Source organism: Chanodichthys erythropterus, chromosome 12, assembly GCF_024489055.1.
Source record: "Chanodichthys erythropterus isolate Z2021 chromosome 12, ASM2448905v1, whole genome shotgun sequence".
Taxonomy (NCBI): Eukaryota; Metazoa; Chordata; class Actinopteri; order Cypriniformes; family Xenocyprididae; genus Chanodichthys; species Chanodichthys erythropterus.
This window is the reverse complement of record NC_090232.1, coordinates 1,135,888-1,202,960: the sequence shown is the minus strand read 5'-3', so window position 1 is coordinate 1,202,960 and position 67,073 is coordinate 1,135,888. Positions and strand designations below refer to the sequence as shown.

The following is a 67,073-nucleotide window of genomic DNA, read 5'->3' as shown; positions in this document are numbered from 1 at the left end:
TTTTATACTTTCATCTTTGCATTGATCAATAAATTAAAAGATTTTACTGTATTGGTTTATTTTAATATCTTTATTTGTCATTGTACTGAGTGCAGAGGCTTAGTTATTTAAAACATTAAAAACAGTTAAAAATCATCTTTGGCTAACATGTAATGTTAAAAACATAACTAAAATTGTGAAAGTGCAATTTTTAATTAAGATTACGGGGGATTTTCCCACAATAAAATTCGCTTCCCACAGTAAAAATATTCCAGGGGCTAAATATTACTTTATTTTGAGATGATTCATCCCGCGGACATGAAAAATCACCCGTGGCAACAGTGTAAAAGTAGCCCAATTCTGAAGGAAAACAGCTTGGCAACACTGCTAGTGACAAAGAGGTTCAAACAGGAAGTTGAACTGTTTTTATGGGAATTCTAAAGGAAGTGAGAATGTGCCAACTGTGCAATGTTGCCAAGTCTTTCCAGCGGATTTGAGTTATTTTTACACTGTTGCCGCGGGTGGTTTTTCATGTCTGCAGTTTGAAGTAACCCCAAATAACATGATATTTACCCCCCGCGATTTTTACCGTGAGACCCCCCTGAAGTGCAATTGGGCTAGTTTTGAGTAGCAGTTGGGAAGGTTTTTTTGTGAAAACCTGGCAACCCTGCAACTGATATGTATTAGAGGGGACATATGAAAATGTGATGTTCTGATCAATGTGATTTTTGTTTAATAGAATTCTTTTTGCATTACCTAAAATTGATCAATGGCTCTAAATTTAGTTAAATGCATTTATTGTGATAACACTGTCATCTGTACAAAGAAAAAAACTTTCCATTTTTAGTACAACATTGTCGTGTAAACGTACCCATAATCTGCTTGCCTGTACAAAGTATGCTTTATTATAGGCTTGCCGAGTTTGGTCTATTGTGCGTTTTGAGTTCATCTTTTTGTTGTGTTTTATTAATAAGGTGTGTACTGAATTTGGTGCATCAATATCCCTTTCTATTACATCTATGTAGAAGAGCCTATTGAAAAGAAAACGCTTAAAGGCAGGGTAGGTAAAACATTTTGTTCCAAATTTGTTTAAACTTTCTATATATGTGACCAGTCACGGAAAGTAGGGACAAAAGTCGGTTCTGGGGCATTTTGAGTTATTCACAGATTCTGAAAGTGTAGTCTACAAGCTTTCCAGCGATGTGTGACACATGGAAATCTGATAATATTTGGAGAAGTTGTGGCCATTTGAAAGTAGGCACTCAAGAAAGCTCTATAGGGAGAAAAACGCCTCTAAAGTTGCAGTTCTCGCCTGTTCTCACCTGCTGGGAGTGACAATAGGGCTCATTTACATCTCATTTAGATAAGCCATACCCCCTGTAAAGCTGCATGGACCGCATACTATTAAAGCTGCAGTAGGGAGTTGAAACTATATAATATATAATGAAACTACATGACGTATATGCACTATTTCTATAAGTAATAAATAGCTAGTAAGATAATATAACGGTACGCAAATAACTGGCTTCTCCGGTTATCTCTGTATGTAGCTATATTTTAGCCAAGAATAAAACAAAATTTGTTATTAAACCACTCTGCCTCTTTTAATTTTATTTAAAGAAACAAACAAAAACATATTAATAGCCTCAGGCAACGAGTGATTAATTATCGACAATGTCTGCTTATATTTATAACAAAACGAAATATTAAACAACCCTGCCTCTTTTCGTTTACATTTCAAACATATTAAATGTAATACTATTTGTCACTTTTAATGTTCAATAATAGCCATTATAAAAAGGTATAAAAATATACAATAAGACATAAAGCAAACAATTCAGTCAAGCGTACAAAATCAGCGCTTTAGTATGATACAAAAGTTAAATAGCCATATATAAATTTATGAAACGTCACGTTGCCCTCAGCCAAGACGGAGCCAGCGGCAAACGTCAGAAGGATTAGCCGAGGTAAGGCTGCTCTCGGCTGGGTACATGAGCGTCCGGTGATCGCCTGGATCTCAAAATTCCGACAACGTCAGATCAAATTTTCAGAAAGACGCTATCTTTATCAATTAACCACAAATTTGAGCTTTAAACCAGCACATTCTCGCCTGAAAAAATCTTAAAACTGCATATCATGGCTTAATAGAGCCCGATCACACGAAAATGCGTATCAATAGTACGAGTTTGTAATCTCGTAGAATATATACGCCAAAATGAGTTTTTCGCGTGCATATGATACGCACTTTATGGGGTATTATACGTACGGAACTGGATTGTTTGTCCACCATAAGCAAAGCTGCTGCACACCGGTAATCTTGAATTTGAATGCCTGTACACGCTGTGCACTATGGCTGTGCATGACAGGAGTGTGATCAGCGCGCACACGAGCTTGATTGACACTGCTAAGACACTCCTCCTGACTCTGATTGGTTGGTTCTCACCGGGAGCGGTGTATTTCTGCAAATGGCAATAGGACCACTGGGAGGAGCCAGAGGAGCTTGATTTTTTCACAGTTTATCCGTCTCATATTCTCAGGACATAATGACAGGTTTAACAAATATGTAAAAAATACATTTTTACAAAAGTTACCTACTGCAGCTTTAATAATAAAGGTTAATGTGCATTGTAAATGTCAGTAATTTATCTTTTTTGACTTTTATAAAAATGATTTAGAGGCTGAAATATGTGACTTTTTTTGTCAAAACTCTATTTGAACTTGTGCATTGTAGATAACATGTTGCAAGACACTCCTTTAAAATCTGCCCATCATTTTTAATGTTATTATTTTAATGTTTATGTAAAGAAAAAGTACATATTGATGCTAATTTTATTTGTTATTTGCTGGTTTTCCACATGAAACTTGGTGAATTTACTTTTTGAACAGGATTCTGTGATAACCGTGATCATTTTGGTCACAATAATCATGAAATGAAATTCTCACATGAGAAGCCTGTTAAAGAAGAATAGGCAATCCAGGAACTAACTGGACTAACAGAGGCCAGAGATCGCTAACTATGGCTATTCAAAACACTTTTCAAGACGATAAATACACGATTGAGACGATGAATGCATGTATTGACTCTGAATTTGCGTCTGAATAGCGCTGGCTCCGTGGGCGTGGCCGCATTAGTGGATAATGAGCTGAATCACAGTCTTCTGACATGGCTCTTTTTTCATACAGATTACATAAACACAGAAGGTTTGTTTTCGATTTGACTTACACGTTTTAAAACTTGACATTTCAACGTTTTTCAGACACAAGTATAATTTTTTTATGATTAGTATTCACTAAGTTACAGTTCATTTTCTGAGAACTATCAGATTGGACTTCGTTCAGAGGGAGAGGAGAGATCACGCATCATGTTAGTTTTCTTTATTTTACAAAAAGCACAACATTTTGTTTTTACTCTGAGTGTACACAAATAAAAGACGACATTCTATAGTTTCAATTGATATATTACTTATGTCTCTATGACTAAAAATGACGGAGTATTTTAGTAGTTTTGCTGCAATGTGAAAAAAATCCTGCAAAATGCGCCGGCGCGTTACCCGACTCCAGAGAGGTAATGTCTTATTATGCCGCTTTCATCGTCGCTCAGATCATCTTCAGAATCAGTGAGCGCTTGTTCATAAGCATCCGGCTTGTCGAAGAAGTACTTCAAAACATTTTCGGTGTAACGGCCACGGTTCTTCATTGAATTTTGATATCAGCTAGAGCCGGCCAGAGCGCTGCATAATAAGTAGCCACGCTTCCCAGTATGGAAATACACACAGACAATGACACGCCCCTACTGCGTGCTAGAATCTCCGAAAAACAAGCAGATTTCAACCTCAAAATGTACGCTTTTAAATATACATACTGCTATCTCAAACACGGAAAGGCTTCTTCATGATCTCAACTAACAGATTCTGCAAAAAAAACGAAAATCACCGATTTTGAAAAAAAATGCTTCTTTCTCATTTTGCTCGAGAGTTGTGCTGCCGGTTTCCGTGACGGGTCACATATATCCATGCATAATTAAAATGTAAGAACTCTGATAAAAAGAGTATACAAATCGAGTGACTCTAGACCGTTTAATCTGTATTAAACACAGCTCATTATTTCCATTCGGGACGAAACACAGGATTGGCTTAGGCGACTGTCACTCTCTCGCAACCATGGCAACCACCCTTTTGACACACATGACCTGCCCACTTGCGCGCGCACGTTTGATTTGGGGAATTCAAGAGGCACGGATCCTAGGAATACCAAAACAAGGGCAGAGAAACAGCAAGCAGAATTCACAGTACCGGCCTATGCAGTTAGTGAAGGCAAACCAGGCAAAAAAAGGAAGACAGTAACAGTACACGAAAACGCAATGAACAAAAAGTCTTTGGATAAACAAAGAAATAAAACGCGAGTTAATATCGGCGTGGCTCTCCAGCGATGGCGAGAACTGAGGGAACTCAAGGGGCTGAAAAGTGACTCCTTGATGGCTTTATTTCTGCTGGACAGGTAAATCTTTCTTTTTGTATTTTGATCATGCATATTTTTTTGTTTATTTTTTCATGAAGCATGTGTCATTAGCACACATAGCTGCGTAATATAGCTAACATAACTTATAGTAGAGACGATAAATAATCTATAGGTCTAGCTCAAGGTGATAGCTATAGTGTTGAATTGTGCAAAATTTTGCTTTAGATAACTAAATACATGTTTAACAGATAGTAGGCCTAACGTTACTCCGCATCTAGGAACTTTTCTTAGAACTATATTTACCCTCTGTCTAACTCTTTTACCATGTTCACCTGTAAGTTTACCTGCACGTTTTTTTCCGCCTTTGTTTTGTTTTTATATTCTCTACCTATGTTTACTGATGTCTTTATCTTGTATCTGTGTGTGTCGTACACACTTTGTTGTATGTGTGTGTTATTATTTTGTGTCTGCAATGCAGTTGTGAGTTGATATTTGAGTGTATGTTACTCTGTTTATCTGTAGAACAACGTATATGTTATGAATCTTACACGAAATTCATCTTCATCACAGTGTAAATGATGGTAATGGAAAAACGTGTATCATGCAACCTGTTTTTAGCTTTGCCTTATAGATAACTAGCTCGTTAGCGAATCAAAAAATATATATTTTAAACTTTACCAATATTAATATGCTAGCTTGATAGTGAGTACTAAAATACATCTTGTTTGTTTATCTTCATAATTATAAAGTTATTTTTATTACATGTGATTCTGACATGATGTCACTACATGCACTGTGCTCCTTCCTCTCCGCTCGTCTCAGGTAAAGAATGCGTCTTCCAGCTCAGCGGTCGGAGTCGCGCGTTCATGCGTTTTGGGGGCGTGGCTTTGGAAGGAGTGAATGGAAATAATGAGCTGTCTTTAAAACAGTCATGAGAGGTCTACAAACACTCGATTTTTATACTTTCTTTTTCAGAGTACTTACATTTTAATTATGTATTGATATATAAATAAAGTTTAAACAAATTTTGAAAAAAAGTTTTTTATACATTTTTTACCTACCCTGCCTTTAACGTGAAATTGCACAGTAGGTCAATGAAACTTTGTATATAGTTTCACCTTGACCTTACTGATCATGCATACAGACAAGCAGATGAGCCCAGAATGCATTAATGCATTTAAGACAGTGATATTGAAGGACAAGCATCAAACGCGCAGTTTCACATGAAGTGTTTCCTCTGAAACATTCTTTTAACCTGAAAAACGCTTAACGTGGCTTAATGCATTAGGAAGACAGTGGTATTAAAAGACCAAACCCTGAGCACACTTTATTAATAAAGCATAGGTAGTATTTGCAAAAAAAAAAAAAAAAAAAAAAAAAAAGAGATGATAATGAAAATGAATGCAACGCGTTTATAATTAGGCTCCACATTAATATAGCATATGTGCAGATAAAAAGATATGAACGCCTACAGTCTATGAACTATGAACGCAACTCTAACGGAGGATGTAAAAGATTATAAAGAAAACGCTTGAAATCTCGCAGTTGAGATGCTGAATCTCAGACACCTTATTAAACATGCATTGCATATGTAAGCATTTGTATAGTTTTCTATGGGAAAAAAATGCCTAACTTCTCGTGTTATGTTCATAACCTGATTTAATCTGCTTGCCTGTACAAAGTATGTTTTATTAATGTTATCCTGTCTTAATATAAGCGTTTTATAACTAAGAAACATTCATGTGATTGTCTGTTTTAGCAGGTTACACTGCCATCGAGTGGTAGCAGGCTTTCTTGGACATCTGTGTGTGGATCGTGCAAAGCTAAACCTGCGAAATGAAAGTCTTAAAGTCCAAATGAATCAAATAGAGTCGACTCAGAAACGAGTCAATGAATGCACGCGCGTCACCGGATCCACAAACGCGCATCTTCTTTTTTGCACGTGCAAATTATGATACACTAATACAAAAGAAAGCATTTGTATTCACAAATATGTCCCAGTTTGTACAAGTTGCTGCACATTAATATTTTGCACACGTAAGTTGAACGGCATTTGTGGATCTGCAAATCAAGCTCATTGATGCATTCGTTAATCATTTCTGAGTCTAATTTCATCCCATCTCATATCTCATATCTGATGATGTCATAGCAAACTTTTTTTTTGACAGGGTTGGAGAACAATGTCGCTATTATTTCTCTTTGTATTCGTGTCCTTACTTTTATTTTCTGTTTTTAAAATCTTCATTAAGTTTTTATTTCTTTCTCCTACTTGACTGAACAATTCAAATGTATTCGTAACTTCACAAACAAACTTTACTGACTGAAACAGGAGGATCATGGACCAACAGATGGAGCTGTGGAGATCCGCCTTCAGCAGAGGAAGGAAAGAACAGCGGATTCGGATCTTTGCGCGTCTGCTTTGGAAACCGAAATCTGCTGCTTTCATATAAACTCGTCAGTCAGTCTCTAGTGGATTTGATAACAGTTGTCGCTGTCCATCGAGTGAGAGTGATTCAGAAACTATTAGTTATCTATATCCTCTGAAATCAGATTTCGCTGAGATCTGCAGCATTATGAAGACCTCTTTCAATATCGGTCTGCTTATACTAATAATGTGCGGTAAGTTTATGATTCTTCAGCATGTCATTTTCACTCGGAGAAAGAGCTTTCGAAGCTTTGAATCAATTGGTATGCAAAACTGTTCCGAAGCAGAGGCTTGTTTCATAAACAAGATTAGAAGACAAGACAGGCTTATCAAATGTTTTAACGGTGTTAGGCTGATATTGATATACTGATATAACTGATTTTATACAATATATATGTTTGTATTGGACATTTATGGAGCAACAGATTTTGTGAGAAAAAAAAAATCATAAAGTGGTTAATTTTGTTTAAAAATTCATACGAATTTGTCAACTCGTAAAATACATACGATTTAGCAAAAAACGTATGAATTAGTACGAGTGAGGTCGTATGAATTCATACGATTTAGCCACCTCGTAAAATACGTACGAATTGCCGTGAGATCGGGTTGCAATAATCAGACCTTCATTTTTGGCTTTCATTTAGTGGTGAGAGATTATTTTTAGCTGGACAAGGAGCAGAGCATAGCTGTAAAAAGAGTGAGTGTTGATCTCACAGAGTAAGATACAGTCCACAGAAGTGACATTGATGGTTGTTGTTCTCACTGGAACTACTGTAGCCAAAGCTCAATAAATTCAGTTAGCCGTTGCCAAGCCCCATATATACCAGATCTGGTAAACGTGGATCAAGTGGGATTACGTGAACTTCCATTATGTTTTAGGAAACCGCTTTAGCCTAATGTTCATTCAAGTCAGGTGATGGAGTTTAATCCCCACTTCTATGGAAGTAAATTAATGCCAAATGTTTTTGAAATAAAAAGCTTGTTGAATTGCTCTAACTGAAAAAAAAATATGCATTACATTAGCTGTACTTGCATTTAGATGCACTGTATTTTTAAGGCTTGCATTTTTATGGGATGAAATTCAACACAGTCGTATATTTAAGCTGTGAATATTTCAATTAAAAATATTTCACACACATTTTCATTATCAAAAATTAAATAATTCATATTCACATTTCAAATTTCACTTCCAAGATATTTATTCTGTTTAAAAATACAACCTATAAAATTCGACTAGCAATTTTCAGTCCATTTTATTTCACTTTACAAATTCGCTTCCACAAATTCAGTGGCTCAAATTCGACAGAAAATTCAACATTTCACATCCGGGAACTGCAGGAAGAGCAGTAGAGTGCCGATGCATCATCTCTATCTGCTGTTAGTCTTCTTCACCAGCAGGTGCCGCTAGCGGCTGTTTAGGAAGACCAAAGCAACGCTAGTAAGTCATTCATTCATAAAAACGGATTTACAGAATTAGAGCAAGCGGTAAGTGAATGTGTGATGATTATCAGGGCCAGTATAAATGCAGAAAAGCTGATAAAGACACAAAAGCTGCATTTATGTTTAATTCAGTGTATTTACGCTTACTTTCCCTGTGTAGCTACAGCTTTCTCTACAGTGAACAAGATAACGTTATTGCCCGATGCTGGTGTACAGATCAAACGTTAAATCTGAGATATACATATATTTCTCTCTGTTGTTTAGTTTCCTTAACTTTGTATCGCAGCGCTGTGTTGTAATACTAGGGTTTCCCTCATCCGTCATAGCTGCCATCAGGACATATAAACTCTTAACACAGCTTAATGGACTCGTACAGTGATATAAAAGACCAAACTCGCACCTCATTTGTGATGTAGGTTAGACTATATAGGCTCCAAGAAAGCAGATACTGGCATAAAGTTGATTTGACGCTGAACGTTTGATTATGATATTCGCAAATTTAGGGACCGTCTCTAAAGTTACGACATTATGTATTCACGTTTCTACCTTCTACCAAACTCTTGTAGACACACATGCACATATACATATTCAAACACACCCCACTCAAAGTACATGCATATATACTATTTCTTTTTTTTTTTTTTTTTTACACGTTCATCACACAATTTTTTTTTACTTTGTTCATTTTTTATTTTACCTGATCATAGATTATCCTGCTTATACAAATTTTAAATTAAATTTAGAAATAAAATTAACTAAGTAGAACTAATTGTGTGATGAATGTGTAAAAAAAAGAAAAAGTATATGTGCATGTACTTTGAGTTGAGAGTGTTTGAATATGTGTGTGTGTGTGTGTGTGAGAGAGAGAGAGAGAGAGAGAGAGAGAGAGAGAAGGGTGCATCACTCTTCGACCTGGCACCTATAGATGAACACTTCACAGGTAGTTTTGGTGATTGTAAATCATTCTCATCAAATGCTATTGAGCTTTAAATTATGGCATTTTTTTGTATGATCCAATACAGTAGTGAAATACATAGCAATCTTTACATATTACTTGACAGTTTATTTGGAAACACTTTACAGTAAGGTTCATAATGTATTAACTAATGTGAACTATCCATGAGCAACACATTTGTTGTTGTATTTGTTAATCTTTGTTAACGTTAATAAAAATACAGCAGTTCATTGTTCATGTTACTTCACTGTGCATTAACTAAAGTTGACAAATACAACTCTTGATTTTAATAATGTATTAGTAAATGCTGGAATTAACTTTAACAAAGATTAGTAAGTGCTGTAGAAGTGCAGTTCATTGTTCGTTCATATCAACTATTTAATATAAAGTGTTACCTTTTATTTTAATAAACATCAAAAATCTAAAAGGTTTGCATTATACCTGACACCTAGATGAACAATTTACAGTTGGTTTTGTGACTAAGTCATTCTCTTTAAATGCTATTGAAGGTAGAAACGTGAATACATAATGTTGTAACTTTAGAGACGGTCCCTAAATTTGCGAATATCATAATCAAACGTTCAGCGTCAAATCAACTTTATGCCAGTATCTGCTTTCTTGGAGCCTATATAGTCTAACCTACATCACAAATGAGATGCGAGTTTGGTCTTTTATATCACTGTACGAGTCCATTAAGCTGTGTTAAGAGTTTTTGTCCTGATGGCAGCTATGACGGATGAGGGAAGCCCTAGTATTACAACACAGCGCTGCGATATAAAGTTAAGGAAACTAAACAACAGAGAGAAATATATGTCTATCTCAGATTTAACGTTTGATCTGTACACCAGCATCGGGCAATAACGTTATCTTGTTCACTGGAGAGAAAGCTGTAGCTACACTGGGAAAGTAAGCGTAAATACACTGAATTAAACATAAATGCAGCTTTTGTGTCTTTATCAGCGTTTCTGCATTTATACTGGCCCTGATAATCATCACACATTCACTTACCGCTTGCTCCATTTCTGTAAATCTGTTTTTATGAATGAATGATGACTTACTAGCGTTGCTTTGGTCTTCCTAAACAGCCGCTAGCGGCACCTGCTGGTGAAGAAGACTAACAGCAGATAGAGATGATGCATCGGCACTCTACTGCTCTTCCTGCAGTTCCCGGATGTGAAATGTTGAATTTTCTGCCGAATTTGAGCCACTGAATTTGTGGAAGCGAATTTGTAAAGCGAAATAAAATGGACTGAAAATTGCTAGTTGAATTTTATAGGTTGTATTTTTAAACAGAATGAATATTTTGGAAGTGAAATCTAAAAGGTGAATATGAATTATTGAATTTTTAATAATGAAAATGTGTGTGAAATATTTTTAATTGAAATATTCACAGCCTAAATATACGACCATGTTGAATTTCAGCCCATAAAAATGCAAGCCTTAAAAATACAGTGCATCTAAATGCAAGTACAGCTAATGTAATGCATATTTTTTTCAAATAGTGCAATTCATCAAGCTTTTTATTTCAAAAACATTTGGCATTATTTTACTTCCATACACTTCTCTTAACGTCTTTTTTTCTACAGCGAAATCTCAAAACATACATAGAACATATTTTACAACGCAGCTGCAGATGTTATATTGAATGTGTGCTCTATTAAATGATCTAAAACCAGTAAATGTGTTAATGGTTCGAGAGGTTGCTGGTTGGATTCCAGTAGCGGCAGGAAGTGACCGAGGGGGCAGCAGTATAATATCTGCGCACCGCTCCGGGTGGGAGTCATTTTAAAACTGTTATGGAATAATAAAGCCTTGTTTATTGTTCCTTCATAACTGTGATTATGTGCAATATGTAGAAACAGTAAAATAAGAAATAGCTGCATAAGTGATTTGAGAGTATTGAAAATTAAAACTGAAACTGTAATCTAGTTGTGCATGATAGTTTTAAGTTTAGTGTTCTGGAAAATTTTAGATCTTTTAGTTTTCATTTTGACTTTTTAGGATAGCCTTTGTTTTGAAAATTCCCCTTTAGTTTTAGTTTCAATTTTACTTTCACTTTAGTTTAAAGGGTTTCATTTCCCAAAAATAATGTCATTAATTACTCACCCTTATGTCATTCCACACCCATAAGACCTTTGTTCATCTTCAGAACACAAATTGAGATATTGTTGATGAAATCCGATGGCTCAATGAGGCCTGCATAACACTTCCTTTTGCAGTGTTCAGAAAACTACTAAAAACACATTTAAAACAGTTAAAACATGTGACCGCAGTGGTTCAACCTTAATACGTATAATAAAGCGATGAGAATAGTTTTTGTGCGCCAAAAAACAAAACTTTTCAACAATATCTAGTGATGGATGATTTCAAAACACTGCTTCATGAAGCTTTGAATCTTTATGAATCATTTGATTTGAATCAGTGGTTCAGAGCGCCAAAGTCACGTGATACGCGATCCGAACCACTGATTCAAACAAAAGATTCGTAAACTTCATGAAGCAGTCGCCAATCACTATATTGTTGAAAGTTATTTTGTTTTTTTTAGTGTACAAAAAGTATGTGAACCGCTTGCAGAATCTGTGAAAATGTGAATAATTTTAATAAAATAAGAGAGATCATACAACATGCATGTTATTTTTTATTTAGTACTGTCCTGAGTAAGATATTTTACATAAATTGCATTAAGAGTTGAGGGGTGAAAACTTTTGAATGTTTGAAACTTTTTTAATAGTTGAGTTTGAGTCCCTCAGTTGTCCTCAGTGTGAAAAGATGAATCTCAAAATCATTCAGTCACGGCTGGAAAGGGTTCAAATATGCAAAAGATGCTTGAAAACTGAAGAATCTGCAGGATCTGGAGGATTTTTCTGAAGAACAGAGCTCAGTTTAACTGCTCAGAACAAACAAGAGACTCATGAACAACCATCACAAAACACAAAACAGTCGTGGATCATCAGGTGACCACACACAGTATTGAGAATCAATGCTTCACATACTTATGAACTGGGTTATTTTAATAAATTCAGCTATTTTTTTGTCTTGTGAACTAAACGCAAACATCTTTTATGTAAAATATCTTACTCAGGACAGTACTAAACAAAAAATAACATGCATTTTGTATGATCTCTTATTTTATTAAAATTATTCACATTTTCACAGATTCTGCAAGCGGTTCACAAACTTTTTCATGCCACTGTACATCACTACTGGGAATTTAGTTGGTTTTATTTCTACATTTTTTTCAAAGAAACAACAAGGATGACACAAAAAAGGATGATGAACTTTATTTTCAGCGCATGAATAAATTTCTTTCCCGGTCTGTAATTACTGGCAACGATTGTGGTAAAAATGAAATATAAAAGCAAAGTTGCACAAAACCTACTCCAGTCTACCCTTTTGGTTCTTTCTGAAACATGTGTGGATCATTACATCGCAGCACATCTCTGTACGAGTAACTTTGAATAAAAGTGTCTGATAAATGAATAAATGTAAATGTGTAGATTCTAGATCAGATACAGGAGATCTCCTCTCATTACTTAATTTCAGTAAGTCTGTCTGTTCTTTATTTACAGCTGAAGAGTTCAGATTGTGTTTATTGGACAAGAGTAAATTATGTGTTAAATTATGTGTTCACTATCACTAGTTTAATCTTTGATTGATGTTTGTGTTTGTTCTGCAGTGTTTGGAGATGATGGAGGTGATGTGAAGAGAGTGTCAGTGAAGGAGGGAGATTCTGTCACTCTAGACACTGGTGTTACTGAAAAACATAAAATTACTAAGATACTGTGGATGTTTGGAGATGATGACATTGCTGTAATTTATGAAAATGTCAAGGAGTTCTCATATCCTGATGAGAGATTCAGAGACAGACTGAAGCTGGATCATCAGACTGGATCTCTGACCATCAACAACACGAGAATCACAGACTCTGGAGTTTATAAAGCACAGGTTGATCACATCACTGAAGGGCTCTTAACTGTGACATTCAGTGTGACTGTCTACGGTGAGGACACTTTTATTATTTGAATAAGTTGTTTTCAAGTTTGTTCTTCATAACAGTCGTACAGTATAGTAGTTTCACAGTATCACACTCATGCACTATCAATCTCAGCTGTGATTGAGCCGCAGGTGATCACATGACTGATATTCAGAACAGAAACTGAACATTTCACACACAGTACGGTTAGATATCTTGTTTAGTTTCATTCCACTAGAGTTAATATTTACAAATCTGTTCATTTTCACCATCATTGGTGAGAAACTAATGACTGAATAATTCAGATGATGTCACATTATAGAGCTCATATTATGAAATGAACAGATAACTGTACAGTGACGTCATACTGTAACATTCAGAGAGTGCAAAACTTATTCCACAGACCTTTAATTAGATAAAACTGATTTTTGTGAATTGTCTAAATAAATCAGTGACAGACTTCTGATAATAATAATGTTATAAATGTAACTTTTTAATTTTCATCACTGTTTTTAATGTTTGTTATCAATTAACAATCATTAACATAAAGATCTACTTATCCGATCTTCAGATTATAGAGTTTATAGAGTTTGTTATAGATCAGACTCATTCACACTGATGACTGTCTGTCTTTGGCTGATCCAGTTCTGTCTCCAGGTGCTGTAGCAGGAATAGTTGTTGTCGTTCTGTTGGTGTTTTCTGCTGCTGCTGCTGTTTTTTACTATCGAGACAGAATCTGTCATCCAAAACGTTTATTGGGTAAGTATTACATCTCATATAACATTAGAAAAATAAGCGTTATTGTGTGTGTTACAGAAGTTTAAATGTTAATGTGTTTTCCATATTAAAAGACGGAATGCAGAATCGAAGTCAGGAGGAGCGATCAGGACTGTGCTATGGGATGTGGAGCGCGTTGGAGCGACATGTGAGGAATACGGGACGGCATCTTGCCTGTAACCGTGAGTAACCGCGAGGCCTCGACAGTTGTGGGTAGCGGCGTGGGCTTTCGCTCTCGATCGGGAGACGGAGCGGTGGTTAACGTGGGGAAAGCTAATCCTTGTGGGGAAATCGACAATGTGTCACAAATGCGCTGGGATGGCTCGGACAGTTGTGCCGAACAAAAACAGAAGCAGCATTTATTTTTTCAGACCGTGAATCATGCCCGCGTGCTTCGGGACGTTAAGTGTAAACCAAAGGGAATACTTGGCGGACATTTAAATAAACGCAGCCTGGTTTCTGCACTTCTTTTGGACTCGAATTTAGATTATCTTTGTTTGACAGAATCCTGGCTTCACTGTACTATACCAACTACCATGTTAGATATTGCCGGGTACCAGTGTTTAAGAAAGGATAGGAACATTAAGGAGTATTAATATACATCAAAGAGAAATTTAAGTGTAATGAAATTGCATTGAATACCCCTTTAGAATGTCTAGCCTTGAATGTAGTTTTATCAATTACTATGTATTTTAATATTGTTGTTCTCTACAATCCATCTCATAATAGTCTTTTTTGAGCCATGTATTGAAACAATTAGACTCTTATAGAGAGACATTATGGTATGATTTTAATATTAATTGGTCTGATAAAAGCTGTAAACAAAAATTAAAAGCATCCTTTACAAAATTCAATTATCAACAAATGATTGTAACTCGACAGACTTATTGATCATACGTTTACTAATAAGCCTGGACGTATAACACGGATTTATAATCTTATTACAGGACTTTCAGACCATAACATGATTCTGTTAGGAAATTGACTAGAAAATGTTTGCAGTATTTTGGCAAACCTGACAAAAAAAAAAAAAAAAAAATCTAAAATCAAAAATTTTACAATTTGAAAGGGAATTTTATAATATAAACTGGGAACAGATTACGGCTCTAGAGGATGTAGAGGAGTGCTGTAATGCCATTACAATAGCTATTACAGGATTAACAAAAATTTACAAAGCAAATAAAATCTAGACAAAACAAAAAAATAAAAAAAAAATAACCGTACCTTGGATTAATAATGAAATACATAAACCAGATTTGGCTTTAAAAATATAATTACGTTCTAAACTTAATACTGATCTTTTGAATTATAAAAGTCTAATGCTGCGTCCCAATTCGCCTACTTATACTACGTCCTAAAAGTATGTACTGTTTTTGTAAAGAAAAAGTACATACTTTTGAGTGTGTAGCAGAAAAGTATGCAAGCTTTGGGACATACTTCCTCGTCATAATTGCGTCATTAACGGACGTTCTGTCGCTTAGTTACGCAACCTGTAACTGTTTAAACTGTCCTGTCAATCATCTTGTCACAGATAAAATCCTCAACATTCAATTAAATTTAATTTCCTACCGTTTCGGAGAGAAATGTAGTCGCACGTTTATCTGCCAGTCATGGGTCTTTCATGCAGAGAACTCTCCTCATCTTAGCATAATAATGCAATTAAAATGACCAAACGCATCGTTATAAAAGTTCACAATGCTGTTGCAGATGAAATATAATGTGGATAACATTTCATAAATATCTTTTCGTCAGGTTATACTGATTATTAAACATTCAAGCCCCTTTATCTTAACCGCTCTGCTTAACCCATAGACAGTAAAGGAAACCGTCGGTCTCGCATATCCGTCATGTTTGTAGTTTTTTGACACTTTTTATTCGTATTTGTAGTTCTAATCGAATCCTCGTCCACAGCGCAATGTGTTATGGGCAATATTAGCCGTTAAAAGTGTGCACGGATCTGCACAAGTAGACCATCCGGGTATCTTTGGAATACTCATTTCAACATACTACGATTTGGGACATACTAATTCTTTTTTCGAATACTATTTAGGACGGATAGTATGCGAATTGGGACGCAGCATAAGAAATAAAGTTGTACTTGTCTCCACGGTGACTCCTAGTGGTCTGAACAGTGGAAATGCAACAAAACTCAGGCCAAACATGCATTAAAAATACCCTGTATTGCAAAAGTTTTATTGAAAGCAAAATCAATCAAATGGAATGAACTAATCATCTAATAAGATTAAATATAGAGTGTCTGTATAATATGTGTTCTTTTGTCAATTTTAAAGGCTTGTTTCTTTGTTCCATAGCTCAAGCTAAACAGGCAAATAAGAGATTAATAACTACCATTATTAATTTTAATCATTCTAATGTATAATTAAAACATCTACAAATGTATAAAACTGATTGGAGATCAGGCAAAACCATAGGGTAAAGCCATAGACACTTGTTCAATAGTTCTCATTGAATCTGCATGATTCATGGGCTCACTTTGTTATCATCGCCCTCTATCGGTGAACCATTGAATTTCGAAACAGTGATGACGTAACGAAGCCTCGTTTACTAAAATCACGTGACTTTAGCAGTTTGATAGACGCTCCGAATCACTGATTTGAAACAAAAGATTCATGAAGCTTCGGAGCTTATATATGCCGCTATAGCAAATGAGTTTAATTAATACTTTTTACAATCAATCAGTTGAAGAATTGGCACAAGGTTTTCAACCTGTAGAAAGTCAGATCTCTTCTGCGAGAGTCGTTTCAACAGATTGTTTTCGTATTAAAGAGATTCAAGAAATGAAAGATGATTGATGGTAATTGGCATTGGTTGTTTTTATAATGATGAAATGATCTGCTAATGATCTCCTGTTTTTCTGTGCTGACAAGAAGCCGAGGTCTCTGAACGAAGGTCAGAAACGGGTGAGTATTACTGCAGCAAGAGAAAATGTTGAGTTTCCATATTTAGTATTTGTAGTTTTTATTTTACCACAAGTTCTGCTTGTAATTGTTTTGGTGCAGTAGTTAATGGAGTGTGTGATTATTCCAGTATTGAGATGCATGACATTAATATACTACTCAACTGCATTTATGTTTTAGGAGTCGAGCATGTTTAACCCACAGTAATGTTTGTTCGTCTGCTATTGAAGCTTACAGAACTAATGTAAGCTTGAGAAAATTTGCCTTTATGCTTGTTTTTTCAGACTTTAATAGAGAAACTCTGAAGATGGCACTACAGTTGTTTTTTATGCTTCAATGCTTTAGTTTATTACTGGCAGAGGTGACTATCGCTTCTTTATTTGTCTTTATTATTAGGTATTCATATTTAAAGGTACAGTAAAGTGATTTCTGAGAAATGCTGTTGAAAATTGAAATCAAACTACCAAACAATTTTGTGAATATTTGCTAGATGCCTTTTCTGTACGAGTGCTAAAAAATGATTGTGTTTGTACATAGTCCTGACTGTGTAAATAGGAGAAAAACAAACTGGATTTGCATCAGAGCAGCGTAACACTTGTATCTAATCAGCAGTCGAAGGCGTGTCCACTGATTTTTGCCTGTTTTATGTTGTTGTTGAATCACAGCTAATTTTGGAGCATTGAAAGTTGGAAGTTTTTGTTCTGGTGTTGATTTCAAACATCAACAGTGTTTCTCAGAAATCACTTTCTCCAGCTTTAAATGAATAGTTGAATAGATTTATTAATTATTTGCCCTCATGTTACTTTCATCTGTTTCATTTGTTCGAAATGACGTCACATCAAGTCGTTCTTCGATTTCGTTTGAAGTATATCTGGGACTTTAGCGTTAGTTCTGCTCATTTTCAGGGTCCAGTTCATGGCGCTCACACACACTCCTGCCTCCTGTTTTATATATTTGCTCGATATATGAGCATATTGGTTTTTGCAATGTTTCACAGAACAAAAAAATTTTTTTTGGCATGAGGGCAAGTAAGAATTTTCAAAAAAAAAAAATAAAAAATTTCATTTTTGGGTAAACTAAATTATTTTTTTATTTTAATAAATGGAGTATTAACAGTATGGTGGAAAATTCTCTACTGCCTAAGCGAATATTTATAATGTTTACATAAACTTTAAACAAGACTAATAAAAATTGCTTGTTAATGTACATTAATGATTATTATTATAATTATCAGAATATGAAGGTGGTGTTGTGACAGATGAAGAGACAGCCTCTGTACAACTAACAATTAAAACATGTGAGTATTTCAATTTCTATAGCAAGAGTTTAACTAATATAAAGACACAATATTGCTGTAAATGGTTATCGATTATATCTTCTCGTCGTTACTGATGTGTCCTTTTGCTCGTTCACTTACAATCGTGTATTTTTACGCACTGCTGTGACAGTTGAAGAGAGGAGAGTATCAGTAAAGGAGGGAGATTCTGTCACTCTCAAGACTGATGCTGAAATACAGAGAGATGATCAGATCCTGTGGACGTTTGAACCTCAAGACTCTCTAATAGCTGAAACTAAAAGTGAGACCAGAGAGATTGCAACATATGATGGTCCTAATAGGAGATTCAGAGACAGACTGAAGCTGGACAAGACTGGATTTCTCACCATCTCAAACATCGCAGCTGAACATATTGGAGTCTATAAACTACAGATCAGCAGCAGCAGAGGAACCTTGTTCCAAAGATTCATTGTGACTGTCAGAGGTGAGTATCTCAAGTATTATAAAGCTACAAGCAGTATTTATAAGGGTTCAAGCATTTAAGGCCTTTAAGCATATAAAAAGGTATTATATTTTATTTAGCAAGAATGTAAACACTTAGATCATAGATGGAAAAGACCATTTACAGGCAATACAGGCAATTTAGTGAGGAAAAATATCATTTTTAAAGGTTTTTTGACAGTTATAGTTCCACCTATTGCCCAATCTCCACCACTTTTTTGGGGTGTCCTCGGAGTGTGTCCATACATATGCGTGTTAATTTTGGTGAAAATATCGCATTTCATTTTCAACTTATAGATACTTATATATATATATATATATATATATATATATATATATATATATATATATATATATATATATATATATATGAGAGCATAAAAAATGACAAATGAGAGACTTTGATTGGATTTTTTTACCACTTCTTATCAAAATTTTGTCATTAGTGTTGAAACACTTAGTTAACCAGCTTGGGTTCTGTGTTTAGTATGCTGGTCTCAATTGGACTAACGGTTTTGAAGATATTCGCAAAAGTTTTTTAAGCACTAAATCACAACGTTGCACAAACCATGAGCCCAAACCTGGCAAGTCTGGTATCGTTGGATTTGGCAAGGTTTCAGAAGTCTAAGGATGTGAAAATAAGTTGACCACACCAAAGTTATATACATTTTCATCCAAAACCATTAAAAAAATGTTTTATAAAGCTTTCTAACAGTTATAGTGCCAATCTCCATAAAAATTGGCATGCTTCTTTAGAGTCATATGTTGCATGTGCTCACTTCGTTAAGTTCTGAGTTTTCATTTAGGCTTTATAGGCTTTTTTTTTTGTATATTTTGCCACGCCCATTTTCTAAATGACCCTGTTATAGCGACCCAAAGGGTAAAGTTCTGGTTTTGTTCCGATCGGATGAAAAACCTAGGATTAATTCAAATGATATGCATATTGTGTGGATCTGTGAAACACCACATGATTACAAAGGCGTAAAACTCGTTAGCGCCAACTAGTGGCTGATTTCTTTCAAAATTTTTACAGACCTCTAGGACCATGAGTCGAACATGCCCACTGCCTAGTTTCATCCCAATTGGCCTCCATTAACCTTGTCTGATAGGTGCTCAAAATTCATTGGCCGATGGCGGCCATGTTTTTTGAGATACACCAATGTCCTCATATACCGTCATGCCCCCTTGGACCAAGACACTGCATGCCAAATTTCAAGTCGGCTAAACGGTTGCATAGTTACAGCTGTTTTCATGTTTTTTTTTTTTTTTTGAGTTATAGTGCCACCTATTGTCCAATCGAAATTATTTTTTTATCATGACCAAAGATTGAGCCCCTACACATGTGTCCCAATCTTGGTGCAAATGTCTCATTTCATTCTTTAGTTATAGCCATTTTAGTAAAAGTGGCTCTGCCCTCATCGGTTGTTTTGGCAGTTTTGTTCAAGTCTCTACGACTTACCGTTTGGTGTGCCCAATCACTTTTAGGGGAGAATGCTGCAGCCTCTTCACTCAGTATTGTAAAGAAATTACTTGTTCTCTATCAATCATCTAGTCATGCATCGGTCAATCTCTGTCTCAGTTCACTCAGTTTAAAATATCAGGTTTTGTCAAGGTTGCTTCTCATGTGAAGTGGATGCACGCTCCCTGCACAGTATCCTGTTTCCATTTCCTAGTTCTTCTAACTTGTGTGACTAAAATACAGTGCACAGCATAAATGAGTTCACCAAGTCTGTTTAATCAGTTACCAAAGAAGCATGTAAAACTGTCAGGAGACTTATTTCTTAGCACAAAAGAGGACAGTCCAAGAGGAATACCAAATCATTCTTTTAAGTGTGCAAATACAGCAAAAGTAACACAGAAATTAAAAAACAATGGACTTGTGTCAATAATCAGACCTTCATTTTAAGGTTTCATTTAGCGATGAGGGATTTTTTTCCTAGACACAGAGCAGGAGAAATGTGTCTCAGAATGACTCAGCAAAAAGCTTTGAAAAGAGTGAGTGTTTATCTCACTGAGTAAGATGCATTTCCAAAGCCCATATTTACAAAAAAAAGAGATTCTGGGAATCAATACTCTGGTCTCATGAGACCAAATAAATTATTTTGGATCTAACAGAATCCAAAATGCTCTGGTGTTGCTAGAGGAGGAGTACAGCGAGAAGTGCTTGGTTCCCACAGTAAAGTTCAGTGGTAGTAAAGCTCTTATATAGGGATGTATGAGTGCTGAAGGTGTGAGGGAGTTGTGCTTAATCAATGCTGTCATGAATTCACACCCCGCTGTGTGATGTAATACACAAACCTGAAACAGAACGTTACCCTTTCATCATTCCCTGCATTGTTGGTCATTTTTTTAACATGACAATGAGGATGTGGGGGATTCTGTAGAGACGGGTTGAGCAACACTCCCCATTAAAGATCAGAGCATTTAAGGAGCTCATCATCCAGGAGTTAAACAGGACAAATGTGACAATTTGTCATGAACTTGTACGCTCTGTGCCAAGAAGGGTCAGAGCAGTATATTCAAAGTTATAGAGGGCATATTAAGTGCTAGAATATTATACATTTGTTGAATAAAATCTAGGGGGTACTCATTTCTGCAATCCTTAATTTAAACAAAATTGGCTAATTTACTTATTTTATGGCTATTAATGACATATTTTCTCAGTTATTATGAGTATGTTTAATACATTTTAGTTTTGCAATCTTTTAATGAATTGTATTAGTGATCATAAAGAAAATACATCTTTTGTATATGTTCATTTATGCTGTGCACGGTATGTCATTAAGCAGGGTTAATACAGTATATGTGCATAATACAGTACAGTATAACCTCCAAGATTATATATCATGGATAAAAACAGCATGCACACTTGCTGTAATGACATTTTCTTTGTATTTCTCTCTTTCTATGTGCTTCTGTCACAAATAAAGTCATGGTGAGATCGGTGGTGGAGGGAGAATCGGTCACTTTATACCCTGACACTGAAGTACAGAAAGATTATCTGATCATGTGGACATTTGGATATGAAGACACTCTCATCGCTCAAATGACTGGAAAGACCAGAGAAACGTATGAAGGTACTCATGGAAGATTTAGAGACATACTGAAGCTGGACAAGAGGACTGGATCACTGACCATCAACAGCGTGAGAACTGAACACTCTGGACTTTATAAACTACAGATCAGCAGCAGCAACAGAGGAACCACAAACAAGAGATTCAAAGTTGCTGTAAATTGTGAGTATTTGTCTTTAATTTTATGTGATGATGCGTTGAAATGCACTGGCCAGTTATTCATACTGTAAATAATGCACACACATCCATCAAATGAGCCAAAACATTATGAGCACCTGCCTAATGGCGCTTTTCCACTGTGTGGTTTCGGTACGCTTGGCTCGTTTTACTTCCAGTTTGTTTTTCCAATGTAGTTCGGTTTGTATGGTTCATTTTGTCCGGACCAAAGTAGAAGAAAAAACATTTAGTCCTGGTCCAATTAGCATTCAGATTGTCAATTTTATCACCGAACCAAAAGATACCGAACCTTAAGGCATAGGGATACATTCACAACCTGATTGGTCAGATTTTATGACATATTGCCAATTTGGAGACAGAACTTACCGAACATCCCAAACAATGCTGTTTGCTGAGGTAAATGCGCTCGTTGTGTGTGCGTAGCGGTGCATAGCCTGTATGTGATGGTATTTTGGCCAGCTGGGAACTCGTGAAGAGCTTATAAAATGTGTAAAGTAGTCAAAACAGCGGCGGGAATCCATCCGTCACACACAAACAATCTGCTGTGAGGAGACGCTGATGCATGTGATGGGCAAACTTGCGACTATGACAAGAAAAACCAACATGGGTGAGGATTCTGTCCTTTTTAGGGTCTCGTCTTCCTGTTTTTGGATCGTTTACATGTCTTTGGTCCGTGTTGCGTTCATATATCATTCGAACCACACCAGAGATTGTTTGGAAGCGGACCGAGACCCATTTTTTCAGTGGTCTCGGTCCGCTTGTTTGGTGCACACCAGGGTTCGGATGGCAGCGTTCACATATGTTCAAATGAACCGCACTAACCGAGCAACCGCACCAGGGTTCGTTTTCATCGAACCAAACATGACAAGTGTGAACGCACCCTTAATCTAGCGGGTTTGGTGTCTCGTGTCTCAAATCCAATGACACTGGTAGAGACAATTCTCTCTGACCTATCAGTGATTTGTAGTGTTTACTGTCACATTTAGTATTGGTACGGCACACTTGGATCATCCCACCGAGGTTATACAATTTAAGCGAGTCGTAGCATGCAGTGTAAAAGCACCAAAAAGTGGGCTGTACTGAACTGTACCATGCAGTGGAAAAGCAACATTTTATGCTCTCGATCCACTGCGTGTTGCTAATACCCACCAAGGGACGGACTCTACAAGTGCTGCTGTTCCTTCATGTCCTGTAGGTTACAAGGTAGAGCTGCCTTGGATCGAACTTGTTGATCTAGCTCATCCCAAAAGATGAGATCTGGGGAATTTGAAGGCCAGGGCAACACCTTGAGCTTTTCATCATGTTTCTCAGACCATTCCTGAATAATGCATGCAGTGTGGCAAGGTGATTATCCTGCTGAAAGGGGTTGCTTCCACCTGGAACATCATTGTCAAGAAGGGGTGGTACCTGGTCTGCAACAATGTTTAGGTGTCACGTGTTAAATATCCATCCACATGACAGGCCAGACTCAGGCATCACACTCTCTTGAGTGCAGTGGTGCCATCGCTTCCCCAGGTAAACAGCATATACATACAATGCCGTCCACGTTTCTTTACAAGAAAACAGGACTCACTGGACCGAGCAATCTTTCACTAATCTGCCTACCAGCTAGCTTCCATTACACTCACTCCACTAAATCTCACTCCAATCCAGGTCACAGCACCATTGTCCTAACCACCTCACTCCAAGTGGGACTCAAACCAGGGTCACCAGCATGGGAGGCAGGCTCGCTAACAAGGACGCTAAAGACCACAGCCCCTAGCATCAGTCACTAATGTGCCTCTTGAGGTCAGGGAGTAAGGTTTACATGCACAGCTTTCTACTGGCTGGCCTCCGTTACACTCACTCCCCTAAACCTCACCCCTTCCAGTTCACAGCACTAGTGTTACCCCTTATGGTCCTAACCACCCCAATCCAAGTGGGACTCAAACCCGGGTCACCGACATGGGTTGCGGGCATGCTAACAAGGATGCTAAAGACTGCAGTCCCTAGAATCAGTTGCTCGCTCACGCGCCCCTTTAAGTCGGGGTGTAAGGTCCAGTAATGACACTTGTATGGCCACTGTTGGCGCTTTTGACAAGGGTAATCATAGACACTCTGATTAGTGATCACAGCCCCATACGGAACAGAGTGTGATGCACTGTGCATTGTGACACAGTCCTCCCATAACCATCATTAACATTTTGTTACTTGTGCCACAGTAGACTTTGTTTGCTTGGACGAGATGGGATAGACCCATCATTGCCTTTGTGCATCAAAGAGCCTTGGGCACCCAACATCCTGTTGCCGGTTTGCGGTTTGTCCCTTCTTGGATGTTAAAGGGGTGTTGCTGATTATGATTTCACTTTTTTAACTTTAGTTAGTGTGTAATGTTGCTGTTTGAGCATAAACAACATCTGCAAAGTTACAACGCTCAAAGTTCAATGCAAAGGAAGATATTTTTATATATTCTTCTAAAGAATTCTTTGTTTTAGGACTACAACAAACAGCTGGTAGGGACTACAATGACCTGCTTCCCATGTTGGTGGTGACATCACTAACCCGAAAATTTACATAAACCCCACCCCCGAGAACACACAACAAAGGGGGCGGGGCCATGTTGGGCTGCTTTAGAGAAGGGGAAGAGTTGTTGTAGTAGATTGTTGTCATGCCATCATTTTACGCCGGACTGCTTCAAAAAAAAGAGGGTAAATTCAACACAAAAGATTAACATGATGGCACATGCTAGTCACATGAGTGAATCAACTCCACAGCAACTACATAGATTTATCCACTAACCATTCAGAAACATCCAGTTTCATTCTAAAAGTTGTAACTTCTTCCTGAGTCTCTCCATCAGTGTTGACTCCGGTTTGAACAATGTAAGGCTGAACACCGTTTCTGACAATCCTCATTTTGGTTCATATCTTTATTCCTGTCCATTTCTCCTGCATCCAGTATGTTGATTATGAGAACTGATTATTTGCTTACCACCTAATCAACCCGGACCTCAATACGTGGCCTTGTTAGGTGATGTTCACTGATAGTTGACTCACCTGTGAGTGCTCATAATGTTTTGGCTCATCAGTGCAGATGTATGTTTGCAGTTTGTTCTTACCAATACTAGTACACACACACACAGCCTCAATGAGCTTTACTGACTCACGTCACATAACCTCCTCATTTCTCTGTTTCTGTGTGCCTCTATGATATAAAGTGAAGAAAATATCAGTTAAGGAGGAAGAGACTGTCACTCTGAGGACCAATACTGTAGTGCAAAGAAAAGATCAATTACTGTGGATCTTTGGAGATGAAAGCTCTCCCCTAGCTGAAATCAAAGGAGGGATTGGAAAGATCTCTACATTTGACATTGCCGATGGGAAATTCAAAGACAGACTGGGCCTGGATGAGAAGACTGGATCACTGACAATCAGACATATCACAACTGAACACGCTGGAGTCTATACACTGAAGCTCATCACCAGCAAAGCGACAACAGTCAGAAGGTGCAATGTTGTTGTCAAAGGTGAGTATCTCAAGTCAAACTGTACAGATTCCATTCAGACAGTCGTCAGAAGCTCAAAGGTGTGTTCAAAGTTGTAGTTTGTTTCTCTGGCATTCTGACATCTATACTGGATTGTAACGGGCAACATTGTAAATATGATGAAAAGAACCAGGTATGCTTGATCAGTCTGTACTCTGTAGGGTCACATCTTGTGACATCGAGTCCTGTCTTTGGTTTGTTTAGATGCCTTTGGTCCATGTTGCATTCATATTTCATTTGCACCAGAGTTAATTTGGAAGCAGAGCAAGAACCCCTGAAAGTGTGGGCCTCTGTCTGCTTGTTTGGTTCGCATGGCAGCATTCACTTTTTCAAACATTTAACACCAGAGTTTGAATCAAACCTGCCATCAAGTGTGAGCACACCCTAAGATTAAAGTTTCAAAATCTCCTGCTGAACCGTATAATCACATCATTCCACCATGAGTACGTCATTCAGTTATTATTAGAGCAGAACTCTGTAAGCCTGGAAAATGTGACATTCTTCCAGTCCGAATGGTCTTTGACACAGCAAACCGAGATGGGGTGTGAGAAGAAAGCCAGTAGTGTTCATTTCAAACAGAGTCCTGTGATACTGTCACTCGAATGTTCGCTGGGTTTTTCTCTTAGGGGGTTTTTTCCACCCCGGGAAGTCAGCCGACATTGGCTTAATGTAGCACCATCTTGTATATGTTACATATTACCACGCTTGTTTGTACAGTTTTAACCACTTCCCTTTTTTTCTGTGCTTCTAATATGTAAAGCTGCTTTGAAACAATTACCAATTGTAAAAGCACTATATAAATAAATTTGACTTGACTTGACATGCACACGCGCTTGTGTAATGAAAACTTTCTCTCTGTGTTTCTTTTGTTCTTTGTGCTGCTGTCACAACTGTGTCAGTGTTGAGGATATTAGGGAAGGAGGGAAACAATGTGACTCTAAATCCTGATACTGAAGTCGAGAGAGATGATCTGATCCTGTGGATGTTTGGAGATGAAGACAATCTCATAGCTCAACTGACTGGAGAGACCAAAGAGACGACATACACTGATGCTGACGAGAGATTCATAGACAAACTGCAGCTGGACAAGAACACTGGATCTCTGACCATCAGAAACATCACAAATGGACCTTATAAACTACAGATCATCAACAGCAGAGGGACCTTGTCTAGGAAATTCAGAGTTTTCATGTGTTGTGAGTCTTTCACATTCATTTTAAGGAAACTTTGATTATTTTTTTATTGCAAAAGAATTGAGCAATATTTGTTTCCTTCTTGCAACAAATTAAAATATGTAAATATGTCCAAAAAATTATCAGTAATGTGCAACGAATTTGATGATCAATTATTCTGGTCTGCACAAAGTACAGATCATTCGCAAATTACAAAACATAAGAATGCTTTAAGCATTTCTGACAAATGAATAGTTTAACACACGTTCCCAATTGCTTCCGGTATCACTAACAGTTGAAAAATTAGGAAATTTCACAAATGTGGACATGGAAGTGATTGGAACACCTGAATTCAATGATTTGGAGGGGTGTCCCAATGCTTTCGGCAGTATAGTATATGTCATAAAACATGGGTTTTCAAATTAGGGTCCATGGATCAATTCAGCCAATATGTTTTTGGAAACAACATGATGCCTTTAAATAACATTATTCATTAAATAGAGTAAATGTAGACTATATCAAGTAGACTATATCTGACAGTGTTTTATCTCTGTACAAGTAACTTCCTCTGTTTGTTCTCCAGGTGAATCCGGTCCGAAGACAATGTCAGTGATGATGGGAGAATGTTTCATTCTAATTACTGATTTTAACATAGAAAGAGAAGAGAGGGTACAGTGGAGCTTTGGAGCCAAAACTCTAGCAACTGGAATGAATGGAGACTCAAAAAAGACTTCATACAGTGATGATGGGAGATTCAGAAACAGACTGGAGCTGCACCATCAAACGGGATCTCTCACCATCAAAAACACCAGAACCAGCGACACTGGAGTTTATCAGCTAAAGTTCTGCAGCAGAAGCGGAGAGAACATTTACTGGGAATTTAGCGTTACTGTCAGCGGTGAGTATATCAACTCTTTTAATATGATACTCTCACTTTTTGAGATTTCTTTGAAAAATTTCATCATTTATATAATCATTTGTCATGACTTACCTGGCCTTATGTTGTGCCAAACCTAACTTTCATGTTCTTTTCTAAATAACAAAATTAGATGCTACCATTCAGTGTTAGTCTTCAAAAAGGACTAAGTGACTTGTGTACTAAATCTCAAGAGTATTAAAATCATGTTTTAGTTTTTGTGAGGAACAGACTCAGATGTAGATCATTATTCACTAAAAATTTGTGATAAATTCTTTTCATTAATTTTGATGTCTAACTACAGACTGGGGCTGCACAATTAATCGGACGATTAGAAAAAACATTGAAATCGCACTTAAACGATTTGGCTTAGTGCGATTATGAAATCGCAAAGCAGCGATAATTTTTTTATGCGCGGCTTATCAATAAACTATGGCTCCAAATGCTAATCCATCTGAAAGCACTGAGAGTGACAAAAAACAAAAAAAAGCAACACGCGTCAAGCATCTTTCCAGACGTGAGAAGCATTTATTAACATCTTGTCCAACAAAAGACAACAATTAATAACATGTTTTTACTCCAAACTCACAACGACAGTTGAGTGTCCTTTTGTGAAATGAAGTGGCGTCTTACACAGAATAAGGCAATCGTGTGTTTATTATCAAACCGTTTCAGCAGGGTTGGGTATGTTACTTTTAGAATGTATTTCACTACAGATTACAAAATACATACTTTAAAAAGTAATCTGTGACGCATTTCGTTATATTACTCAAGTAACTTAATCTAAATACTTTGGAATACTTAACACAAAGGACCATATTAACTTGTTCTGTTTTACGTTTACAACCTGTAAATAAAAATGACCTCTACCCATCAGGATTTGGTTTTCCACTAAATTGTATTTTTAACAGTTACAAAATGTATATCTGCAGTTTATTAGACATAACCTATGTGTTGGTAAAGAATTTCAATATCTTGATAAACAAATTAAGAAAATATTTGTTTCTTTTAACATTACATACTATTGATATATCTTTCCTAAATTATATTTGTAAAGATGTGCATCAGAGGGATAGCAAAATATTAAATAACAACAATAATTGTTAATAATATAGGTTGTTTTATAGGTGTATAGAGTGTATAGTTAACAAAGTTTGTTTGTAACATTTAGAATGTTTATAAAGAAAATCAAATGAAATGATCTACCCAATAATCTCTGGAGAAGGCCTATATTCAAAGCTGACTCACCTACACTTTCTCAACAGTTTTTTGCATCTCTCCACCACCACATTTTACAGGTTTGGGGAAAAAAAAACTATCCCTAGTATAAATATGTTTATACTAATATTTAACCTTAGTGCACTGATAGCTTTATTAATATTAACCATATAAAAAAAAAAAATTTATATATATATATATATATATATATATATATATATATATATATATATATATATATATATATATATTCAATTTTTTAAACAATACTTTAATTTAATACTTTAATTTAATATTTAATTTCTTTTTTATTAATATTAGTGATGCACCTATTTTGATTTTTCATGGCTAATAGAAGCAAACTGGCCATTTCTGGTTTCTGGTTGCAGATTTTTTTTAAAGCAAATGTATTTGTTTGATCAAAAAATATGTGTAGCTCTGTGATATTAGAGGCAAACACTGGATTTTTATCACAGTCCCAACAAAGATGTTATGAACATGAGCATGATCAGTTGTTTTTCATTTAAATTATTGTTTAATTTCAAGATTAACCGCAAAAACAGCATGGTCTGACTCTGACTTTAGCTTTGTGAAATTATGCTGCATAAGACACCTGCACAAAACAATCAGCAGACGGACTGAATGAAGTCAAGTCAAGTCAAGTCAAATTTATTTATATAGTGCTTTTACAATTGGTAATTGTTTCAAAGCAGCTTTACATATTAGAAGCACAGAAAAAAAAAGGGAAGTGGTTAAAACTGTACAAACAAGCGTGGTAATATGTAACATATACAAGATGGTGCTACATTAAGCCAATGTCGGCTGACTTCCAGGGGTGGAAAAAACCCCCTAGGAGAAAAACCCAGCGTGCTAGCACTGGGAAAAAAGTCCTAGGAGGGAAAAAACCCCTTGGAAGATATATATATGTAAATGTATATGGAGATCAAAATCTGAATTGTACATTTTTATTATAGAGTTTAAAAATCGATTATATATAAATATATGTAAGCGGATACGGGGATCCTGGGCTACGTTGTAGTCAGGTCCAGACGCAGGTTCTCCATCTGACCTGGATACGGCCTGGATCCAGCACCCGGCAAACCTCAGGATAAGCAGAGAGACAGATATTAGCGTAGATGCCATTCTTGTTCTGATGTACAGGTATATCTAGTGTTATAGGAAATGTTCTCGGTTCCGGCCGACCTAATTATTGCAGCGTAACAATCCTTTAACGGATTTGAAAAATGTTAATGTATTGATAATGTGTTATGTGTATGCAAGAGCAAAGAGATGTGTTTTTAGTCTAGATTTAAACTGACAGAGTGTGTCTGCTTCCCGAACAATGCTAGGAAGATTGTTCCAGAGTTTAGGTGCTAAATAGGAAAATGATCTGCCGCCTTCAGTTGATTTTGATATTCTGGGTATTATCAACTGGCCTGAATTCTGAGATCGCAATAAACGTGAAGGACTATAATGCATTAAGAGCTCACTTAGGTACTGGGGAGCTAAACCATTTAGAGCTTTATAAGTAAGTAGCAAGATTTTAAAATCTATACAATGTTTAATAGGGAGCCAATGTAATGTTGACAGAACTGGGCTAATATGGTCATACTTTCTGGTTCTAGTAAGAACTCTAGCTGCCGCATTTTGAACCAACTGTAGTTTGTTTAAAAGCCGAGCAGAACAACCACCCAGTAGAGCGTTACAATAATCTAGTCTTGAGGTCATGAATGCATGAACCAACTGTTCCGCATTTGTCATTGAGAGCATATGTCGTAATTTAGATATATTTTTTAGATGGAAGAAGGCGGTTTTACAGATACTAGAAACATGACTTTCAAATGAAAGATTGGTATCAAAGAGCACACCCAGGTTCCTAACTGAGGACGAAGGTTTAATGGAGCACCCGTCAAGTGTTAGAGAGTATTCAAGGTTTTTTCGTGAGGAAGTTTTTGGTCCAAAGATTAGGAAATCAGTTTTTTTCTGAATTTAATAATAAGAAATTTCTTGTCATCCAGTTTTTAATGTCAGCTATGCATTCTGTTAGTTTTGTGAATTTGTAGGTTTCGTCAGGGCGCGAGGAAATATAGAGCTGAGTATCGTCAGCGTAGCAGTGAAAACTAACACCATGCTTCCTAATTATCTCTCCTAAGGGCAGCATGTACAGAGTGAAAAGCAACGGTCCTAATACTGAGCCTTGTGGTACCCCATATTTAACCTGTGATCGATACGACATCTCTTCATTAACTACCACAGACTGATAACGGTCAGATAAGTATGATTTGAACCATGCCAAAGCAATTCCACTAATGCCAATATAGTTTTCAAGTCTTTTTAAAAGAATGTTATGATCGATAGTGTCAAAAGCAGCACTGAGATCTAATAACACTAATAGAGAAATACAGCCACGATCGGATGATAGGAGTAGATCGTTTGTAACTCTAACGAGAGCAGTCTCAGTACTATGGTATGGTCTAAATCCTGACTGGAAATCCTCACAGATTCCATTTCTTTCTAAAAAGGAACACAGTTGTGTTGAAACTGCCTTTTCTAGTATCTTTGACAGAAAAGGTAGATTCGAGATTGGCCTGTAATTTACTAAATCTCTCGGATCTAGTTGAGGTTTTTTAATAAGAGGTTTGATAATAGCCTGCTTAAAGGTTTTTGGCACGTGTCCTAGTGTTAAAGATGAATTAATTATATCAAGAAGTGGACCTACGACCTCTGGAAGCATTTCTTTCAGTAGTTTAGTCGGCATTGGGTCTAACATACATGTCGTTGATTTTGATGATTTGATAAGTTTAGATAATTCTTCCTCTCCTATAGCGGCGAATGATTCTAGTTTTACCTCAGGGACACTACAGTGCACTGTCTGAAGAGAAACTGTAGACGGTTGCATGTTTATAATTTTCTCTCTAATATTATCAATCTTGCAAGTAAAGAAGTTCATAAAGTCATTACTGCTGTGCTCTATGGAAACGTCAGCAGTTGAATCTCTGTTTCTAGTTAATTTAGCCACTGTGTCAAATAAATACCTAGGATTATGTTTGTTTTCTATTAAGAGATTTGAAAAATAAGTAGATCTAGCATTTCTTATGGCTGTTCTGTACTCAATCATTTTTTCTTTCCACGAAAGGCGAAAAACTTCTAGTTTTGTTTTCTTCCAACTACGTTCAGCTTTTCTAACAGCTCGTTTTAGAGCCCGAGTGTGCTCATCATACCACGGCGTTGGATTAGGTTCCTTAATCTTCTTTAGACGTAAAGGAGCGACCGCATCTAATGTGCTGGAAAAGAGAGAGCCAATAGTTTCTGTTGCAGCATCGAGTTCTTCTAAGTTGTCAGGTATACTAAGGCGATGAAACTGCTCGGGGAGATTATTTATAAAGCAATCTTTAGTGGCAGACGTGATTGTTCTACAATATTTATGGCTGGGTGGTGGTTTTGTAGCCTTGGCTAATTGTATTATACACAAGACTAAATAATGATCTGATATATCATCGCTCTGCTGTAGAATTTCAACAGCATCAATATCTATTCCATGCGACAGTATTAGATCTAGGGTATGATTACGACAATGAGTGGGTCCTGACACGTGTTGTTTAACTCCAATAGAGTTTAAAATATCTGCAAATGCCAATCCAAATGCGTCTTTATTATTATCTACATGGATATTAAAATCACCAACAACAAGGACTTTATCCGCAGCCAGTACTAACTCTGATAGAAACTCAGCAAATTCTTTGATAAAGTCAGTATGGTGCCCTGGTGGCCTGTATACAGTAGCCAGCACAAATGTCAACTTACATAATGTTACATAAAGCACCATCACTTCAAAGGAATTACATTTGAAATTCTTTTGAATGATTCTGAATATATTACTATAAATTACAGCAACACCTCCCCCTTTGCCTTTCTGTCGAGGATTGTGTCGATAATCATAACCTTGAGGACTAGATTCATCGTCTGGTTTTAGCCAGGTTTCTGTCAAACACAGCAAGTCTAGTTTATTGTCTGTGATAATTTCATTTACAATAAGTGCTTTTGAAGAAATAGATCTAATATTCAGTAACCCAAGCTTTATCATTTGTTTATCTGATTTATCTGTGATTTTCATTTTTTGAACATTGTTGTGGCCAGTCTGCAGTGTCCTAAGATGATTCTGTTCTCTTCTCAAAAAAGCTCTCAGAGTCAGAAGTTCCAGGTCTTCAAAAGATATTCTTTATTGCCAGGCAACAAAGTGAGATGTCAGCTTCTCATCAGGCATCGCATCTGATCTAGACAGTATTAATCAGCTCGTTTTATATGTTTTTCTTATCGTTACAGAACCAATGAGCTATCTTTTTCTTTTTGCTCCACCCTGGCGTTTTGCCACCATTATCTATGAGTACCCCTCAGCTTTGGTTTTAATGGTGGCGGATCGCCAACCGCTATATTTTTTAAAAAACATGTTTTAATGGTTTCTTTGGTACTTTCCACAACTTTGCTTTTATAATTTGCATTGAATACACTTATATTTCATTTACGCTTGATGCTCTCAGTGCAGAAAACCCGGTGCTTTCCAGTGTTGTTCATACAAGCTATTCTCTACTAGTAATACGTTAATAATCAATGAATTTTCCCAACACATCCCCCCTTTGGGGCTCTCTTTAGCCCCACCTCTATGCCCTTGTCCCAGAGCATGTCCTCATAGGTCAGCCTGTTTCCTTCTTCTTTCTTAGTGACAAAAATAGTCACCCATCTTTTTCTACCAAGTGACCTTCCCATGGGGACACACTCCAGAGGAGAATGAGACCAAACATCTCCCCCCTTTGTTTGTCTAGAGAGGAGTAAAAGATCCCATCTCCCTACCTAAAACCTTCTTTTAGGGGGATACTTCTTCACATTTCAATTGATTCACAAGCTTTGGTTATATCAGTAGATTGATGCACTTCAGTGATTACACCATACAGTAATAGAATAATGGCAGTAGTAGAATGCACATATATAAATATGTATATATATAGTCCCACGATGCCAGAGGAACTCTCAGGCGCTTCCGGTGGCCTGGAGCGCTATCTGGGCTGCTCCACCGTTGCCAGAGGTACCTGGACCTGCCTAGGGTACTATCTGGAGTTGGGACTGACAGCGGTTTTAAACCACCAGTAGAGTCAGCCCTTGCTGCTAAGCACTGAGGTGCTCACCGATCCTTTCTTTTCTTGAGTTCCTTTGGACTTTTCAGTAGGTTAACAAGTGCATATTATAACTTCAAAGTAGTGATGAGTAAATGAATGAATATAGCAATAAAGAAATTTAAGAAAACATTCTTGTCATTTCCCTTTAAATCTGGTTGCATTACCTCGTAACACGGATAATGACCTGCTTCAGACCCTTAGTCGTCCCCTCTCATTCTTTAAAGTGATATTTAATAATGTGCAGGTATTTTATAATATTGGAAAAAACAAAAATGAAAATAAAAATTGGAAGGGGGTTTATGCCAAAATAACAAACAAAACACCCACTTGCTAACTGCCTACTCTATCCATTGTCTGATATGCTAACTTGAGTTTTTGCCCCAAAAGAAAATACATGTTCTTGACTACCTCCCTCTCTATCAAAAACAGCATTAAATTCAGGGTCAAAAATAAAAAAAGTGGCACCCCTTCCATTACACCCCAGTTAGGGATCATTTCATGGGAATTCGTCCAGCTCGTCCAGACCTGGACCTATTGGATACACTCCAGTTGTCGTGGTGCATCCAATGTCAACCCCAGATTGTTTTACAGACACATTCACCATCTGCTTGGCTGCTGCACCTGCCATCATTGATCTGAGAAAAGGTAACACACAACAGAACAACAACACAAAAATTCCAACAGCAAGTGCTACTATTACTCCCACCTTTACCAGCCATTCTTTCCATGAGCCAAAAAGAGAGTCAAACCATTCTCCAATTTTTCTGTCTCTTCCAGCATTTTCAGTGACTTCTGTTCTCAAACTCTTTAGCTTCTTCATGGCTCTGGTAAAGGATCCATCAGGTGCTGTGTTGTTTGGGATAAAGGTACAACAGTCAATTCCAAACATAACGCAAACCCCGCCTTTTTCCGCGAGTAACCAATTCAACGCTTGTCTGTTCTGCCAGGTCATTTTACTAGTGTATTTCAACTGTTCTCCCAGAGCCATCAGAGCATCATCTGTGTAATTAATAAATCTTTGCTGATTGTAATAAATATAGTTAATCCATTCAGCATTCTTATTTGGAGTTATCCAAACAAATATAGACTCAAATCCTGACTTCACTTCATCTCTTGCCTTGAATTCATGTGGTATACCTCTAGGTTGACCTATAGCATCTATAACCACATTAGGATCTGGTTTGTATGCTCTTTTGGCTCTATGTCCGGGAGCTACATGCTGGCTTGGTGTTTCATCATCTGGGTCCCAATCAATCATTGTTACTTCTTGGGCTAGTCTTACTCTAGCACATATCCCTTTCCACCCTTTTGGTAAGGTGGCTCTTAGTCGTTTGCCTCCACATATCCAAAAATGATCAGCAATTGCTTCATCTATTGCTTCAAATTGATCTATTATTGGAAAGGCCAGTGTGGCATTTTCACATGCTTCCATAGTTGTGATAACTGTCATGTTAATTTTTACAGTAGCTGTAGCGTATATTACGCTATATGTTTTATGTACACCTGATTTATAATACATGTCTTTATCCAAATGCCAAATTATTCCACACTGTCCTTGAAAGGTTCCATAATCTACATCCCCTTTTGACTTGTTGAAGCATTCATATATCAAAGTTCGATCAAAAACATAATTCTTGGGAGTTTCTCTTCGTCTTAGATCAATTCTTACATCTAATTTTTTACATTCATCTCCCCAATATTCTTGCTCATAGTACCTGTGATAGTATTTACTTCCCAGTAATGCCAGACATTCTGCAGGGCAATAAGGAGCAACTCGCCCTGATATATTTACACAATGATTCGAATAAAATCTGGCACAATGAGCAAAGCTATATTCATCAGGGACCACTGTTAAATTTTTCAAAGGAGATGGCGAGCACAACAAGCAAGTCTCTCTCTTTGATTGTTTGGCAGTATATTCTGCCCATTTATACCACTCATTATGATAAGCAATGTCCAACAGTTTTTCTTTGTGCATTTCTAAAGCCATATCATACCCTAATCCTTCATAGTCAGTGTCATTCAGGTCAGCAGCTCGTTTCCTTATAGATCTATTTACAACAGTACCTTGGGTTGAGTTAATCATCTTGAGTTGGATCACTTCCAATGATGTCCTCAAGGTCTTGAAGATTGAGGGTGGGAAAGTCTCCTGGGAGGCTAAGACCTGGGAGGTCACTGGCTGGGGATCCACTATCTGCAGTGGGTAGGTCAATACCTTGGAGTTCGGTGAGGAATCCATTTGGCTGAGGTTGTTCACTGGTGGAGGGTCCTGCCTCAGAAGATTGGTCACCTGACGGCTCTGGGTCAGTGGTAGCTGATTCAGCAGGTACATCAGCAGTAGGATCAATGTCAAGACCCTCCTCCCCAGTTTCACCTGCTTGTGGGGCATCATCTTGTCCCCGCATCTCATCTTGTATCTCAGGTTGCTCAGCTTCCCTAGAAGAAGGTTCAGCAACAACATTACTAGGTCCCTCACCTGGTTCCCCTGGCCCCTCCCCTTCTTGGGCATCTTGGTCTGCATCTTCTTCTGCACCCTCTGCCTCTTCTTCTCTCCGTCTCAGCCTTGGCACCCTAGTACAATGATTCAAATGATACCAAGTCGTTCTTCCTTCTACTTGGATTGCAGTTGGGGTTGCTCTTACTACAGTATAAGGTCCTTCTCGCCTTGGCTCATTCCATCTTCTCCTAAAAACTCTCAAATAGACCTGATCTCCAGGTAGCACTGGACAGGGTGCCTCTTCCTCCTCTCTTGGCCCCCTGTTTTGCTCCTGAGTATGTATGGCTTCATGTATGGAAGTCAATTGTCTCATATAGGCCCTTATTTCAGTCTCAAGCTGCTCTAGGGGCGGTCCTTCATACGGGCCTCTCAAATGGGGGGCAGGCATGAGTCTCCCTGTCAGCATCTCATGGGGAGTCAGATTTGTCACTCTGTTAGTTTGCATACGGTAACTCATAAGGGCAAGGGGTAACGCATCTACCCAGTTAAGTTTTGTATCTGCACAAATCTTGTTGAGTTTGGCCTTGAGGGTGCCGTTAGCACGTTCAACAATACCCTGGGAGGAAGGGTGATAGATGCAGCCTAACCTCTGCTTGATTCGTAGCTGTTGTATTACTGTCTTTACTGTTCTTTGAATGAAGGCTGAGCCATTGTCAGAACTAATCTGGGATGGTATGCCAAATCTTGGGATGACCTCTCTGGTCAAGAATCTGATTACTGTCTTAGCTCCTTGATCTGCTGAGGGTTCTGCTTCCACCCATCTACTAAATCGATCTATTATCACTAACATGTATCTTTTTCCCCTTACTGATTTAATCATGTCCACATAGTCTAGTACTAGGTGTTTGAAGGGTCCCTCTGGAACTGGTATTGAGCCTAATGGTGTTGCTGTTCCCCTTCTAACATTGTTTTGTGCACAGACTTCACATTCACTTAAGTACTCATCTACTCTTTGTTGCATATAGGGTGACCAGAATCCCTGTCTTTTTATTTTCTTTAAGATCTCCCCCCTTGCGCAATGGGCAAACCCATGCGCATCTGTGATTAAAATGTTCAACAGTGGGTTTGGAGCTATCATGAATCCTTCATGAGAGCGCCAAAGTCCATTAGCATCTCGTGTTGCCCCTCGTTGTTGCCATATTGCTACTTCATAAGGGGGTGCTCTGTTTTGCATTTCACTTATGTGCTCAAGAGTTGGAACTGGTTGAATTAAAACTGATGGTGCCATCACAGCCAGCTGACACCCTGAGGCCTGTTTTGCAAAGGAGTCTGCAGCATTATTTCCTTTAATTACAAAATCATTGCCTTTCTTATGTGCCTGGCACTTGATAATAGCCAGTCTAGTTGGATACATCATAGCTGAGATTAATTTAGTAATTTGGTCACCATGTTGGATTGGTGTTCCATCACTCTTTTTAAACCCTCTTTGTTTCCATACTGCTCCAAATAAATGACATACACCATGTGCATATGCAGAGTCAGTATAGATGTTTGCTACTTGATCTTTTGCCAATAGACATGCCTCAGTAAGTGCCCGTAATTCTGCCAATTGTGCTGAGCATGGCTGTTCACAGTGTTTGAGTAAGACCGGGATAAAGTCATCTCCTTCTCTTTTTACAACTGCAAATCCGGCATGGTTCCCCAAATGATCTCTAAAACATGATCCATCAACAAAGTAGTCAACATTTGCATCAGAAATTGGAATTGATTCCAAATCTGGTCTCAATCGAGTGAATGCCAGAGATTCTGTCACACACTCATGTGGGGTTCCTTCTCCCTCCAAAGGGATGAAGTTTGCTGGATTTGTTGTTGTACATCGTTTGATAGTAATGTCAGGATATGTTAACAGGCTAGAATACGTAAGGCATCTTGCCTGTGTCAAGACAAATCTTCCTTTTTCTAACAGTTCAGCCACCTTGTGGTGTGTATAGATAATGACTGGGTAGCCCATTGTCACAGTGGATGCTTTATCATAAGCAAAATATACAGCTGCTAAGCCTTGCTGATAGCATGGCGGGTAGCCTTGGGCTACACTATCCAATTTGGTGCTATAGTAAGCAAGTGGCTGTTTTTTCCTGCCACTACATGTCTCTTGCATTAGTACTGCTGAAGCATAGCCATCTTTTCTATCAGCAACATATAAATTAAATACTTTACCGTAGTCTGGCGTAGCAAGTGCAGGAGCAGTTTGGAGCTCCTTTTTTAATGTTTCAAAAGCGATCAGTGCCTCAGTATCCCATACAAGTTTTGCTCTAAGATTTTGATGACCAGCTTGTTTCATCATTGCCCGTAATGGGGCTGTTTTTATTGCATATTCTTCAATCCAATCAGCACTAAACCCTGTCATACCTAAAAAGGTCATCATTTGTCCCACAGTTTGGGGCTGTGGTGCTTTGCTAATCCCTTCTAATTGGCTTGGAGAGATTGCTTTTGTCTGGTGAGCAATAATTCGGCCTAAATATTCTACTTGTGTCATACAATATTGTAACTTTTCTTTCGAGGCCTTGTGACCTCCTTCTGCTAATTTGGTGAGCACTTTGATGGAATCTTGATGGCACTGTTCCAATGTTGTCGAACAGATCAATAAATCATCCACATATTGTATCAGTGTGCTATCCAGTCTCAGATCTTCTAAATCAACCTTTAATACTTGGTTAAATACATGTGGTGAGTGTTTGAACCCCTGGGGCATCCTAGTGTATGTGTACTGTTTACCTTGGTAAGTGAAGGAAAAAAGGTGTCTGCTCTCTTCCGCTAGAGGAACGCTGAAAAACGCAGAACAGAGATCAATAACTGTGAAATAATTAGCAGCAGGTGGAACATTCGTCAACAACGTGTGTGGGTTTGGAACCTCAGCAGGCCAATCTTCCACTACCTCATTCACTGCCCTTAGGTCATGGACCAATCTCCACTTTGACTTATTGGCTTTCTCAACAGGTAAAATGGGTGTGTTACAATAGCTAACTGTTTCAATTAACACCCCTGCTTTAATTAACCCTTCAATTGTTTTCCTAATCCCTTCCACTGCTTCAGGCTTGAGTGGGTATTGTTGTTTTCTGGGTAACTGAACACCTAGCTTTGTCTTAATTCTCACTGGGTTAGCAGATTTTACTAAACCTACATCTGTATCATGTTTGGACCACAATTTTTGTGGTACTTTTTGTTCCATTTCCATCATCAATTCATCCAATTTGGAATTCAATTCTTTTTTCATTTCCCTAGTTTCCACTATCATTTTTGGTATTCCTTTCATTTTAGTCTGACAGAGAATTTTAAGATACATCATATCTGTGGTTTGAAAGATAAATGGGTTTTCTGTGGCCTCCCATGTTTTCCCTTTGCATGTAACATCATTGGTCCTAAGTCCTCAGGTTGGCACCCCTCACTTATGTATAAAGTAACATGTGGAGTTGAATTGTCTACCTTAAACCATTTTTGGATAAATCTATTTTCTTCAATTTGTAAGGCTGCTCCCTTTGATCCCACTACTAAATACTCAGAATTTATGGGTATTTCCAGTTCTTTGGTCTGATCTAACCACTGTTTTTCTAGCTCAGGGTCTCTGGTGGGGTCATATCTCATTGTGCAGTGAAATTCAGTTTCAGGCATGACTGGATTTTTAAGTTGTTCTTTTATATATTTTCCCCATTTGTTAATAGTTTCTCCTACTTCCTTTCCCAGATTTCCTAGCCAATATATATTTGCCTGTGGTTCTTGTGAGTTTTGTTCTTCTGTTACTACCATCTGTCTAATTCCTTTGTCATCTATGTATATTCCTTCTGGGGAGCACCATATCTGTAGTTTCAGTTTGCATATTGCATCTCTTCCTAACAAGTTAACTGGTGTCTGTTCTGATATTAGGACTGGAATCTTTATTTCAGAGTCTTTGACTTTTATGGTGACAGGGGCCGTCATTTGGATTAGCTGCGTTTGTCCCGAGAATCCTACTGTCTTGACATACTTGCCAGACTTGGGGAGATGAGAGGCATATTTTGGGCTTAGGCAAGAGAAAGTGGCCCCCATATCAAGCATCATTGCCGTTATTCTGTCCTCTACTTTAACCTGCAGCATAGGTTCTTGATCAGCATCAGAAGATATCATTGGAAGCTGACTTCTCCCCATAGGATTCTCTGGGCATCCCTAATAACCTTGATTCGGGCCTCGCCATGGATTGACGGGGCCTGATGTGGGGCTTTGAGGATTGTGTTGCCATGGTTGCTGCATTTGTCCTGTAGGTGGCATATTCAATGGCCATGGGTTGGTTGGGCAATCCTTCTTGTTGTGTCCGAATTGGTTGCATCCCCAACACATTCCTGGAGGACCATTCTTCTGTTGACTGTTGAATTGTCTCCCTCTTCCTCTTCCTCTCTGCTGTTGTTCAGCTGGGTTCCTGTTGTTCTGCTGTTCAGGTAGGTAGATCACAATTGGTGTATTTGGTTGTTGCACACCTCCTATTGGTGCAGATGTGTTCTGAGGGACTGGTGCTGGCACTGATGCTGGTGCTGCTGCCATTACTGGAGCCTGTGCTGGTATTACAGCTGGAGCTTGCATAGGTGGGCTTGACATGTTCACTGTGGCCATCACTGCAGTTTGGTCTTCACCACTCTTCAGGGTAGCTTGAACTTTTTTCTTTTTGCTGGCCAGGTCTTCTAGCTGTAGTTGAGTCAATTTTCTTTGCAGTTCTCTTTCTTGGTTCTTCAGTTTTTGTTCATTCTTCCTATATTGTTCCACTGCATGAGCCACGTGGTCACAGAATTCCTTTGTTGTCTTTGAATTCAGACCCACTACATCTTCCAATCTTGCTTTCACTGCTGAGGGCATGGCTTCCACTATGGCAGTTCTGAAAAGTGTTGTCATCACTATGTCTCCTTCTGGATCCTTTTCCAGTTCTTCCTTCCATCTTCTTAATTGTTTCTGGATGTAGGAGGTGGGGTTCTCCATTTCTCCCAGCTGTTCTCCTTTCAGTAGCTTGGGATCCATTTGTGTCGGGTAGTGTTTCCTCAGTACTCTCCATATCATGGATCGGTACTGATCAAAGGTGGTGGCATCCTTCCTTGTTCCTCCTACTGCAGACTTCAAGCCTGCATCCTCAAGGATCTCATTTGTCTTGGCTCCTCCCACACTCTTTGCCAGCAAGGCCTTGATGTCTCCAATGGCCAATATCTTTCCCATTGTTTCTGCCTCCAATAGTCGAATCCATTTTCCAGCTCCTTCATGTATGTCTGGTAGGCGAGCCACAAGTCCTTCCAAGTCTTGTCCTGCCCAGGGCACGTATTGCGCTTGTTCCCCCTTAATCAGGATGGGGAGTTGCTTGCTCTTCTTTTGTAGCATAGGTGCCTGGGGTACGGGAGCTGTCAAGTCACATGTGACCTCTGGTTGCAACATTGAGTTGTATCCTCCTGGAGAGTATCTCTCTAGTTCTTGAAAGGGGTTTAGATCACCCCAGTTCTCTGTCAAGCTTCCTATCGGTTGTGGTGCTAGGAATGGCATGGATTCTGCAGGGGATATGAGTCGTCTTTCTGCTCCATTTCGCCATATCGGATCTCCTGGAGGTATTTTCTCAAGTCGAAGAGTTCCTGAGACCCTTCTATATTCCTCCTGTGAGCTATTTCTTCTGTGTCTTCCCACTGGGCTGGCCGAGTGTGCTCTTCTTCTTGGCCAATGTTCATTCTCATCTCTCACAAGGTTCCTTCTCAGGTATCGAGCCCTTCTAGTCAGGCGTCTTTGTTGTTTTTCCAGACTTAGCTTTTCAGCAGCTTCCTGAAGCTTATTTAACTCATGGTCCAATGAATCCGCACTGCCACTTTCTTCCTGTTCCTGTGTCATGGGTTCGTTGTCGCTATCTCTTCCAGTTCTGTTTAGCTCCTGTATGGCTTCTCCCATATAGAAATAGGGATTGCTCAATAATGGATTTCTTTTTCCTCCTCCTTTTCGTTCTTCTTCTTGTCTTTTTTGCTTCACATAGGAGTGGTCCATCAGTGGGCTCCTTTGTTCTTCTTCCCTTTGTTCTTGTTGTTGTTGTTGTTGTGTCTTTGTGTTCGCTGTTAGCCTTCTCTTCTCTGGTACAGGCTTGTTAGTTTTTTTCTGTCCATTGTTTTCTTGATGGCTTCCTTGCTCATCATCTTTCTGGTGGGCGTATTCCTCTTCTCTTTCTCTTCTTTGTTGTTCTTCATCATCCTCTTCATCAGTTTCATCAACACTTAAATGTCCATCCACCTCTAGTGTACCTCTTACCATAGGCATTTGCTTTTTTGCTTCTTGATAGGGAGGTGCATAGGGAGGTGGGCGCTCCACCTTTTCTTCCATCTTCTTTTTCTGTTCTTCCAGTTGTCTCTTCTTGTGATCTTTTATTGCCTGTTGTATGAAGAGGTCTAAAACCTCCTGTTCTTTTTGTCTCTTTTGTTCTCTTTTCTTGGTTTTCATGTGGCTTATGGTTCTTTATTAATGCTTTCATTTCTCTACACATTGCTACATCAAATGTTCCCTCTGCTGGCCATTTTGTTTTTAATTTTTTGGTCCTTTTTTCCCACTTTTTTGATAATTTCTTAATAATATCTCTGCATATGGGGTATTGTGTTATTATTCGTTCTACTGGTATGTCTGTTTCCGGTGACTTCGAAGCCATTGTGTCTTGTGACCAATCTTTTATCTCTTTAACCCCAGTTAAATCATTTTCCAATTTTATTTGAATTCTTCACCGGATTAGTCAGATGAGGACCACTAAAAGTATTCGACCCCTGACCTTCACCGGACTTGTACTGGGTTGAGGACTTTAAAACAATAGTTTGATGGTCTTTCTTTTTCTCATGTATTTTAAAATTGCTCTTATTTGTACCTCAGTCAATGGCTTCGGAGTCACGTCTTCCAGATCCAGCCAACTGTAATTGTTGCGTTTCCAAATAATGTCTTCCCCCAAGCAGATCAATTCAAAACTCCAGAGTTCGTTCTCCTCAACTCTCCGCCCAATTGCTGTTATTCCTCCTGCCCAATATGAATAAGTGAGACATGGGGTTAAATTTGCATTAAATCCTCCCACTACTGTTACTGAAATTTGCAATTGTGTTTTGGGAAAAGTAATAAAATCCAATGGCTCAAACACTTCAATCAAACTTTCTCTTTCTCTATTATTCAAAATCCTCCTCCCCTTCCTCCCCCTCTTTCGCTTCTGCTTCTCTGCTTGAAGGTCTGTCATCTTCCACAGTCACTGGCTGCTCCTCTAATTCTCTTTTGCCCCTCCTTATCTCCACCCACAAGTGATGTATGTGTTCTGGGTTGTTCCTCAGCACCACTGACACTGTCAGTTTTCCCAGCGTCCAGTTAGTGGTTGTGACACTTCTAACTCCTTTTTTCCCTATTTTAAAAATCCTGTCACTTTCCCACTGTACTGGCCTTGTGCATGTACTTACAATGATGTAAATATTTTTTAGTATAGTTGCTCCTCCCAAATCCTGAGGCCAACGATACCCAACATTTCTTTTCAAATAGGGAATGAGAATTGGGTCTAATTCTATTTCTGCTGTTGTTAGCAATGTTTCCAGAAGTGTTGTTCTGGGATGGCAAAATTTGGCTAAATATGGTCTTAGCTTTTCAAGTGTTATTTGTTTTTTGATTTCTTCACTCCAATTCACTAAAGGCCATTCTTTCTCAATCAATTTTGCATTGGTGACTTTTACCAAATCTCTCAGCAACTGTTCTTTTTTCTGTTCAGTGAGTTCCCCTCTCTGCCCATTAATGTCTATATATTCAGTTTCAAGCCAAAAATGATTTCGTATCCCTTGGGACTCTTTTAATGCTTGTCTAAATTTAGTTTCTTCTCTATCCAGCCTCAAACACTCCCTCATTCTATCCTTCTCATATTCTGATACAAGTAATTCAAACATGGATCCTGGCCAACTGTTGCTTCTCAGAAAGGAATCTCTCTGTTTCTGCTCTACTGCACACTCACACACGCACACACCTCTCTCCCCTCCTCAAGCTCACGGACACTTCAGTGCTCACTCACACACCCGGGATTTCACTCACACTTCATATACAGTATATTTACACTACATTAACTTTTTTCTGATTTTTGTGACAGTGGGAAAACAATTCAGTCTTATTTATTTATTTTATTTATCAATGGCTGTGTTTCTTTATTTGGATCACAGCGTCTGCAATCTGGAAAATGTCCAAATAATCTGCAACACAAACTCTTTGGAGTATTTTTTGTTCTCACATAAGTTTTTTCACATTTTACATTTCCATTTTTATTTTGATTCTCATTATCCATTAATAAGCTTGTTTTCCCAATTCACAAAAATACCTTTAAATACTTTCATCAATTCTAAGCATACTTTTTCCTCAATGCAAATTATACAAAGCCAAAGAATTCTTCTATCCACCTTATTTTTATACACTTATTATACAACACAGTTACTGGGCTGCCTACTCTTCAAAAGGCTTCCCTGACACACATCAAACAACAAGCGCACTTCTGCGCACACACATTCCTCTGTGCCTCCTTCAGGCAGACAGAGATGCACTTCTGCATAAAACACTTCTTATATAGCCAACTTCTGGCAAAACGCACTTCTGCGTGTTAAATACTTCTAAAGCCAACTTCTGGCACAACGCACTTCTGCGTGTTAAATACTACTTCTACAGCCAACTTCTGGCAAAACGCACTTCTGCGTGTTAAATACTTCTAAAGCCAACTTCTGGCACAACGCACTTCTGCGTGTTAAATACTACTAGTCTACGCATGCGCTATCTTCAAAGACCTGGAAATTGTTCCTCATTTTAATATTCACAATAAATCATTTTAATCTTAATTATCTTAATTTTCTTAATTCTTTCATTTATTATTTTAATTTAAATTTAGGTTCGTTTTGCTGAGGTCTTATAGTTACCACCCAGGCATCAGCTCACAAGGGGCCATACAAAACAAATATAAGCAAAAGTGCTTACCTCTTTGTTTGGCGCCTTTTTGTTTTGTAGGGCCTCCTGCAGCAGTCCCGCCGTGGGGGCCACCTCTGACCTCTCGCTGCTCCTGGCTGCCGCTCGCCAATTATGTTGTTGCCAGTCTGCAGTGTCCTAAGATGATTCTGTTCTCTTCTCAAAAAAGCTCTCAGAGTCAGAAGTTCCAGGTCTTCAAAAGATATTCTTTATTGCCAGGCAACAAAGTGAGATGTCAGTTTCTCATCAGGCATCGCATCTGATCTAGACAGTATTAATCAGCTCGTTTTATATGTTTTTCTTATCGTTACAGAACCAATGAGCTATCTTTTTCTTTTTGCTCCACCCTGGCGTTTTGCCACCATTATCTATGAGTACCCCTCAGCTTTGGTTTTAATGGTGGCGGATCGCCAACCGCTATATTTTTTAAAAAACATGTTTTAATGGTTTCTTTGGTACTTTCCACAACTTTGCTTTTATAATTTGCATTGAATACACTTATATTTCATTTACGCTTGATGCTCTCAGTGCAGAAAACCCGGTGCTTTCCAGTGTTGTTCATACAAGCTATTCTCTACTAGTAATACGTTAATAATCAATGAATTTTCCCAACAACATCAATTAAATTTTTACCCTTAAAAGGTTTCGGAAGTACAGGTACAGACACAGTCTCTATGTGATAATATCTAGGTGAAAGTGTTTCTATGTGCTGTGAATTATCTGAGTTCTGTGACGTGAGGCGGCTAGCAGACGGTCGGTTTAGCCAGTTTGTCTGCGTCCTGATCTGGGCCCTGGTTTGTCATGTTTCAACTCTAAGACTATTTGCCAAATTTCTAGAGAGAAGAGCAGCACATCTCTTTTCAACAGATCAGGTCTGCCCCAAAAGCTTTTCCAATTGTCTATGAAACCTATATTATTCTGCGCACACCACTTAGACAGCCAGCCATTGAGTGATGATAACCTGCTAACTATCTCATCACTCCGACGAACAGGAAGAGGGCCAGAACAAATTACTTCTCCTGACATTGTACTTGCGAGTTCACACACCTCTTTAATGTTAATTTTAGTGATCTCCGACTGGCGAAGTCGAACATCATTTGTGCCGACGTGGATAATGATTTTAGAATATTTACGTTTAGCATTAGCCAGCACTTTTAAATTTGCTTTGATGTCAGGTGCTCTGGCCCCCGGCAAACATGTGACTATGGTGGCTGGTGTCTCTATTTTTACGTTCCGTGTAATAGAATCGCCAATTACTAGGGCACTTTCAACAGGATTCTCAGTGGGTGCGTCACTGAGTGGGGAGAACCTGTTTGATGTTCTAATCGGAACGGAAGAGTGGTGTTTGTTCTTGCCATTATGCCGCCTCACAGTCACCCAGTTAGCCTGCTGCGTGGCTTCTACAACCGGAACCGAATGTGTAGTGTTTACTAGGCTAGTCGCATCCAAAGCAGTATCTAAGGCCCTTTCATTCTCACTATCCTCAATTAAAGTTTGGATGCGTGTCTCTAATTCTGAGATTCTCTCTGTCAGCCTGACAATATCCCTGCATTTATCACATGTGTAAGTCTCACTGCTGACAGAAAGAGCTAAGCTGTACATGTTGCATTTACTACACATGATAATCGTCGGACATGACTGACCGTGTGTTTGATGAACGCCGTCCGAAAAACTGCAACGCACACGGGACTCGCTGGCTGGATGTCTCGGTCGCTTGCCGGTGCCTGGGGCGAGGGTGATGTGCGGGACGCTGTACCTCGCGGTGGATCGATGAATGCCGGGCAGCAACGTCTCCACAGCTTCCCGATCTGGCGAGGACAGATCAGAATAACATACATCGGATAAATCCGCCATTCAATCGACAAGGAAGGTTGGTTTAGAGGAAAAAAAAGAAAGTAGACGGTAGCTAGCAGGCTATGGCTAACACTAGGTGATTACGCTGGTGGATTGCTAGTAATAAATCGTTCCGTTTAGTAATACTATGCAATAGGTTAAGTAATCTAGTGAAAATAAGAAAGTTATATTATGCGAATAGGAATAAAGAGAAGGATTTAGGATAATCTCCACGAAGCTCCGAGCGTAGATCAGACAGCTGGCAGGCAGCAGCGAAATGCAAAGTCACTCTCTGACAGCAGGTGGCGCTTATGGAACAGCAGTGATATAGCGTTTCCATGGTTACCACTACATACACAAAGCACGCTGTGCTGGAGATAAGAGGAAAAGCCATCAAAACTTGTCTGAAGCAAGTTCCAGTCAGAGATACATTCATATCAATCCCACTGTAATATTTATATTATTCTTCCTATATTTCGTGAGCAGTGAGAAGACCTAATAAATTCTTATAAATATTAAACGTAGGCTAATGATAACCATACAAAGCTCAACATACGAGTAAATAGGAAAATAGGGAGTAAATAAGGTCATTTTCAAAGACCAAGAACAGCTTAGGCCTACCTCAAGATGCTTTTTCAGATTAGATTTTGAATCGTGACGCCGATAGAAGTTTTGTTGCAGGTGGAGATAGCTTGCATTGCACTTGCACTTGCATAGCTTGCATGTTGTTACTGTACGTCCTTTTTCATGTTTATATAAGTGTTTATACAAGTAAAACTTTCTTTGAATTTCCACTAGAGAAATGCATTAGCCTATTCCCTGTTTTCCCGTCCATTATTTGCATGCAATCTCATGTCTGTCCTCTGCAGGTTGCCTATCTGAACTGGCTGCGCGCGTTTTTTTTTTTTTTTTTTAAACAGAGTCGGAGAATCATCAACATTGGCTCATTGATTAAAAATCCTCAAACAGCTTACGTTAATATTAAACGAAATAAATGACATTAAAAATCAAAGTAATCACTTTGGAAATCTAAAATACTTTTTGAATGTAACTAATTTTTTTACATTTTAATCTATTTAAAATGTAACTGTAACAAAATACAGTTACTCAAATTTAGTATTTTAAATACGTAACGTCGTTACATGTATTTCGTTACTCCCCAGCCCTGCGTTTCAGTCATGTTTAATCAATCAAAACATTTCTATCTTCTGTTTATTCAGCTACAGCGATAGTATGGGATTTCCTGGAATGACGCATGTTCTACTTCTACTTCATATTTGCAGTTTCTGCACAAGAGCACCCTCTGGCTTTCAGATAAAGAAACATTTACTACTGATCACAGAGCCGTACAGCTCTGACAAACTGCGCATAAAATAATTGCAGCTTTTGCCAAATCGCATGCGATAAATCGTGCAGCCCTACTACAGACTTGACCTTTTTAATGTCTGTCTCTCATATTCTTTGTATTTCAGATTACACAAGAAACAGAGTGAATAAATCAACAGTTATAAATGATGAATGGAGAGGTTCCTGTTTGAATGTGCAGCAGTCAACAAGTTTAGTTTGATGAGATAAGACACGCCCACCAGCGTCAATCACATCAACAACTGAGTTCAGTTTTACATGCACTTCTCAAATACATCCACTGAAAGGGAAAAATAAACATGTGAATGTCAGAAATATCATATGTTTTAAGATGTGTGAACCACAGCAGTATTTCTCAAACACAATTGTTTGCGCACATGAAAAAGCGCAGAAATCGGTGGACGATTAATTTCGAATTTCTCAAGGGCCTCTGGGAATCAGTAGGCAAAATAAGAATATCGATAAGGTTTGTCCAAGAAGTTGCTAGATTTTGTTCCTAAATTTTTTTAAAAAGTCACAAAAGGTTTGGGGAAGTCACTAAATCTAGTGTCAAAATCGCTAAATTGGCAACACTGGCCCAGTAAATTTTGTTTCTGATTGTTCTCCATTAACATTGTTTGATAGCTGCTCATACTTCATTGGCCGATGGCGGACATGTTTTTTGAAATACGTCAACGTCCTTGAAGACAGTCATGGGACCTCAAATAACGACACTCCCTGCGTTCCATTCGTAGTCGATGGCCTAACGTTGAAGTAGTTATAGCAGTTTTCATGTTTTTTGCTGTTATAGCACCACCAAGTGGCCAGTTTCCACATCCTTTTGTACACAACCACAGAATAATCTCTTACATAGGTGTGCTGAGTTTGGTAAAAATATCTCATTCTGTTCTCATTGTGCCTTGTTATTTTGGAGTGACGGTCGTGCGAGAGACGGGTAGATCAGATAGAGTTTGAAAGCTGCTTGCCGTCGCTTCTCTATCGTCATCGTGTTATACCCGCCAATAGCGAGCAAGGTGGATAAGCCAGTCTGTGATTGGTTCCCGCAAAAGTGTAACAGCGCAGCAGAAGTGAATGTACAGGTTTCCAGACTGAGTTGCCGAGCGAAATCAAATATTTGAAATTTAATATGAAAAAGGGCGCATGCGCACGCTGCGACCGGCAGTAGGAGTGAGAGTGTGTGAAAAGTGTGTGAAAGTTTGGCGCGGAAGTTTTAGAGCATTCGTGTTTGTGTTCTCCTTCTTTATTTTTATTGAAAAGTTCTTACGGGTCCGGTCTATAGCGTTGTTTATGTATGCGCGTATACACAATGGACATTAGAACTCTTTCTGTCCTTTGGATGCTATTCCTTGGATTGATTATCTTCGACTTCGTTGAAGGAGCTGTTAGCCATGGAAAGTTTCAGTACACCAGAACCACACTGCTGCAATTGAACTGCGGGAGAATGTGTGGGACAGACATCATGCTACAACTGCCTAACTGTATCCTAAAAAACGCAGAGGGGAAAACAGCGGCAACAAAGAGAAAGCGAGGTAAGCGGGGAGGCGTCAGGCAACGCTTCCGAAAACAGCGGCTTTCTCGCATTCCTCTACCCTCCATGATCCTAGGGAACGTCCAGTCCCTGAGGAATAAATTGGATGAGCTTCAGGGGAACGTCAGTTTTCTGAAGGACTTCAGAGAGTGCTGTGTCCTGGCTTTCACAGAGACCTGGTTGACGGAGAATGACCAGAACACCGACTTGTCAATTGATGGATTCGGGGCACCTTATCGACTTGATCGGGAGAGAGAGGCAACGGGGAAATCTCAAGGTGGCGGGGTATGCTTATATTTTAACAAAAGATACTGTACGTCTGTGACTGTAAGAGAGTGTATCTGTACATCAGATGTCGAACTTTTATCAGTATCACTACGACCTTTCTACCTACCACGTGAATTTCCACAAGTTTTTATTACGACAGTCTATATTCACCCGAGGGCGAACGACGTGTCAGCCTCTAACACCATCTTTGAAACTGTGCAGAAACTACAATCACTCTCACCTGAGGCGCCAAACTTTATACTGGGTGATTTTAATCATGTATGTCTTAAGAAAACACTTTCAAACTTTTATCAGTATGTTTCCTGTCCTACTAGACGGGATAAAACCCTGGACCTTTGCTATGGATCTATAAAAGACGCTTACAAATCGCTGCCTTTACCGCCGCTGGGTTCAGCGGACCACAACTGTGTGCATTTGTTGCCAACATATAAAACTGTTCTAAAAAAATATAAAGCTCAAGTTAGAGTAATTAAAGACTGGACTGATGAATCAATACTATGCTTACAAGACTGTTTTGATTGTACAGACTGGGAAATGTTTAAAAAGTCTTGTGAGGATGACCTAAATGAATGGACTGATGTGACATGCTCATATATTGCCTTCTGTAGGGACATGATTGTCCCATGTAAACAGGTGAAAATTTATCCTAATAACAAACCATGGATAACTAAAACTGTTAAAGATAGTTTACGGAAAAAACAATCATGTTTTAAGGGGGGTGACATTGCTGAACTACAAATAGCGAAAAAGGATTTAAAAATAGGAATTCTCAAAGCAAAACGAGACTATAAATATAAACTGGAGAACCAGATGGCAACAAATAGTCTTGGATCAGCCTGGGACAGTATGAAAACCATAGCAGGCCTCCAGAATCTAAAAAGCAGCAGCCCAGTCACCTTGGATGGCTTCAGCTCAGATACTGAGCTGGCCAGTGCTCTTATTCAATTTTACAATCGTTTTAATATTTTTGATTTTAGCGATGAGATCGATAATTTGAGTAAACAGCTTGTAGACACTCAACATTTTAATATAACACAAACAGAAGTGCACAAAGCATTCCTCTCTATAAGAGTTAATAAAAGTCATGGTCCAGATAATATCTGTGGGCGTACACTCAAAACCTGTGCAAAGCAATTGAGTACTCCCTTCCATTACATTTTTAATAAATCCTTAGAGGCACAAGTAGTACCTGAGGTCTGGAAAGATGCTGTAGTTATCCCTGTTCCCAAATCTAACAACACTAAAAATCTTAATGATTTCAGACCAGTGGCACTCACATCAATAGTAATGAAAGTTTTTGAAAAATTAGTGAGGTCTGAAATATTGAGGAAAACAGAGCATTCACTTGACCCTCTGCAATTTGCTTATAGACCCTGTAGGGGGGGTGGAAGACGCCACAGTCACCTTACTTAATTTACTCTTTAAGCATTTAGATAATAATAGCTCTCATGCCAGACTTTTATTTATTGATTTCTCATCGGCTTTTAATACAATTCAACCTCATATTTTAATCACAAGGCTGCTGGAACAGTTTGATCTAAGTAATAATCTAGTCGGCTGGATCCTTAATTTTTTAACGGACAGGACACAAAGAGTGCGAGTGAATGGCAGTCTCTCAGAAAAAGTCTGTTCATCAACAGGCTCCCCACAAGGATGCGTACTCTCACCTCTTCTTTTCATCCTGTACACAAATATGTGCCAGAGCAGGTGGGAAAACAGGACTATAATTAAATATGCAGATGACTCGGTAATTGTTAGCCTGCTCCAAGATAGTGAAACAGGTCACGGTCCAGTCATCAGTGACTTTGTTGAATGGTGTGAGGCGTCTCACCTTCATCTAAATGTAGTTAAAACAAAGGACATGCTTATTGACTTTAGGAAAAAAAACAACCCAAACACAAGAAATTACATCAATCAAAGGCCAAACTGTTGAATGTGTTGAATCATATAAATACCTGGGGATGGTAATAGACTCTAAACTTACATTTGGAACGAACTGTGAACAAGTCTGTAAAAAAGGGCATCAGCGTATGTTTTGTTTGAGGAAATTGAATCAATTTCATATTGACAAATCCATCATGATCCTTTTTTATCATGCTTTTATTGAGTCAATTTTATCATTTGCGCTAGTAGCCTGGTTTGGGAACCTCACTTTGAAAAATAAAAACTCACTTAATAAAATAGTAAAGTGGTCCAGCAGGCTGATAGGTGACCCGCAGCTTAATGTGGAGACCTTGTATACAAAACAGTTACAGCGCATAACTAGTTCAATTTTAAAGGACAGTTCACATCCTTTGCACACAGAATTCCAGCTTCTACCGTCAAGGCGCAGGTTTAGAATCCCCAGGTGTAGAACAAAAAGATACAAAAATAGTTTTGTTCCAGCAGCCATTACTTGGAGTAATGAGTTATAGTTTGTGTACTTGGTTTTTATGTATTTTACTTTATATTTGTGTATTTTGATTGTACTTGTTTAGAATAACAGCCGCGTTTGCAGACTTTATTGGTGTTATTGCCCGCACTTAAGCTTTAGTTAGTTTCAGTTTTCAGCCATTCACGGGTTTAGGCTTTTGCAGTGCTGATTTGCAAGGCGGGCCTAGCTCGTTTCAATCACGTGTTAATAAGCAGTATATTAATTGTGTGTGCCCGCTGTCGCGGAAGCCTCCTCGTGTGAAGACCGACTCGGCTAAAGACCTGCGACTCCACCGAGCAACGAAACTGGTAGGCACTTAAGTTTCTTCCCTCCTTTCACACTTGTCCTTCTTCCTCAGCATGTGCTTTCAACTCATTCCTGTTGTCTCTCGGCAACGCTCCACTAACCCACGTAAAAGGCAGCGCAATGCTTCCAACCTGCGTCCTGTTTACTCCTCTTCTAACACTAACACTCCTCTCTCTGTCTCTGTGGGTCTATGGAATTGTCAGTCAGCAGTTAACAAAGCTGACTTCATTCCAGCCTTTGCTACTAATTCTTCTCTTAATATCTTTGGCTTGACTGAGACCTGGATTCGTCCAGAGGACTCAGCAACCCCTGCTGCTCTCTCTAACAACTTCACTTTCTCTCATACCCCTCGCCAATCTGGGAGGGGTGGGGGCACAGGTCTTCTCATTTCTGACAATTGGAAATACTCGACTCATTCGTCTCTGTGCAACTACAATTCATTTGAATTTCATGCTATTACAATCTCAATTCCTGTCAAAATTCATTTTGTAGTAATTTATCGCCCCCCAGGCCAACTGGGTACCTTTGTAGAGGAACTGGACATGCTGTTGTCCTCATTCCCAGAGGATGGTAGCCCACTTGTAGTTTTTGGCGATTTCAACATTCATCTAGAGAAGCCTTATGCTTCTGACTTCCACTCTCTGCTAGCCTCATTCGATCTTAATCGGCTCATAACCACAAGTACACACAAATCTGGCAACCAACTTGATCTCATTTACACTCGCAACTGCATCACCGACAACATTCTGGTAAAACCTCTGCACTTTTCTGATCATTTTTTCATTACTTTTAATCTTCAACTCCCCATTTGTTCACCACCAACCCCGCTACCAGTTACCTTCAGACGAAACCTGCGCTCTCTTTCTTCTTCTCATTTTTCCTCTACTGTATCATCCTCCCTTCCCTCAGCCTCACAATTCTCATCTCTGGATGTGAATACAGCAACAGACACTTTATGTTCCACATTAACTTCTTCTCTAGATAGTATCTGTCCTCTGTCATCCAGGCCTGCACGTGCCACTCCCTCTAATCCCTGGTTATCTGATGTTCTTCGTGAACATCGGACCAAACTCAGGGCTGCAGAGAGGAAGTGGCACAAATCAAAAGATCAATTTGACCTTTGTAGCTATCAGTCTCTGCTCTCATCCTTTTCTGCTGAAATTCATGCTGCTAAATCCTCCTATTTCCACAACAAAATCAACAGCGCTTCAAACACACGCACACTTTTCAAAACATTCAACTCTCTCCTCTGTCCCCCTCCACCACCACCCACCTCATCCCTTACTGCTGATAATTTTGCTACATTTTTCACTGACAAAACATCTACCATCAGCAGTCAGTTCTCCGCTCCACACACACAGCCACACACCTCCTCTCTTCATTTTCCCCCCTCACTGAGACAGAAGTATCCAAACTTCTCCTCTCCAATCATCCTACTACCTGCCCTCTAGATCCCATCCCTACACACCTTCTACAAGCCATCGCTCCCACACTTTTACCAGCACTGACACACATCATCAACGCATCTCTCCAAACTGGCACTTTCCCTAACACATTCAAACAGGCTCGGGTAACCCCACTGCTTAAGAAACCCACATTAAACACGTCTCTTGTAGACAGCTACAGACCTGTTTCTCTCCTACCATTCATAGGAAAAACACTTGAACGAGTTGTTTTCAACCAGGTGTCATCTTTCCTCTCACACAGCAACCAATTGGATGTCAATCAATCTGGTTTCAAGAGTGGCCACTCGACTGAGACTGCACTGCTGTCGGTCACTGAATCCCTGTGGATTGCAAAGGCTGATTCCAAATCATCAGTTCTCATTCTGCTCGATCTATCAGCTGCCTTTGACACGGTGAATCATCAGATCCTCCTGTCCACCCTCTCATCACTGGGCATCACAGGTACTCCACTTCTCTGGTTTGAATCCTATCTCACAGGAAGGTCTTTCAGGGTTGCCTGGAGAGGGGAGGTATCCAAAGCTCATCAGCTGACCACGGGTGTTCCTCAGGGTTCAGTTCTTGGACCCCTCCTCTTCTCCATTTACACTACATCACTTGGTCCCATCATTCAGGCACATGGTTTCTCCTACCATTGCTATGCTGATGACACACAACTCTTCCTTTCATTCCATCCAGACGATCCCACAGTAGCTGCTCGAATCTCAAGCTGTCTGGCGGACATCTCGGCATGGATGAAAGAACATCATCTACAGCTCAACCTGGCTAAGACTGAGCTTCTCGTCTTCCCTGCCAATCCGACTCTAAATCACGATTTCAGCATCCAACTAGGCACATCCTCAATTACCCCATCAAATTCGGCCAGAAATCTTGGAGTAATCCTTGATGATCAACTGACCTTCAAAGACCACATTGCAAAGACAGCTCGGTCATGCAGATTTGCACTATACAACATCAGGAAAATCAGGCCCTTTCTAACAGAACATGCAACACAACTTCTGGTCCAGGCTCTGGTCATTTCTAGGCTTGATTACTGCAATGCACTTCTGGCTGGACTGCCATCATGCACAATCAAGCCTCTACAAATGATTCAGAATGCTGCAGCACGTCTCGTCTTCAACGAGCCCAAAAGAGCCCACGTCACGCCTCTCTTCATCTCTCTTCACTGGCTACCACTTGCTTCTCGCATCAAATTCAAGGCGTTGACGCTTGCTTACAGATCCACCACAGGCTCAGCACCCTCCTACTTCCACTCACTCTTACGAGTCTACACTCCTACCAGAAACCTGGGCTCATTAAAGGAGCGAAGGCTTGTGGTACCATCACAGAGAGGCACAAAATCACTTTCCAGAACATTCTCATTCACTGTCCCTTGCTGGTGGAATGATCTTCCTGCCTTCATCCGGAATGCGGAATCCCTGGCAATATTCAAAAGACAGCTGAAAACCCACCTCTTTCGTGAGCACTTAACCTCATCTTAAAAAAAAACAAAAAAAAAAACTTCTTATTCCTATCCTTTCACTTCCTCTAATCCCTCTCTATTGTATCTTAGGATAATCTGAGCACTGCCCATAACTTGTATTATGAGCACTTCTTGTCTATTTGCCTCGTCATAACGACTCGCTTGTTGTATTCCTCACTTGTAAGTCGCTTTGGATAAAAGCGTCTGCCAAATGAATAAATGTAAATGTAAATGTAAATGTATGAGGAGTCATGTATGTATTATTTATTCTGGACTGATAAGAACTTTTTGATGTTTGATGTAGTCTTTTATGTGTTCTGTTTTGTATGTGTGTATGAGGACTCTACTGCAAACAAAATCTACCTTCGGGTATAAATAAAGTAACTTGAACTTGAACTTGAACTTAAGTTGTGTCAATGAAGAATTTCACTCACCTGAAGAAATTCATACTGTCTTCATCTGCTGTAGCTTGTCCTTCATACATTTGTTAAATCAGCTGCATGATTTATAAATCGAGGGAACGAAATAGTAAATAGTGCACGATTTATTTATTTTTTTTCTTGCAAGTCATGTGCGGCGCTCCATACACCTCTACAGTCATTGAAAGATGATTCGCTTCTAACTGTTGAGAAATTTGAAATACTCGATGGTGATTGGCTATTTTTAACCTTGAGCGCCAGAGAAACGTGCGCGCATCCATCTTTAGAATTTTTAACTTCTGGTTTTGCGGTAGCATTTCTGTCATCGCTGTCAACGAATAATTAGCTGATGAAGTGGATTTACTTATTGTATGGTTAACAAAAGTTATCATGAGCACTGTAATGTTTGAATCAGACGTCTTAACAAATGTCAGCAGACCGGGAAGATTTTAAAACGAGCAGTTCATTCATAAATACGTAAGATCGCTGTGGAAATACAAACCGGAAGTCAAAAGACAATGACCGCGGCGCTCAAAAAGGGGCGGGGCTACATAAGGTTGCATCATCCTGAAGTGAATTTTTGTTTTTGAATGGGATTTTGGTAAAATTTCTGAAATAAGATGCGTAGTTAACACAAGCTCTAGATACTTTCATAAAAACAAGTATTAGCCTACTTTGTTTTTTTTTTTTGTTTTTTTTTTAACTGTCTACCGCACGCATTATGCTAAATTTATAAAAAAAAAAAAAATATTTGAATCTTTTTCTGTTCTTAGAATGGCTTAACTTGAAGTGCTGTAAAAAAAAAAATTGAAAAAAAATATTATTTTAAGGTACTTTATGATATGTTGCCATATCAACAACGCGCAATAGTGGAAATAACTTAAAATAAGTGAATATTTTTTCTCATAAATGTTGTTTGTAATGAATAAATTGGTGCTATTATAAGCTTTAGCAGTAAATATAAACAACACCTTATACTAATTTCCAACATCTTGTGCTTTTATTTATGGAATTTATTCTTTTGCTGAATATTGCTTTATATTCTTTGAATTTCATTACATATTTCGTGAATATTATTTAAATTGCAAATGTAGACAGTCTACAAAATGTACACATCTAATACTGTTCATCATGTATCATAAAACATTGACATAAAACCAAAAATATTGTAGTTCATGAAAATTCAACATTACGCAATCTTATTTCTTTCAATCTTAACCTACCTGAGATGATGTTAACAATTTTTTTGTGAATGTGACATGGGCGGGTCCTTGTTTGTTACTGACGTTTTAATTTGCTTTCAGCAACTACATACAAGAGACGGCAGTCTGTCAAAAAATCACGCCACAGAAAAAAATTGCATGTCATGTGACTTAACCAAAGCACATCATTGGCTAAACTAAGGTCTTCTCTTATCAACAAAAAAAAAAAATGAGAATGTTCTGTTAAAGAGACAATGGCAAGGAAATGAACACAAAATTGCCATATGGCAACACTATGCGGTAGAGGGTTAAAGCTGTTGACATTAAATGTAAATGTCGAACAGTTAAAGCTCAGTCTGCATTTACAACCTCGTTATGCTTATAATTGAGCACTTACAAACAATTGTAATTCAAAATTTAAGGGAAAATGTTTTGTAAATAAATAATAAAAGAGATGTCTGTTTAGTAGTGTTGATGTTGGTTGACGTGCTAATGTGGTGTAATTCATTTATAGCCTTTAGCTCTTTGCTTCCAACGACTGCATTTAAGCTTCATAAAAGTTGTGTTCATCTGTGAACATTATCTTGATGGACAAAACGTACAAGTATCATTAACTTTTGTTGATCACAGAGCTTATTTCTTTTTGCGATAATCCAAAAGCCTACAAAGTGACAACATAGTTCCTGTCATAGCGGTTTTCTAAAATGTTTTAATTCCATTGGCAGATTCAACACATTCATCGATTCATGGATGAATTAATGTACAAACATTCAAATATGCAAAGTAATTACTGGCAAAGTTGTCAGTTTTTTCATGTTCAGTGTCAGGAAACTGATGGGGTTCAGCAGACATGAAGGCCTAAAATAATCTTAATGAGAGGTAAAGACTAACTAGAGTAGTGAGGAATTTAAACTGAAAGAGTGACTAATGTGCACACTTTTATTTTTGTTTGCCCAACTTGTCATTTCACACAAAAAAATTTTTTCCTGTTTTAGTTGTCAGCAGTTTCTCAGAACGGTGTTTTAACACCCACATCCATTCTGCATTTAAGGTATACCACATTTTAAAAGACATTTCATCTGGGTAAACGTTTATGTAGTAAATGTAATCATAGAATCCAACAGCAATATAGAGGCATTTAGTTTTGCATAATAAAAATAAGTGAATGGTACTACCAGTAAGATTCATTACTCTCAATCTCAGTAGTTATCTTATCCGAAAAATACATGAACACACCATATTCTTTAAACTAGATTTTATTTATGAAGTTGACAGTGCAAACCTGTACATGGATATATTCTTCAAGAATAACAATCAAATAGTAGGGAGAAGAGCTAAATGATGGTGGTGTATTTAAAGTAAGTATTTAAAGAATATAATATTGCATGTTTAATATTGTACAAAAAGAGGCATAAAGTATTATGAAGTATAGATATTGCATAACAGCTCTTTAAGAAGACCAAGTACCCATGCACAAAAGCAACAAGCTGCATGTTGTGTTGATGCACTTGTTCACATGTGATGTTGACCTTCAACGAACAGTTTAATTAGATTGTTTTAGATATCAAACATCTTGCCATGAATGTTGAGAGCAGACGGCTGCAGTAAAATGCAATCAAGACATTCTTCATTTCTTAAAGTGGATCAGACAAAGCTATGTGCTTTACAGCCTTCAAAGCATTATAGAGCATTTTATATCATTTAGTTTATTGTTGTTAGTGACAATTTCACATTTTGTTCAGTTATAGTGCCACCAACAGGCACAATCCCACCACTGTGCCCCCATACATAGTGTGTCAAATTTGGTGAAAATATCTCATTTTGTTTATAGACATAAAAAATGACTCAGACTCATGCATGACATTGATTGCATTTTTGTGCCATTTACTATCACAAATTTTGACATTTGGCCTATAACATATAGCCAGCACCCCATTTTCCAAATTTCTTATGATGGTTTCGTCTTGATCGAAGATATTTGCGAAAGCATAAACCATAAACTATAAGGCAAAGCCTATCATGTTTGGTATCATTGGACTTGGCAAGGATTCAGGAATAAAATAAGTAAATTACACCCAAAGTTACGAGCATTTAAATATTTTTACACTAGGTGGCGCTGTCTTGAAACTTCTCAGGTTCCTTCAGGGCATCATGCTGATAACCCATACCAAGATTCATAATGATATGGTAATGCGTACTTAAAATACAGCATTTTACTAAAAACATTTTAAAAAAATAGCCATTTTTGCTATCTCCTTAATTCGGCATGGTCTAAAGCATGGTCTAAAGATGATCTGGTTTGATTTTCATGAAATTCGGAGCAACAGTCTAAGAGGAATTCAAAAAGTCTTTTTTTGGCAGGAAAAAATTTATTATGGAAAATGATATTATTGAATTGTATTGAGCCAAGGAATTTTGTTTCTGACCATTGTGGTTCAAAAGTTATTAGCATAAACATGAGTGAAACTTTGGACAAGTGGTGGCGCTAAAGAGTTTGAGTTAGAGACTCCAAATTTGCTGTGTTTGAATGTTCAGACTGTCCTCTATCAGTGTGCCAAACTTCATAACTTTCTTGCAAGTGGTTCTAGGTGCTGCCATAGATTTCCAGAGCTGAAGAAGAAGAATAAGAACATCAACAGATCTTCAGTGCTTGGCCCCTAATAATAAAAACATACACTAACCAATGACAATTAACTGAATCAGGTGTGGTTGATGAACAGCGGTTCTCAATTCTGGTGCTTTAAGGCACTTTTCCTTGTAAAAGTGCTTTTGAATGATACTGTACTGTGAAAAACACTGTAATTATTAACTAAAACCTTTTCACTGATTTTAATGGAGCATTAATTAAAGGTACACTATGCAACTTTTGGCCCTCTATAGTGGTTAAAAAAACAAGACCATGCATTTTGCTGAAGAACACTGGGTGACATGCACTAAGAATTTGTGCATGAAATACAAAATGTAGGCTTAAATAAAGATGTGGTGATGTATTTACTCATTATTTCAATTGTGTTCATTTTGAACAAAACAGTTACACAGCATACCTTTAAGAAGAGTTATTTGTTAAATGCTTAAATGATATCTTGGGATATATTGGTTACAGAATTTCGTGAACATCTTCATCCTCCTGAGGTCCAGACTGATCAGAAACAGATTTTGATGGTGATGTCTTCTCTCTCCTCTTCTGCTGAAGACTTCTGGATCTGAATTCATAAACCAGAGCGACCACAGTGGCCACGCCCACCAGAACACAGTGAACCAATCGAATCGCAGCTTCACAGAAATATGATTCATATAGTACAAAATATAGTCATCGTTATCTGAGTTTAGTAAGCGAGTGTATTATATATTGTGGAAAATCCATTTACTGCGAATATAAACCTCCAAATCCATGATATTCATACAGGAAGTGCAAAAACAAAAACGAATTTGATTGTTATTGGACAGTTGCTTCGTTCAGCCTTGTCAAACCTAGTATATCGGCTGGTCACTTATATCACCGCTGATGAAGACCTACCTGAACTTTGAGTCTGGTGGCTGATGGGATTGGTCAGCACACATCTGTAGGTGTTTTTATCCTGAGATTCCACCTCCGGAGGTAGAGAAAGATTGATGCTGGAGAACAAACTGTTTCCCATGTGCCAGGAGAGAGTCACGTGACTCACATTCAACACTGAACACACCATCGAACAATTCTGCTTTGACGATGAAGGACATTGTGTAAAGTGTGTGGGGACGGGAATGGGAAGAGGAGCTGGAAAACATGAAAACAACGAGTCAATAATTGTGGCCAACGTAACTAGAGAAAAAAAAATTATTTCATAGTAAGATTTTCCCCAACTTTCCATTGTTTTGCTTCAATGACAGGTTAGAATTTTGTGATTTTATTTAAAATAAAGATCAAAAGGATAAATAAATCAAAATAAATTAGATTACAGCATCCACACATGAAACAACTTCCACTGACTAAGCGTCTTCATCTAAATTTGCAAACAAACGATGTCCAGTGACATGAAGACAGCACTGGCAATAGAAGTATGCTTTTGCTCAAAAGTATGAACTTTTTCTACACATAAAGCATAGCTTTAGGACATAATATAAGAAGGTGAACTGGGATGAAGGGATTGAGGCTTGGGGCACAAACCTTAACTGATATTAAAATCATGTGAGACCACAAACATGAGGAGAGTTTCCACCGGTTTTTAACAGGATACAGTCAGCTGGGAAATATGATCAAAGGAGGCTTTGAAAATAAATCTATGTTGTTTATCCTTTTGATCTTTATTTTAAATAAAATCACAAAATTCTAACCTGTCATTGAAGTACAACAATGGAAAGTTGGGGGAAAATCTTACTATGAAATAATTTTTTTTCTCTCGTTACGTTGGCCACAATTATTGACACGTTGTTTTCCCAAGATATCCAGCGAAAAAAAAAAAGGCATTCAGCAAAATACAAAAAAAAAAACATATCGAATTTGTTAAATACCAATGAATTGACTAAAGTGACGTTACTGAAAATATGCATTTCAATTACTGACTAATAACCTTTTCATTGCCAATTAAGTGAAATTACTGAATCTAAATATAGAAGCTTGATAAAAAAAAAAATGCTCATTTAAAGGAAAAGATGTCAGACGGACTTAAAGGTTTTTGCGTTTGAACTCTTCACTTGATTTAAATTAAATCATTAAAAAGACAAAAGTTTTTAACCATGGAAATTAACCATTTGTAGTAAAACTGTGGTTACATATGGTAATCAATCTGCAAAAAACATGGCTACTACACTTTCTACACTTTTACTGTATCAGAATGACTAATTATATATATATATATATATATATATATATATATATATTTATATATATATATATATATATATACATACACACATATATATACAAGGTGTGATTTGTAAAGGGAAAAAAACCAAGGAGGATGTTTTGAAAAGTTTTTTTCTCTTGAAGAAAAACCACAAACCACAGGGGAGCTCTCTCTAATATATATATATATTTATATATATATATATACTATTTTTTGTCAGTTGTTACAGAAACAATAAATATTATGATTTTGACTTTGAGCTTTAAAGTATTAGATACATTAGATAGCTTTGATATTTGAACACTATTTATGATAATACTTGGCAATGACACTAATAATTATTAATTTGTGCCAGGAATGCAAAATCACTTGGTTGATATTTTGAATAGAATAACGAGACACAAACATGTTCAATCGCGTTTGCTCTCATTTCTTTTTTAAACACAGTGGTTCGCTACAAAACAAACTTTTTGTCCAAAACTGTGCACAGTTTCTTTTTCCCCAAACAGGGTTTACTCACCGTAGACACTGAGGCTGAATGAGCTGATCGGTGTGTCTGTTCTGCTGCCGGTGACTTTATAAAGTCCAGAGTCTGTGTTTCTGCTGTTCGTGATGCTCAGAGATCCAGTCTGATCCAGCTTCAGTCTGCCTCTGAATCTCCCACCAGCACTATCATCATAAAACGTGCCTTTATTGTTCTGCCTGTTGATTCGAGCTATGAGGATGTTGTTGTGTCCAAACCTCCACTCGATCACCTCATCCGTCTGTTTTTCAATAAGGTTTAGAGTGACAGAATCTCCCTCCTTCACTGACACTGACTTTAATGCATCAACACCGAACACACCTGATTCAAATGCACAATTGAAATAAGTTTACATTGTAAAATAAATGTAAAGATTTACAGTCATGATCTTCTCATTGACACCATAGACAGCCTATAACTTACCAACTAGACTCCACAAGCACAAACTGAAGAAAACCTGGTGAATCATTTTCTGTCTTCAGTTCTGGAATGTTCTATCAAACGGTCCAGACACGACTGAACACTTGAGCTGAAGATGAGAGTGTGAATAAATACCTCTGTGCTGCTCCTTTTAGACTCTCACCTTGACTTATTTAGAAATGAAGGGTGTTTTCACACCTATAGTGGCTTGAGCCTCCAAACGCTCTCAGAGCGGTTCAGTGTATATTTGAACAAACTCAAGTGATCTCAGACCCCCTGAAAGGACCCAAAAACGAACCGTACTCAGTCCAGAAATATAAAGTATAAAGTTTCTTGTAAAGTTCATTGTGGGCAGTTGTGGCCTTCTGGTGAGAGAGTTTGGCTTATAACCTGAAGGTCACAGGTTTGAGTCTCAGTACTGGCAGGAAATGTAGGTGAGAGAGTGAATCAACATCACTTTCTTCCACAACCGAGCTCCCTTGAGCAAAACACCTGCGAATTTACACTTACATCAGAACTGTTCTGCAGTGTAAAAGCATCTGCTCCGCCCTCTAGTGGGTAACAGAGCTTTGACACACAGATTTTGATAGCGAAATAAAACCAGCAGATGGGTGTGAGGGTGCAGATGCAGAGAGAAAATAATAATTATATTTCTGAAATAATCTAATCTCTGGCACTCATGTTGTCGAACACAGAAGAAAGCTCTTTATAGGCTGGCCAGTGTTTGTCAAAGCATTCTTTAGTCCGGTTGTTTAATAAGAGAGATTATTTGTAATAAAGCATTCCTTATTTATAATAAACTCTAAGAGTCCAACTGTAGCAGTGGAGGATTATTATCCTGTTGTGTCACAGGTTCATCTTTGTTCCACCAATCAGCGGAAAGAGGCGTTTAATCAAATATTCAAGCCTTTACCCATTTTCTAACCCTGGACCTAAAATTAGAAAATCATGGCAAATTCTCTTAATAAATAAATAAATGTGCAGTTTTCTCATTTTTCTAGGCTACTTTCAATATTCAATCAAAAAATGAATGAATGCGGACCATGTTTGATAAATGCTGTTTGTTGCATTTACTGTTTATCAAAGAATTATGAAAAATAAAATGTATCACCATTTCCACAAAAAACCAAAAACATTAATAATAATCATAAATGTTTCTTGAGCAGCAAATCATCATATCAGAATGATTTCTGAAGGATCATGTGACACTGAAGACTGGAGTAATGATGCTGAAAATTCACTATATTCACTAAATTTACTATATATTCACATAGAAAACATAATATTTCACAATATTGCTGTTTTTACTGTTTTTGATTAAATACATGCAGCCTTGCAGAGTAACGGAGATTCATAAGTGTAATGTTTCAAAGCTTATGGCAGGTACTTTAATAATACTTCTACTTTTATTGTAACATATAATATATTATTATCATGATTATTAAATACTAGTTTTTATTTTTACAGGACATTAGTATGCATCAATATAAGAGATATCTTTTAATTTTTATAGTATATTTTTGTAAATATTAACTGCCGGGGGTGTGGTCAGATTTTCCTATTTTTTTCTCTAGCTGATCACATGCCTGAAAAAAATTATCATTAATAATTGTAATGTTTCAAAACTTTTGGCAGGTATTTTAAAAATAACAATTCTGTTAATACTTTTATTATGACATATAATATATTATTATCATGATTATTAAATAATACGTTTTATTTTTACAGGACAATAGTAGCCTATGTTATTACAATATAAGATATATCTTTATAAGAAATATATCTAAATTGTATAATATATAATATAAATTGACATATATATACATATACATATATACATAAACACACACACACACATATATTATATATATATATATATATATATATATATATATATATATATATATATATATATATATATATATATATATACAGTACAGTCCAAAAGTTTGGAACCACTAAGATTTTTAATGTTTTTAAAAGAAGTTTGGTCTGCTCACCAAGGCTACATTTATTTAATTAAAAATACAGTAAAATCAGTAATATTGTGAAATATTATTAAAATTTAAAATAACTGTTTTCTATTTAAATATATTTGACAAAGTAATTTATTCCTGTGATCAAAGCTGAATTTTCAGCATCATTACTCCAGTCTTCAGTGTCACATGATCCTTCAGAAATCATTCTAATATGATGATTTGCTGCTCAAGAAACATTTAATGTGTACAATTGTACAAAATATTTGTGTACAATATTTTTTTTCAGGATTATTTGATGAATAGAAAGTTCAAACGAACAGTGTTTATCTGAAATCTAATCTTTTGTAACATTATAAATGTCTTTACTGCCACTTTTGATTGATTTAATGCATCCTTGCTGAATAAAAGTATTAATTTCTTTAATTTCTTTTCAAAAAAATAAAATTCTTCCTGACCCCAAACTTTTGAACGGTAGTGTATAATGCTACAGAAGCTTTGTATTTCAGATAAATGCTGTTCTTTTGAACTTTCTATTCATCAAGGAATCCTGAAAAAAAAAGTACACAACTGTTTTCAACATTGAAAATAATCAGAAATGTTTCTTGAGCAGCAAATCAGCATATTAGAATGATTTCTGAAGGATCATGTGACACTGAAGACTGGAGTAATGATGCTGAAAATTCAGCTTTGATCACAGGAATAAATTACTTTGTGAAATATATTTAAATAGTACACAGTTATTTTAAATTGTAATAATATTTCACAATATTACTGTTTTTACTGTATTTTTAATTAAATAAATGTAGCCTTGGTGAGCAGATGAAACTTCTTTTAAAAACATTAAAAATCTTAGTGGTTCCAAACTTTTGGACTGTACTGTATATATATATATATGTCAGGTTTTCCTTCTTTTTGTTTCTAGCTGACCACATTCCTGAAAATCTTATTAAATCCAAAATTACATTTAGTGTCCCATTCACTGACAATCATAAACATTCACGCTGCTGGTGATGATTCTGTGATTTCGGTCAAATACAGGCTATTTTCGCGGTGTACAAATACAACACGCTTCAAATGATTATATAAACATGCGCTACATCAATGACGATCTAACTTTGTTGTTTGGGGAAAACTAATAAATCATATTTATCACAATAGTTCTCTCCTCCACCATATGTTTAAAGTTTATTGCCCGCCGATATCAGGAATTTGGGTATCAATTATTCCACAAACTTCCCGGTGGCAAACATGACGGGCGTTCAATATTTACCCAGAAAAGTCGTATTTATATTAATTCCGATAGCATGTGAAGGCACTAATATGCTTCTCGTCGATCACGTGACTCTGTGAAGCAAAAGCTAGCCCCGGAAAAAACTTAACTGGAAACTGAAGATGTACTGAAGAGCTTCACTGTCTGATGTAACTCATTCATGCTGTTTCATAAACTCAAAGAGTATTAATAGTGTCCATCGAAATCAGATTTTGCAACAATATGAAGAACACTGTCAAGACTGCGCTGTTTTCATTAATAATGTACGGTAAGTGTGTGATTTCTGTTCAGTAGGCCTATTTTACATTCACAGTTTTCTATAGTAATACCAGTAATACAGAATGATGTTTGACAATGTAAAAATGCTGAAAGTTTTGTGTGATTTGTAGGTTTAG

General features: G+C 37.8%; 2 protein-coding genes across 4 annotated transcripts; one reads left to right on the top strand and one right to left on the bottom strand.

The window, feature by feature from the left end:
• The first annotated feature begins 6,960 nt into the window (after positions 1 to 6,960).
• LOC137032844 (uncharacterized) lies at positions 6,961 to 49,394 on the top strand. Of its 3 annotated transcripts, none has more exons than XM_067404813.1 (12): positions 6,961 to 7,056; positions 12,934 to 13,257; positions 13,888 to 13,989; positions 14,082 to 14,189; positions 16,896 to 16,928; positions 18,160 to 18,222; positions 18,374 to 18,685; positions 21,633 to 21,938; positions 25,150 to 25,458; positions 26,376 to 26,672; positions 27,232 to 27,546; positions 48,690 to 49,394. In XM_067404813.1, the coding sequence occupies exons 1-12, from the start codon at positions 7,011 to 7,013 to the stop codon at positions 48,782 to 48,784; spliced, it is 2,310 nt and encodes a 769-aa protein (XP_067260914.1). In that variant the 5' UTR covers positions 6,961 to 7,010; the 3' UTR covers positions 48,785 to 49,394. The 3 variants fall into 3 exon arrangements, with proteins under 3 accessions (XP_067260914.1, XP_067260913.1, XP_067260912.1); XM_067404812.1 differs by having other exon boundaries at positions 13,876 to 13,989; positions 16,899 to 16,928; XM_067404811.1 differs by having other exon boundaries at positions 13,876 to 13,989.
• Positions 49,395 to 60,760: 11,366 nt separating this feature from the next.
• Positions 60,761 to 63,478, bottom strand: LOC137031553 (SLAM family member 6-like). The gene is made up of 4 exons (XM_067402581.1): positions 63,433 to 63,478; positions 63,007 to 63,330; positions 61,181 to 61,417; positions 60,761 to 60,936 (listed from the first exon to the last, which is right to left on the bottom strand). The coding sequence occupies exons 1-4, from the start codon at positions 63,476 to 63,478 to the stop codon at positions 60,761 to 60,763; spliced, it is 783 nt and encodes a 260-aa protein (XP_067258682.1).
• Positions 63,479 to 67,073: the final 3,595 nt, after the last annotated feature.

Excerpts from the sequence above, each read along its gene's own strand:
- LOC137031553 (XM_067402581.1), bottom strand. The coding sequence starts at position 63,478 with ATGATTCACCAGGTTTTCTTCAGTTTGTGCTTGTGGAGTCTAGTTG. Across the intron at positions 63,331-63,432 it reads GTGCTTGTGGAGTCTAGTTG|GTGTGTTCGGTGTTGATGCA; the intron begins GTAAGTTATAGG and ends CATTTGAATCAG. Across the intron at positions 61,418-63,006 it reads ATTCAGCCTCAGTGTCTACG|CTCCTCTTCCCATTCCCGTC; the intron begins GTGAGTAAACCC and ends CATGTTTTCCAG.
- LOC137032844 (XM_067404811.1), top strand. The coding sequence starts at position 7,011 with ATGAAGACCTCTTTCAATATCGGTCTGCTTATACTAATAATGTGCG. Across the intron at positions 16,929-18,159 it reads TGAACGAAGGTCAGAAACGG|AATATGAAGGTGGTGTTGTG; the intron begins GTGAGTATTACT and ends TATAATTATCAG. Across the intron at positions 27,547-48,689 it reads ATTTAGCGTTACTGTCAGCG|ATTACACAAGAAACAGAGTG; the intron begins GTGAGTATATCA and ends TTTGTATTTCAG.